The 71,832-nt window shown below is 37.7% G+C and overlaps 5 protein-coding genes, 1 long non-coding RNA gene and 1 other non-coding gene across 11 annotated transcripts in view; 4 read left to right on the top strand and 3 right to left on the bottom strand.

Moving 5' to 3' along the window:
- The window catches only part of LOC104223912 (uncharacterized), a 6,744-nt gene extending 6,404 nt beyond the window's left edge, over nt 1-340 (top strand). The window contains exon 5 of the mRNA XM_009775444.2: nt 1-340. This exon is cut by the window's left edge and continues 71 nt beyond it. The gene's annotated coding sequence lies outside the window, so the exon portion shown is untranslated.
- A 3,170-nt stretch (nt 341-3,510) lies between these two features.
- On the bottom strand, nt 3,511-6,079 carry LOC104223913 (homeobox-leucine zipper protein HAT5-like). Its single transcript, XM_009775445.2, has 3 exons — nt 5,399-6,079; nt 4,330-4,715; nt 3,511-4,206 (listed from the first exon to the last, which is right to left on the bottom strand). The coding sequence occupies exons 1-3, from the start codon at nt 5,559-5,561 to the stop codon at nt 3,754-3,756; spliced, it is 1,002 nt and encodes a 333-aa protein (XP_009773747.1). The 5' UTR covers nt 5,562-6,079; the 3' UTR covers nt 3,511-3,753.
- Nucleotides 6,080-45,274: 39,195 nt separating this feature from the next.
- On the bottom strand, nt 45,275-52,483 carry LOC104223915 (uncharacterized). 5 transcript variants are annotated; one of them, XR_011406269.1, is made up of 6 exons: nt 52,241-52,483; nt 50,211-50,365; nt 49,081-49,310; nt 48,840-48,988; nt 46,219-46,304; nt 45,275-46,085 (listed from the first exon to the last, which is right to left on the bottom strand). It is a non-coding gene; the product is annotated as an uncharacterized lncRNA (long non-coding RNA). The 5 variants fall into 5 exon arrangements; XR_011406266.1 differs by lacking the exon at nt 52,241-52,483 and adding an exon at nt 50,912-50,998; XR_011406267.1 differs by lacking the exon at nt 52,241-52,483 and having other exon boundaries at nt 49,081-49,182; nt 49,265-49,310; nt 50,211-50,339.
- LOC104223914 (protein NRT1/ PTR FAMILY 4.6) lies at nt 48,194-51,919 on the top strand. The gene is made up of 5 exons (XM_009775447.2): nt 48,194-48,431; nt 48,513-48,618; nt 48,811-49,028; nt 50,194-50,634; nt 50,714-51,919. Exons 1-5 carry the CDS (start codon nt 48,429-48,431, stop codon nt 51,725-51,727), a joined length of 1,782 nt encoding a protein of 593 aa, XP_009773749.1. The 5' UTR covers nt 48,194-48,428; the 3' UTR covers nt 51,728-51,919.
- Nucleotides 52,484-52,582: 99 nt separating the features above from the next.
- Nucleotides 52,583-52,655, top strand: TRNAA-AGC (transfer RNA alanine (anticodon AGC)). Its single transcript has one exon. It is a non-coding gene; the product is annotated as a tRNA-Ala (tRNA).
- Nucleotides 52,656-60,997: 8,342 nt separating this feature from the next.
- Nucleotides 60,998-63,308, bottom strand: LOC104247619 (uncharacterized). Its single transcript, XM_009803682.2, has 2 exons — nt 63,082-63,308; nt 60,998-61,666 (listed from the first exon to the last, which is right to left on the bottom strand). Exons 1-2 carry the CDS (start codon nt 63,205-63,207, stop codon nt 61,223-61,225), a joined length of 570 nt encoding a protein of 189 aa, XP_009801984.1. The 5' UTR covers nt 63,208-63,308; the 3' UTR covers nt 60,998-61,222.
- A 384-nt stretch (nt 63,309-63,692) lies between these two features.
- On the top strand, nt 63,693-66,110 carry LOC104247623 (probable polygalacturonase At3g15720). Its single transcript, XM_009803685.2, has 9 exons — nt 63,693-63,824; nt 63,914-64,051; nt 64,147-64,302; nt 64,689-64,706; nt 64,804-65,011; nt 65,106-65,187; nt 65,277-65,385; nt 65,519-65,632; nt 65,714-66,110. The coding sequence occupies exons 1-9, from the start codon at nt 63,693-63,695 to the stop codon at nt 65,933-65,935; spliced, it is 1,179 nt and encodes a 392-aa protein (XP_009801987.1). The 3' UTR covers nt 65,936-66,110.
- Nucleotides 66,111-71,832: the final 5,722 nt, after the last annotated feature.

Raw genomic sequence — 71,832 nt, 5'->3', positions numbered from 1 at the left:
GTATAAAAGAAAATTGCCTGGTCAAAAGTGAAGGTGCAACAGAGGAATCCACCGTTTCTCCAATAAAGCAATCACGGTCTTTTGATGAAAATGAATATCGTGCATTGTCAAGCGGATAATTCCGGTTTATATATAGTTGTGAATAAGATATGATTCTCATTCAACCCAGAAAAATTAAATATCATATAGCTTTTTCTGGAAATCGTTGTGTCACGGAACTCAATTGATGCTCTTTTCCTATATTTATCAGACTGCAGGTGCCTTTTGGATGGGTGCATCCAAAAAGAATAAGGGGTTTGAAGCAACCAAAAAAAATAAATAAGAAAAATGAATTTTTAGAGTTGCTTGTTGCCTTTTGGATGCGTACGTATCGAATGCACAGAGTTGGAACTAGGATTTGAAATTTATTAATTTGATATTTTAATCATTTTAAGTTATTAGGTTTTAAATTAATTGTTTATACATATTAAATAAATGTTTTAAGCTAAATATAAAATTTTGAATCAAAGTTAGTGACGGCGACATCCTATCTTACACACTACACTAGCTCCACCCCTAGGATCAAGAGATCACTTTCTAAACTTGAAAGTTTTGTTTCACTAACAAAAAACAACACCTAGTCATTTTAAACGACAACTGCGCGTCTTTATGTAGGGCCTTAAGTTCAAAGCAAGGAGAACAAATTCGCGGCTGGTTTTTTTTATTTCAAATAATATACTAGTAGTTTTTTTACTATACTTTACACACAAATATGATTTTCCACGAAACAACTCCTTGTGGCAAGTGGTTAACGAATCAATCACAGGGTAAATTTCGTCGGCGGTGCATCATCAAACGGAAAAGTTCAGGTTTAAACTACCACACAATTTATAAGAGTAGCAGTAGTTTGAATTGTGATTTTAAAATTTCACTAAAGATATATATACACTATATTTTGATGACGTGATGTACTTTTCAGCCCTCACGGATATGATATAAGCTATACGCAGGTTATGTGTTAAAAAATAAGTTAAGTAATTGTCACATCGCATCGAGTCGGACTATAATAATCGGGAAGTTTGAAAAGTCTCTAAACATTATTGATTAAAGCAATACTAAATGGAGTTCAGCAATGGGAAAACTGTTTAAACAATGTTCACTAGAGATTTTTTAAAAAGAAATTTCACCTAAAGAAAAGGTAAAGAGACCAAACTTTCGAGCGTGGAGCCAGTGCACTTTTGGACCATACAAGTATAAGCATATATTGGGGTCAGACACCACATATTAATGACAATTGCCACATAAAACGCATAAATACAAATCAGAAAGGACCCATATATGGACACATATTGGAGTTTCTTTAATTTGCCTGGTGGAGTTGTCATGAAAGTTGATTGATGTAGTGGTTTTGTGCTAAGCACGTTTAACCTTACAAGTTACGACCATCTTGACAACGACTTCGTTAGCTTTGTTCCTGTTGAGATGCGAACAAAGTACACGTTGATAACCGAAAAGATTAAGGGCTAATATTTAAAATGTAAGAATCTTTAAATAGTGTGTGATTTTTTTTGGGAAAAATCATGCGAGCTTTGCCCAAAGCAGATAACATGTTTAGTCCAACAGTTCTTACACGCGTTGCTTTTGAACTCGGCCACTTCATTTTTTTCCTCAAGTATAAAAAGGCTTTTGTCGATAATTTTAATAATTATTGACATTTTCTTGAAAGAACATGTTCAAATAAGTATTAAGTATTAACATGTTCATTTTAATAATTTTCACTGGTGTTTGTTTAGTATTAAGTATTTACAGGATTTGAGAAACTTATTGATTTTCTTAAACCTGTTTTTTTTTGGTACAAAAACTCTATTAACAAGCAACTTCTACAAAGATTTCTTTTTGCAAACTCATATTTTTGCAAATACTTAAACAAACACCACTCTAAGTATTTTAAGAACCTTTTTGGAAAAGTTTGCTTGTTCAAAAGAGACCTTAAGGGCTTTTTAAACGTTCAAAGGTAAAAGGATTTCTTTTCTTGATATTCTTGAGTTTATTACGACATCCTGTATCGGAGAAGCAAAATATATAGAGACTAATTAGCTAATAAAATACTTCTCCCCTTTAGCTCAACTACCTAAGGTAAGTGCTTATTAGCCACAAATTTATTTAATTTATAAGTGATAGATCAGTTTACGTAGTTCAACTTGACCTTGTGGTGATAAACCTACTCAGTACCTTTAGAAAAAGATGATAAACTACTCATCAAACACATACTTTAGGAGTATTTATGTACAAACATTGTATTTTCTAAATATTAACTCTAATAATTTAATTCTCCTTAATGACTTGGTAGTATACTAGTAGTTGTCATACTTGCTTATGTTAGCATTCTTTAAAAAATGGTTGTAATATTTTAGAGTTCATTTATTATTAAATGGTAAGCATCATCAACTTTTATCTCAAATTCTGCCAAACGTCTTTTTTTGTTTTTGTTAATAGGATCGTCAGAATAGTGTATTTGCATACTATTGGCATGAGATGACCTTAAATACATTAATGTGATCGGTGAGAATTTATATACATGATCCCAGCTTGTTTGAGATTGAAGTATTGTAATAATAATTGTTGTTGTTAGTAGGAATACACCTATGTACAAGTTTATTTATATTAAAGACAGCTAACCAAACCAAGCGTACTGCGTACTTGTGCCTACGCAAGATATGTTTAAAAAAAGGGTAGCCCGGTGCACTAAACTTACGCTATACATGGGGTTCGAGTAAGGGCTGGATCACTAAAATCTATTATATGCCGCCTTTACCTTGTTCTTTTGTACTGTTTGTTGGTGAAACAGTTTTGTCTGTTCGACGAGGTAGAGATAGAGCTTTTCTGTATGCCAAAGGTTCATTATTCGGGAAGTCTGTCCAAAAACATTAGTCAATTTTGTTGAATAAATAGGACAAGCGTGGCATATTAATGTGCTAAGATCCAAATGACAATGATCCTTTTAGATTTCACGAATTAGGGACCCTACTGTTTGACAAATTTGCCTTTGATCAATCTCCTTATGAGTAAATAGTACTAGTAGTAATATCCACCAAACTGCTGTTGCTTGATGTTTCATCGCACTTATCCACTGATCCCTTCTGACTTATGTCTTATCATCTCTTTCAACCCCTTGTTTCCAAAAAAATTGCAGTACATAGAAAACAGAAAAAGAAGAAAGGAATTCAGTAACAAAATATATTCTTAGTAGCACTGAACATCATCTTCTGTTGCATGTAATGCTGCGGACTCTCCAAAATGTTGCTTCACTCATATCCTTAAAAAATGCACTACTTTTGGAGGATCCGACACGTACGCGACGGCATTTTCGGAGAATCCGACCAATATAGGTTGCGTGTTTACGGAATGGGTTATGGTATAATTGAACCGTGACCACTCCTTTTGTCAAAATAGTGTCTCCCATTTTGGAATTTCAGAAATGCATCTTCTAGTTGACAAAGAAAAGTCAGATTTCACAAATGGCATTGATGATTGAACAACATGAAGCACCAGCTACATATACCAACAGGTTTACAAATTAAGCGCAATAGCCATAGTTCCCAACTGTTCTGTGACTAGAACCCATCACCTCATTTGGATTCTGGTCCCATAAAAGAGGACTTTATTTATTACAGAAAATATACTGCCATGGATTGTCTCCAAATATACACAACTGAGACATTACTAAACACATAAAATAGTACTATTCCGCATTGCTACATACAACCATGAAACTCAATAGGACCAGAAGCCAAAACCTTGGTCTTCAACTGGAAATCCGAAGTAGCTTACATTTGAGGATGTCACGCGATAATCATCATCCTCGGCTTTTGCAAGCAAGTTGGCCGTAGAGAGCATAGTCTTATTGAATTTTTCTTCATCATCTTGAGATAAATCGGGCGGTTCAGGTTCAAATACATAAGAAGAATCCCCCTGCTCTATGAAAGAGGAATGCACCCCATCAGTGTAATGTGGGCTTTCTGAGTCTAAGATATCGCTCTTACCAGAGCTTAGATCTTCCTGCTGCTGCTTAAGAACCTGAGCTGACACATTGGACATTTTAACCCTTGAAATAGGATCAGCCATGGTTTCTTTTGGCGATGCATCGGAGTGTTTCTGGAAGTCGGGTAGAGTCAATTGCCCGTTTTTTCTCTCTTTGAGAAGCAGCTTATCAGTGAGCTGGAAAACCTGAATAAGGATTGAACCATAAGCATAGTCCACGAGCTCAAGAAAAGAAAATACAGTAACATTTAATTATCCCTATGATGCAAATAAAATCAAGCTTGTAATATAAAGTTTAAAGCTCATTACCTCAGCTCTAAGATTTTCCTTTTCCTTGAGAAGATTATTGTAATCTGATTTCAGATTGTCATATTGATTCCTTAATGCTTCATATTCTTTCTCGAGCTGTTTAGTCTTCCATCGTGCGCGACGATTCTGAAACCATATTGCAATTTGGCGAGGCTGCAGACCAAGTTCTTTAGCAAGCTGGACTTTTCTTTCTGGTTCCAGTTTGCTCTCTTCCCCAAAACTCTTCTCAAGAAACTGAACTTGGTTTTCTGTAAGTCGCCTCTTCTTCTCTGCTTGATGAAAATACTCTCCCAATTCATCAGCTTCATTCTCTTCTTGATCGAATGAGTCAAAGAATGACCTCTTCCCTCCATTAACACGGCCGAAACTGACCATAGAACTGGATCCTGAAATGATAAAATGGCCACAGAACAAAATTCAATCGCTGAATCCATTTCACACTAGTCTGAAATTTTGAACACAACTGTAATTTCTGTGTACAACTAATTGCACTTCTTTTCTTTCTTTCCATTATAATTTGCTATACAAATTCAGTTTCATCACTTGATATGTTAACTTCTATCTTACCTAATCCAATCTTAGAGCCAGTAAACCAAATGGCGCACACATGATCAAACACCAAAAATGATAACTAGTTATCCCAACAGAGCCATTCAGTTCTATATATTGCAGGGGAATTATCACAATCTCATTTGAAGAATTAAGATTCATATTTATACCAAAATTAACCAAATACAGAAATTCATCTTCTTCTGCAAGAATTCGATTCACGAATATACTGATTTGTCACAGACTAGCCCAAAAGATGGAACCTTTAACATATAATCACAGCACTCATCAAGCACACAGAACCATCTATTTATGGATTAACCCTCAAACTAAAAGTATAAAAAAGAAGAGATTTTTCTTCTATTTATCGATTGCATGGTAGCTAGGGGGAATTGGCAATATGTGATCGTTCTGGCACAGTGACTTTTTTATTATGTAAAATACAAATCTAGAAGAGGGAAAAAAAGTCAACGCTACTTGAGAAAGAACAAAAATAAGCAGTAGGAAAAGATACACATACCCAAATAAGAAGAAGAAGAAGAGCCGGGGACAAATAGAGAACCAAGATGCTCTTTTGCAGTAGTAGTAGAAGAAGAAGACATAACCCTCTGTTTCTGAATCAAAACACCGTCGAAATTAAAAGCACCAGACCCACCACTGTAGAGCATCCCTGGAGCCATCATAGCTGCGAATTATGTAATATTACGAAGCTGAGATATTCAAGAAACAGCCATAGGCGTGTTCCCTTTATGTATCTGGGGTTCCTGATATCACTGCCACCCCTTTAATCTTGGACAGCAATATATAAGGTTTGATGAGAAAGAATAGTGATCTAGAGCTTATGACGAAAGAAGCTGGTGATAATAATTTCGGTGATGTGGGAAGTGTGAGAGCACCTGCTGCTGATCACCATCAACATCATCACCCTTGTTAACAAGGATTAATACTACTATAAACACACAGACAGAGAGAGAAAACTGGCAAGTCTCTGTTTTCTTCTTCTTCTCGGGAATAAAGCAGAGGAAGGAGGGTGTTGGATTGGAGCAGAGAAGAGATGTGAATAAAAGAGAGAATTTAGATGATGACAAGAGTGTATGAGTTAAGCCACCAAGCGTTTCATTTAATTTGTTCCTCTTCTCTCTGGAAGAAGACTACTTAGCTTCTCTTTGAGGGGCTTTTAACGACACGACATTACTTATTTAGCTTCTCCCTGCTCCCACCAAGTCAAATAAATACATACTCCTATTGTATTTTTAAATAATCTTTATCGTTTAATCACATATTATACTTTTTCTGCTCCAAATTATATGTCTTGCTTTCTTTTCTACTTTTTTTTGGTTTCCCACCCGGTGTCACGTACTCACATTGGAGCCCGAAGCGCTCCCTACCAAGGATTTTTCCATACTCAAGGCTCGAACCCGAGACCTCTGATTAAGGGAAGATCAGTCTCATCCACTGCACTACATACTTTGATGGTCTTTCTGTTATACTTTATTTCAAAAAGAATATTTCCTAACTTTTTAACTCAAAAATTCCACGTAACATATTTAAGATCACAATATTTCAAAGCATTTGATATATTATAAATATTTTTAATTTAATACCATAAAATTTAAAAATCTTTCTTATTTTTCGTAAATTTCATATGCCGTCAAAATAAGATACATAAATTTAAATTGAGGGAATAAAAACTTATACTAGTATTTTAATTTTACGCAGTACTTGAGAGTTAGTTGATTTTGGTACCAACAGTACAAATAAATTTATTTGACCTGTAACTAGAGTAAAGCCGTAGAATGCCAAACAAGATTCTGTATATTGTAGTGCACAGTGAGATTAACAGAAAGGAAAAATGAGAATAACGATGAGTAAAATGAAAAAACAAAAACAATTAATAAACCTGTTTTGAATGAAAGAAAGTGGAGAGGAGAGTGTTGGGCTAAAATGACCCAAAAAAATTGTTAACATAATATGATATTGTCCGCACTTATATCAAGTATGTACGATTTTTTTTTAAAAATCTCATACCATTAAAAATATTTAACACTTTTCATGCGAGATTTTGTTCTCGCACACCCAATAATCTTACTAAAGCCAAGGATATACTCTTAGAAAAACTTACACAAACGTCCCAAATAAGTCTCAACTTACCAACCTCTAGCCATTAGTCATAGACTTACCAAAACTAGCCAAACACATAAAAATTGAAAAATCAAATAAAGAAGGTTCTTTCTCTCAAAGAATCACATGCAAAAATCACCTTCCATATTTTTATGCACGATTAGCAACATTAGATGTAAGACGGAAAAGAAATTTCATGGATGAGTTAGCAAAAAAAGTGATGAAATACAAAAAATATGTATATACAATATTCCAAAAAACTAAGCAAAAAAGAAACTTTTTCAATGGGTATAGTTGAAATTCATTCAAAACATATAGACAAGTCAATATACAAAATTTGAGGAAGATTGGAGGTGAATTGGACTAGTTTTGTATCAAAATTCGTAATTAAATCGAGTTAAAAAAATTCTTTTGTTACACATGTATCAAACATGTATCACAGATATATCTCATACACAGGTATACATAAATATACATGTGATACACAATTGATACAAATATGATACATCTGTGATAGACAAATGATACACAGTGTGATACACATAACATTTTTTTTTCATGTTCAGTTTTTACTTCGAATTTTCAATTCAAACCACCTCAAAACTTAACCAAATCATCCCAAAACTGAGATTCAAGCTCCTTAAGATGTACCCAATCTATTTTAATAATACCCACACAAAAGAAAGCAAAAAAATTGATTTTTTTTTGCTACAAATAGCTAATTGGCTAATATTAGTAATATTTTTTAAATTGGTCAATTTTTGTAATGAACCACTTATAAATGGACATAATTGGTAGTACACAGTGAGATATTATCCGCTTTGGGGTCAAGCCCATATAATTTTTATTAGAAAACCTCACACTATTAAGAGTATTCAATACCTTAAAATCTTTTTTTTTTCTATTTTTTATATAAGACTTTGTTCACACACATCTGAACAAATAGAAAAGAAAAACCTTTTATTCTCACATTCACTACGCTTATCACTTATGAGGAGGAAAATACGATTTCTGGTTTCTTACCTTTTTCCTTTGTGATTTTTAATTTCATAATATGATATTAGTTTAGTGGATTATTATTTCTAAGATGTCTGTAAAAATATTTCTTCCTATTTGGGGAAGTTATTTTCTTCTATTTGTTCAAATTCTGATAAAAGCTGCCAGGGAGAAAATGGTAAATTCAAATATGGAGAGAGACTCGGATGAAAACGGAGGAGGAGCCCAAAGTCCAAATCAGTCGGTGGGGTGTCGTATGCGACTCTTTTCCCTCACTGAAAAATATGGCTCTTTCCCATTGCCCTTTGGACCTTTTTCTATAACTAATTTCTTTTTCTTTTCTTTTTTTATAAAATAAAGGCCCCAGTTCCTGAAATTTTTTAGGGATCTTTATACAAATAGCCGACCGAATTTAATGTCTACTTTTTCTAATCGGTATATACAAATTATATATTAATTATACATAAGACATACATAATTTGGAAGTTTTGGCTATAGTTTAAAACATTGCATAGTTATATTATTCCATTGTTTTTAAGGTATTTTTACCTTCCTATACTATGAGGGTGTTTGCCTAAGCTTATAAGCTAGTCAAACTAACTTATAAGCATTTTTTGACTTATCTACGCGTTTGATAAAGTTAAAAGTGCTTATAAGTAAAAAATAAGTCATAAGCTGGTCACCCACAACTTATGAATTTTTAGCTTATAAGCACTTTAAGTTTGACCAAGATTTTTATTATTTTATCCTTAAAATATTCTTTTTTAGAACAAAACTCTTACATAGATACTCACTGCCTCAAGTATTGTTTCAACCTCCCCCCAAACCCCCCTCATGTCTGCAATTCTCATTAACTATTTAAGTTAAGCAGATTCTCTATTCCTTTGCATATTTGTATCTATGTGATTGTATATTAATCTTTGAACTGTAAGTAATAAAAGAGGATATATCAATTTTTTGGTGCATTGCTTTCTAAGTGTTGTGCTGATGAAGACAGTATTTGTTTCTCTTCAAATATTTTGTCCTATTTAGGTTTAGTTTTTACTCAGAAACTTTTGCCAATTTATTAATTAGTGTGGCTTATAATTATATGCTTATCATAAAATAAATTATATTTATCATAAAAAGTTATCTTATCTAAGCACAATTGTATTTAAAATAAAATGACAAATAAAATATTTTGTATTTGGAATCTAAAATTTTGAAGAAATTACGCCTTTATAAGTGTAAACATTTCAAAGGTTATTTAAGTCATTTTAATATAAAAAGATCTTATTAACATTTTTTTATCAAATACTGCAGCAACTTATTGTCAATTTCAGCACTTGTATCCTAATACACAACTGCTTATGCATTAAATCAGTTTCATCACTTAAAAGTGCTTTTTAGCACCTAATGCTTATCAGCTACTTCAAATAAGCTAATCCAAACAGGCTCTATATATGAAACTTTATTATCCCCCCTAATCAAGTTTTAACTTAATTACATGGGCATATATATAATTTACCAATTATATACAAATTAGTTTTAAATGAGTATCCCTTTATATTAGGAATTAAATACGGAATCCCATCCCTGCTCTCTCTCTCTCTCTCTCTCTCCCTTCTCTGCTCTTTCCCTAATTTTCTTCCTTCGTTTTTATTTGCTTTTCATCTTCTTCTTTTTTCCAGGAAATTCATCAATGAATTTCAATTGTTAAAATATAGAGTTTTAACTTAGCAATTTCCTTTCATATTGCATAATTGATGTTCGAATTGAAATTGTCAATCAATAAATTTTAAAGGTATTTAATTCTCCACCATTTACAACCATTAAAAATCCCCAAAGCTTTGAATTCGAATTTGGGTTATCAAAAATTATTGTTTGTTCAGATTGGGTATTGTTGTGAACACGTAATTTTTGCCCTACGAGAACTACTCCCAAAAATTCAAATAAAATGGTTTTGTGTTGTTTGTGATTTATTTGTATTTTGTCTGTGCATGTTTATTTCTACTTTAATTAAGAAAAATACAAAAATATGTGTTGCATGTGCATTTAGGATTTAATTTTACAATTAGAAATTAATTAAACAATATTTGGATTTGCGAGAATGAAAATCACAAAAATATGTACTTTACATTTTTTGGCGTTTAATGTCAAATTGTGTGGTTTTATTTTAATTGGTAATTAATTGTGTGTGATGATTGTTATCAGGAATTAATTGGTATTTTTAATTTTGTTTATAATTTAAGTTAGGATTTTAGTTTTGAAAAATAAATTAAAAAGGGAAATAAAAGAAAAGAGGAAAAATGAAAAAAAGAAGGAAAAGAAATCGACCAGGCCCAAAAAACCAGCCCAATTCGACACCCCTGTACCCGGTCCAGTCGATCTGGCAAAACGACCGCTCAAACGGCGTCGTTTCTGTCATGCTCAATCTGGATCGTTGATCTCACTTGATCAAAGGTCCAGATCACCCCTCCCTTAACCCGTTCCTGACCCGTTCTCTATACCCGGTTTAACTCGACCCCATCACTAAACCAAACGACACCGTATTTGGTAAGCTCCCTGATCCTAGCCGTTGATCTTAATTGATCTAACGGCCAGGACTAAATCTCCCACATAGTATATATTCCTAAGTCCTACCCCACGCCCCCCAAGTCATACCCCCCCCTTCGCCTTCATCTCTAACCTAGAGACAGGCCCAACACCCTCCGCTTTCAACCACCGTGCTCCGCCCACCGGAAATCGCCTCACAGCGGTTCCGGTGGTCCAAACGACCCCAAAATTATACCACAGCCTCCCCACGACATCCTCTTTCCAAATCCTGAATCAGTTTTCTTCGAATCAGTACTAGACGCTTCGAATCTTCAATCGAAGATTCGAGCAAAACCCTAGCTTACCCAATAACCCCCAAACTCACACCCTGTGATCTCCTGGACCCCCTCACCATGAATCCTTGATCAATTCTTTTCAAACCATCGTGGGGCAGCTCAGATTCCAGATCGAAGTTAGGCAGGCCAGGTTCCACGAATTTTGAGTCAGAGATTGACTTTAGCCATGCTGTTTTCCTTCGAAAACACATGGTTAAAGTCCGTCTCGGCTTGAAAGTGGGAAGATCCTCGAGGTTTTTAATCGAGTTGTGATTCGGGTAAGTCTTTTACGTCCAGTTTTTATTGTTCACTCTTGCAGTTCCGTTTGTTTACTCTGTCCCTTCCTCTTCTATAAATTTGCATGAATTTCCCATTTGAATTATGGTCAGTAGTCTAAGTTCCAATTTGGGCCAGTTTGCGAGTTGAATTTGTCAAGAACTGGTCTAATTTGTGTTCGGTTAGTTTGGTTTAAGGTTAGGCTACCAATTACTTTGTCATTGTGATTCCTTAATCAGTGATGTTGGCCTATACAATAGACCTAATGCTTAGGAAATGGTTCATGATTGTTTGAATCTAGACTTGTGCTATTAATCAGGTTTCTTTTCATGACACTTGCTTTGCCTCATCTCTAATTGCAGGCTCATGTTGAGAGTAGTTGGGTTTAGTCAAAACTGTTGTGAATTAAAACTTGTTCTATAGTGTGTGATTCCCTTTGTTTGCAATTCATACTGTCGATTACCTTCCTAGTTGGTCATCAGGAGGTCTACTGGTCTTGCAAATCTGAAGTTTTGTAATCTGTCCAGTTGAGTTAGGAGTCAGTTGTTAGGAATTTGATAGTTTGAATTGGTTATAGCTGAAGGGTTTGGTATAAATTGAAAGGGGTTCATGTAGGATAATAGTTTAGGGCATCAGAGGGGTAATTTGGACTTTAAATTTAAGTATTCTGTCCAGTAAGTGCTAAGGTAACATTAAATTAATGCATTTGTTTAAGTGCTAATGGGGAACAAAACATAATGGTAGGGGAAGGCTTAAAAGGGATTGATTAAAATATGTTGTCCATGTCTGTTTGAACATTAAATAAGGAAAAGACAAGGGGTAATGGGGAAAACATACTCTAATGGGGTACTAAAAGAAGATCATGGGCAGAATTAGTTAAAAAAATTCTGCCTAAGTGCTCTTGAGAGCTGACAAGGTCAGTGTTTGGGTATAAGTGGAGGGATTTAGGACAGAACTTTGGGGGGGACCTGAGAGGACTAGGAATCAGTTTGAGAATTTTTTTTTTTGGAGAGTTTTTCTAAGGTTTCAGTTCTTAGGGAGCATTTTGAATACTTTGAGGGCATTTAGTTATAATTTGAAACATACAGAGAATTTGAGATGTCAATTTTAAGAGTTTTTTTTTTAGAACTTTCAAATTGCTAGCCACTAGAGTCAGTAGTGTTTTCTACTTGGTTCCAGTAGACTTTTGGTTTCAGTCGAGACATTCTCGGATCAGTTTGAGCATTTTGTTGTTGTGGTATGTTTCTAGGGTCAATTTGAAAGTCATTTGGGTTTATTCGAATCGATTTTGGGTTAATCTATTCATCTTGTTGGTTCAAAACATTTTTGAACTCTTCCTGGATTGATAAATATATTTCTGGGCTGAACTGGTTGTGTTCGTGGCTGTTTGAACTCCAAATCTGCTGTTACACTTGTTGTTCGCTGCCACTGATTTTCTCCTTCTTCATTGTTATAACTTCCAGGTACACCTTTGGATCACCCTGATGTAACTTTAAGTTGAGTTGAAGTAGAAACACTGGCCAGATTCGAGTTCATCTGGATGTTGTCAATTGTTTTATCATTTGATAGTTGCTAGTTAAATGCTTAGTATTTGTTTTTGCATTATTAGAACAACTGTTTGGATTATATGTTGTATGGACTATTCTGGACTGTCTTACTACTAGTTCATTCAGTATTACCAGGCTAGTATGGTATAACTTAATTCAATTCCATTAATTCATTTCCAGTAGTTATAAAATCGATCCAAATAGCTTTATATGTTAAAAACAGGTTCGCCGGATTTTGTTGGGCTGTAGTGGGTGTGTGATGCAACAATTTGCACTAGTTAAATGCAGGATGTGGTTCCATGTTTTTCTTGGTAGTTTATGGTAGGCAACAGTTTGAAGTTCATGTCTATTTGTTCTAGTTCCGGATATATTGACAAAAGAAATGCGAGTTTACTTTTAAAATTTTTTTTGTGCTATGATTAGGACATTATGTTAAATAATAGGTTGAATCAAGGTTACTCGTTACAGTAGTGATAATATTGAAGCATGCCCATTTCAATTTAAAGTTCTGATTAATTAGCTAGTTTCCATTTGCTGAGAATATGGTAGTTAATGCTGGGGTGTCTCTTTATAAACGTCATGTTTCCGGTAAATCAAAAGTTTCTTCAGGAATTTGGGCTCACTCTTAGGCCCAGTTGAGAGATGACCCAGTCTCATCCCTGCATCCCCATTCATTTCAGTTTTGACTCGCCTTATTTGAGGGCTGCATTGAGCAGTCAATAGGATTCGATCCCTCTCCGCCATTGGGCTTGTTCTGCTTTTCCAGCACGGGTTGGCTTCATGCCCAAATGCTGGAATCTAATAAAGCTAATTTGTTTTAATTCAAGAAATTTTTGATATCGTAGTAATGATACATGGACTTGTTAAAATAATTAGGACCTTTTTCTTTTACTTTAGAGACAAACAAAATATATAGAAAATCATAGTCGCTTGTAGGTTTGTCCTTTAAAATAATAGATGAGACGAGCCTCGCTAAATAAAGCTACAAATTGCGGGGCCCTCAATAAATGGTTAAAAATGAAACATTTATAATTCGGGATGGGCCGTTTAGTGAATTTCACGGCCCTCCCCAAAGATAATAATGCGCTAGTCATTCTAGACGCGTTTTTGATAATTTACTTTCTTAAACTCGGGTGCACATTTATGTGACCCAAATCCAAATCTCAGCAGAGTTGAAATGTGTCAATAACCACGGGTGCATTGATGTGACATGGTTCGAGATGTATTTTCACAACATTGCAACTCTCGTTAAAAAATAATAATAAAAGCGGTAAAAATTTAAAATTTGCACATAGGTTCAACATGTATAAAAATAAGATAAATAAGCCGAATATGACAGTTGAGCGACCGTGCTAGAACCACGGAACTCGGGAATGCCTAACACCTTCTCCCGGGTTAACAGAATTCCTTACTCGGATTTCTGGTTCGCGGACTGTAATACAGAGTCAATCATTTCCTCGATTCGGGATTCAACCGGTGACTTGGGATACCATAAATCTCCCAAGTGGCGACTCTAAATATTCAAATAAAAATCTCATTTCGATTGTCCTTTAATTGGAAAAACTCCCCCGACACCCCTACGGGCGCAGGTGAAAAAGGAGGTGTGACAATTGTTACAAATAATTAAAAATATTCTTTGGAGTTTATATCTTAATTTTGAGGGTGTTTGATGAAGATTAGACTTGATTTTAGCTGAATTTAAGGAGAAGAAGAAGAAGAAGAAGAAGAAGAAGAAGAAGAAGAAGAAGAAGAAGAAGAAGAAGAAGAAGAAGAAGAAGAAGAAGAAGAAGGCATGACATACAATATACTTATGAAATTTTATTAAAGTTGTATCTAAATTGTATTTAAGTTTGTCACGACCCTAAATCCGAACCCAGTTGTGATGGCGCCTCTCGTGAAGACAACGCCAGCTGACACTTCCCATTTTCCAATTTATTAACGATTAAGCATTTAAGAAACAATCGAAACATGATAAAATAGTTCAAAGTAGCAGATAATATCATAAATACGCGGAAGAACAACCCAACACAGCCCGATACTGGGGTGTTACTAGTCATGGGCATCTATAAAACCTAATACAAGTCTGACAAATCCACAAACTATTACAATTGTCTGATCAGAAATAGAAATGATAAAGTGGGAGAAACACGGGTATGCGGACATCAAACAACTACCTCGTGAACTCCGAATGTCCATCGGGAGCTCTCAACTCGTACTGGCAGGATCAACAACGCCTGAATCTGCACATAGGGGTATAGGAAGTAAAGTGAGTACTCCAACTCAGTGAGTAACAAAGGTAAATAAAGACTGAAAGCAAGAAATCACGTAAGACACAAAGCATTTTATAATGAAGCAGTAAAACCATTTAAAAATAGTAAATCAGTGAAATATAGGTAAAATCATTTAACTCAAATGCGTTTTCATGAAAAGCCTTTTTCAATACTTAAGCAGGTAATTGACAGTTAATTAGGAAAAATAAACACATAAAGGTTTGCCCCTCAGACAGAGTATCAACAAATCCGCCCCTCGGGCAACATCTCAGAACAGTACCAACCCCTCGGCCTCAAATCTCAGATCACAATACCAACCCCTCGGTCTCAATCTCACATCACAATGGGTACCCGCGCTCACTGGGGGTGTACAGACTCCTGGAGGGGCCCCTTGCGGCCTAAGGACAATATCAAGCCACCTCGTGGCATCATCACTAGGCCCTCGACCTCATATCAAACAAGCCACCTCATGGCGTACATATCTCAGGCCCTCGGCCTCATAATCAGTATCAAATGTTTTCTCACAACATAGGCCCTCGGCCGTGCTCATTCAAAATCCTCACAAGCCACTCGGGCAGTAGTAAAACATGTTTTTCAGCCCAAATATCATTTAAAAGATCATGTAATTATTAAAACAGAGTAAACATGGCTGAGTACGAAAAACAGTGAAATACATGACTGAGTTCAAGTATAAAGTCAAAACAATGAGGAAATACCAGTAAAAATCCCCGAATGGTTCAAATAGTTGGCACAAGGCCCAAATATGGCATTCAACCCCAAATAATGATGATAATAAATAGATTTCAGTCAAATACGCGGCAAAATCATCAATCGGGATGGACCAAGTCACAATCCCCAATAGTGCACGACCCCACGCTCGTTATCAAGTGTGTGTCTCACCTCAATATAGCACAACGATGTGCAATCCGGGGGTTTCAAACCCTCAGAACATCATTTATAATCATTACTCACCTCGAACTGGTCAAATCTCTAGCTCGCGACGCCTTTGCCCCTTGAATCGGCCTCTACACGCGTCGAATCTATCCAAAATCAGAATGAGGACGTCAAAATATGCTAAGGGAATGAAGCCCAAGCGAAAATAATCAAAATACGACACAAATCTTGAAATTACCAAAACCCGACCCCCGGGCCCACGTCTCTAAATTCAATAATTTTTACATCAATATATTCCTTATCTCCCCACGAGTTCATACATATCAAAAGTTCTCAAATCCAACCCCAAATGGTCATTCAAATCCCCAGTTAAAGATTTAAGTTTCCAAGCCCTAGTTTCCCCAATTTTCACCCTTAATTTCCATGATTTCTAGCTCTAATCCGTGTAATAATAGCATAGGAATGAGTTTTAAGTCAAAATTCCTTACCTCAATGAAGTTCCCTTGAAATCTCTCTTTCAAATCGTCCAAAAAGCTCCCAAGCTGAGATAAAAATGGTGAAATTACCTAAAATTCGTGAAGGCCACAATTTATACTTTCTGCCTAGTCATTTCCGCATCTACGACCCAATACCTGCTTCTGCGGTACCGCATTTGCGGTTATTTCTCCGCTTCTGCGGAAATCACTTAACTTACGATTTTCCGCATCTGCGATCCCTCATCCGCATCTGCAATGTCCATCTCACCGCTTCTGCGGTTCCTGACTCCCTCAGCACTTTCCACTTCTGCGACCTTCCTTATCTCACCTGCGGTCCCCAATCCGCAGGTGCGGAAATAACAGAAGCAGCAAATTCAGCAGCTGCAACAAAATTCCAACTTTCCCGTTAACCATCCGAAATCACCCTGAGGCCCCGGGACCTCAACCAACAGCACAAACATATCTTAATACCTTATTCAAACTTGTACCAATCTTCAAAACACCTCAAACAACATCAAATCAACCAAAACACATCAGATTCAAGCCAAATTTTCTAAAATCTTCCAAATTCCGCTTTTGATAAAAAACCCAACCAAACCACATCTGAATGACCTGGAATTTTGCACACACATCCCAAATGATACAACGGAACTAGTGCAACTCTCGAAATTCCATTCCGACCCTTCTATCAAAATCTCGCCTACCAACCGGAAATCGCCAAAATATCAACTTCGCCAATTCTAGCCTAAATCTACTACGAACCTCCAAAATTCATTCTGATCACGCTTCTAAGTCACAACTCACCTCTCGAAGCTAACCGAACCCTCGGACTCACTTCTGAGCCCTCTAACACATAAGTCAACATCCGGTTGACTTTTCCAACTTAAACTCACTCTAAAGAGATTAAGTATCTCAAACCTTACTAAATCCTTTTCCGAACTCGATCCGACCAACCCGGTACCACATAACACGAATAACCAAAGCATAACGAAGCATGAATAGGAAAAATGGAGCGGTAACTCATGAGATGACGGGCCGAGTCGTCACAAAGTTGTATTATGTTGTGATTATATTCTGTTGTGATTATATATTTTTTGGAATGTTGTATGAAAGTTGAAAAATAATCGTATAATATATGAATCATTGTATGAAATTTGTATTTAAGTTACAAATACTATCTTTTTACATAAAATTGTTGATATGTATCAAAATTATTTTAAGAGAGAAAGTTTTGACTGGAATTTCAGAAAGGATGAAGAACACACCACTTACTAAATATATACGAATCATATAAAGAATACATACAAAAGACATATTATATAAAATTTGTATGAAAATTGTATTTAAGTTGTATGATGTTGTAGTTGTATTTAATTGGGTAGAAATAATGTATAAAAATTGTAGATACATTGTAAATAAGTTGTATATTATATAATTAGTTGCATAAAATTTATTTTTACTATGTATGTTGTTGTAGATATTCAAATTTGCATTAAATTTGTACGGATTTTTTTTTTTAATTTGTATGTTGATGTACCATACATTGTTATTTTTTTCGTTGATTTATTAAGAAAGAAAAGTAGAGAATGAATTCCAAATCGACTCATGTGCACTGATTCATATTTGTTTGAACGGAAAAACTTGAATATTGATGGGAACTGAATGATTTGGGTGGAGAAACTTCGAGTTTTATATTAAAAGCGCCATCGTCGCATTTTGGATAAACTGAGTTTTATGTGAGATTTGAATTTTGCATGATAAATTAACTGGGTAGCATAAATTCTTGTTGGAAATACTAATACAAAGTTGAGTCCGAAGTTTGGAGGCGATTGAATTTAATTTGAAATCTGCTAAAACTTCAAATCTACTTAATTATGCTTTTTTATTCAACTGCGATCGGTGCTGTAGTTTGACAATGTTGTTAAGAAATTATTTAGTAAAAACAGAGTTGAGCAATCATAGAGATGGAAACAATGATAAATTTTAGCGACAATTGCGTTCAAAGTCGTTGTCATATTATAGCGTATCTTTTTTCTTTTTTTGTAACTGAAATTCTATTTGTTATGGCTTAAAATATATAATACACAACTGGAAAGAGTCTTATTAAAAGAAGAATGGAGAGAAAATAGGAAAAAAGATATAAGTAAATCCCCTAATTTAAGACATTAATAATGGATTGTATATAAATTGTAAGTGATCCTTATTTATAGTGGATAATATACAAAATTAATATAATTTGATAAATAAGTTTCAAAATTTTAAAATTCATATTCATTAATTGGTACGATGTTCTTTACATCAAAATTCAAATTAACTTCTTATTTATTTTGTTTTCAACATTCTTTCACTATCACTAATAGATTACATAAGTCCAGTTAATATTTTATACGTATCTAATCAGCTTTTAAGATATAAAATAGAACAAACCAAATGCAACATTTTATACTTTGGAATTTTGAGTAGGAAATAATTACTGACTTGACTAATCATAAGATTTCACTTCTTGATGCCCTTTATCTATGTGTCTTTCTTTGCATCGTTGAAGTAAGGTTTATGATTAGGTATTAATGGTTCGGTTCCACTTGAAAATTTATTCTGTGCAATGAAAGTTTAATTTTTTCGCACCGTTTTAAGTAAATGTGTATATGATAAAAATCAGGTATGCCCGATTTTACGGGCTCGAGGGGTCGCCTTAAATCCGAGTTCAGGATGAGTCTAGTTCGAGCTCGATAGACCAAGCTCGAGCCCGACACAGAGTACAAGGCTCGAGGATCAAAGTACGCGATGAGTATCGAAGCCGAGCATACCCAACCCCGAGATGGTGCCGTTATGGGTTTGTAATAGAATGAGCAAGATTCATGTCACGTCCCCAAAATCGTAGCATAAATCCCAAGATAGATTTGTACGAATTAGTACTAATCCGTACTAGGCGGTTAGACAGCTGTCTCAATAAGATTCTTTACTGTAAATAGAAATGTACCTTATTTAGGGTTCTCCTATTATATAAAGGGGACCCCAATCATTAGCAAAGAATATACTCTCCTACTTTTCTGCTTATTGCTCATCAGAATCGTCCTTTAACTTTTTTATTCTTACCTCATTGTTCTTGATACACCTCGAGGCCACTTGAACCCGAGGTCGAGACTGCTTGAAATACTAGTTTGATTTTACTTACTTCTTTCATTTATTCATCAGATTTCTTGATTATTAATTAGTATTAGAGTAAATAACATATCTTTAAAATCACAAACAAATTTAATTGTTACTCGTATTTTCGAAGTAAACAAAATGTTTAGACATAATTTGGTTGAAGTATGAAAAAAAGACATTTGGATCCGAAGTTGAAAAATAATATTAATAGGGGTGGATGGAGTATTGCTTCTTGATCGTATTCAAATGTTATTTACATTCATCATCATCTTATTAACAGAGGCGGATAGAGTGTTCATCGAGTCCATCTGAAATTAATTGAAATATAAATTTATGTGAAAAATATCCTAAAATTATAATAAATAGTAGGTCTAACTGCATAATTTTGTAAATACAACATGTTCAATGTTAAAAATCTTAAAGATTAAATTCATAGAACTTAAATACCATTTTCGCCTGTGCTGCTTAAAATAATATTGGAATTTGGATAATATGTGTGATGATGAAATCTAAATTTTGATATTGAACGCTAGAATGAAGAGAAAAAATTAGTAGAAATAAAAATAGAGTGAAGATATACATTATCACAGGGTACGGACATCTATCGTTCCTTGTCCATCCATCGGCAAATGGAAAAGTTTAATAAAAGGACAGGAGGAAGAGCACTCTCTAATTGACAACGTGATTACGTAAGAATTAAAAATACCAAGTTTCGTATGCTTAGAGTTTATAACTTGATAGACTTTATAATGTTTGGTTCATCATTTATTTTATTTTGTATATGAAATTAAAATCCAACTTGATTACTTGGTGTAATAAATTAATAACGAGCATATAAATTAAACAGTATTTTTATTTTAACAAAGTAAATAATCAGTTCAGTTAAGTTTTATTCGATCAGTTGGATCAACTTTAAATAATTATTATCCTTAATTGATGTATTATTAGTTTGGTCTTATCGCTTTTTTCCTCTAATCCTTTGACTTGAGCAATCTAACAGTAAAATATTTTATCTGTTAGTGTTTCTTTTTCTATTCTCGTTTCACTGAATTTGTTCCGTGCCGTGACCGTAAATTCATTATTCGTACGTGCACATTAACCATTAGTCCATTTAGACTTCTTTTTTTTGGGTATTTGACAGGAACTAATCTTTTGACCTAACCAATACTATAATCGTAAAATTAGCTTGACGAAACATCTGGCATGTTCAGAGGATGGAAGTCGAGATTTTGAAGTTTTTCTTTTTGAGCAAAGAGAGTTGACTTTGAGCAGGTGTCGCGGGCCGTCTTAAACTAATTATAATAATCCGGGGTGTCAAATCGGGCGGTTGAAATGATCTTTTACGGATTAAAATGGATTGAGTCTATAAATTAAGCGTGTCAATGACCCGTCCAGAAGTTACTTTGACTGAGATAAGTTAGGTTAAGATACGCTAAAATTTGGGTCATATCCCAACTAGCTCAATGCTTACCAAGCTTTAATTAATATGTGTTATTTTCTTATGAATTATTTAATTATCAAATATAATTTTTTTCTTTTATTATGATCATATATAACATATCAATAAAAAGAGTTATTTTTAAGTTATTCTGACAAAATTACTCATGAATCAATTTAGCTAAAAATTAACCCAATTTTAGATGGGTTGGATTTATTAATGGACGGGCTAATGACCGGCCCAACCTTGGACAGGCTGGGCAGGTCATATTTTTTGGGGGCCTATTTTGACACCTCTAATTAACATAGTAGATATGTCATCAAAACAGTTATTTTTGAAATATTTTAAAAAAAGTAAAAATTACGTGACACATCAAACATATAATATATTTATCATTCGTAGCTATATTTGAATTTATAGCACATCCATAAAATTAGAGATTAACTGTTTTGAATTGAAACAAGAGATCTCATAGCTAAGTTGGTTAATGTGCCCACTTAGTTAGCGGAGGTCTTGAGTTGGGCTCTCAACAAGAGCATTTTATTTTTATGTACTTTTGTGTTTTGAAAGAATACAATCGATATAGGTTGTATCTTTTATATACACCTTTGTTTTTTTTGTCTTTTTTACAGTTGATACATGTCGTATTCGTTGCGCGAACGTATACAGATGACACACATATTAATTGTGCGTTTGAATACAAGTGATACAAGCTGATAACAATTGAATAGTAATTACGAATAATAATTAAATAAACTATAATTACTCAGCTTTAAACTATTAGTGTTTTATGAAAATTATGTAGTGTTTTGATATTAGTAATTCTTTACAGATAAAAATCCCTTTTATGGAACTATAATCAGACCTCTCCATAACAGCATATCTATATAACAACCATTCACTATAAAAGCCAAGTTTTTTCAGAACCGACTTTAACACTATGTTATAATATATATGTATACGGTTAAAACCGGAGGCAAGAAGCGCCTCGATTTTCCGGTGGGGCGAACAAAGAAAGGAGATAACTATGCATAGTCAAAACCAAAGTTGGAGCCGCCCGTATCAAAGCTCGAGCAAAAACACCTACTCCCGGAGTCATCAAGGTCATGCCCCCGGAGCCACCAAGGTCATGCCCCCCTATCCACCAAGGTCATGCACCCGGAGCCACCAAGGTCATGCCTTCGGAACCATCGAGATCACGCTCCCCGACTTGATTTCCTCGGAAAGCATTGCCAAATGATCACACACGATCTACAAAAGACTGTGATATCCGTGCCCAATCGGATATCACGGCATGAATCTCGGTCCGTATCAGCAGTAAAGCACTGATTAGTGAGAATAAAGGTATTTTTTACCTTTTCTAGAACTATACTTAGGGTAAACTTCTCCAACTATATAAAGGGGAAGCTCAATATTCACTAGGGACATTGTAATACGCACACAAAGCAACACACATTTATTTTCTCTAGTTGTTCAAAGTTCTTGTTCTTAGTTCTTCATAGATATTTGGCTCTGAACCGAGGGAAGAACAATCACTCAACTCATACTCGAGCTCTGACTTAACATTACAACTGGTTTAATTAACTTGTTTCTTCCTTAATTCGTTTAGCTAACGTTATTGATCATTTGTATTGGATTAATCCTCATATCCTTAAAATCACGTATAAGTTCAATTGTTATCTATTTTTAAGGGTAAACATTTTGGCGCCCACCATGGGGCTAAGGATAATAGTGGTAGTATGATATAAATTTCCATAACACACTATATTTTACGCTTGTTCTTTAAGATTTTAATTGTAGATCTACCTAAGGATGTCGAACTCTCAGTCTGCTTACTTCAACGTTGATATTGAGTGTGGTCATCATGACAAAAAAAATAATATAGCAATTTACAATGAGGTGCCTTTTGCTGATTCCAACGGAACCTCGGTCGTAGACCTAATCGATGACAACTCGCATGTGGCCATCGACGCCAACCTGCTGACCGACCTTGAGGACAGCGTTTGCGGGGGAGCCCGACCGATGATTCGGGCTACGCCCAAAGGTGAAGGTGACGGAATTAGTCTATGGGTGATCTTCGAAATTTTACAAGCTAAACAGGAGGAGATAGCACAACTACGGAACCAAAGCCATGCCCCAAGCATAATTGAGCCCGAACAATAGCGGGAAAACACCCGAATGAATGAGCAAGTCACAGAGAGACTGAGTGAAGCCGGGCCCGAAACCAACTCCGAAATCTTTAAGATGCCTAAGGAACTGACAAAGCGGGTGGAATCGGGGGTGAAGAAAATTGAGGCCAATAACAAAAAGTTGGAGACCTATAACTCCAGAGTCGATCAGATCCTAGGAGCGCCCTCGATGTTGAAAGGACTGGACTCCAAGAAAGCCTTTCCCCCGAGCACATCACGAAGCTAATACCGAAGAAGTTCTGTATGCCCAAAAATCTGAAGTATAAAGGAACCACAGATCCAAATGAACATGCCACCTCCTACATGTGTTCCATCAAAGAGAACGACCTAGAACATGATGAAATCAAGTAGGTTTTGCTAAAAAAAATCAGAGAAACCATGTCAAAAGGAGCAATAATATGGTATCACAACTTACCCCCTAATTCTATTAATTCGTTTGCTATGCTTGTAGATGCCTTCGTTAAGGCACACGCCAGGGCCATCAAGGTCTAGATCAGGAAATCGTACTTCTTCAAGATAAAAAAAAAGAGATAACGAGATGCTTAGGGTGTCGAGGTTTCAAATGGAGCGAATGGATCTACCTTAGGTCGCAGACGATTGGGCCGTTTAGGCGTTCACTTGAGGGCTCAACCTCTGAAGCTCCAAGGCTTCACAACAGTTGAAACAAAATTTGATAGAATACCTGGTGGTAACTTGGGCTGATGTCCATAACATGTACCAATAAAAAATCACAGTCGAGGACGATCAGCTTGGGGGACCTTCCAAGTGCATTTATCCTATCAGAACTAACAACAGGCTAAGAGAGTGATTGATTATGAGCCAAGACCAAATAGAGACCGGAATCAACCATATAACGGGGACTGAAGGGGTAATGGATCTGGGCATAACCTTGAAAGAAACGAGAAAAGGAACGATCGAAGCCATAATAGTTGGGGACTCGTGAGCAAAAACTTTTTCGATAGGCCACTCGGGGCCAGGGAGGTACCGAGGCTATCAGAATACAACTTTGGTGTCGATGTTGCAAGCATCGTATCTACCATCAGGTCCATCAAAGATACCAAATGGACTCGACCATTGCAGTCCAAACCTACCTAGACCTAACTTGATGTGTAAATACCACCGCACGCATGGCCATAGAACCGAGGAATGCCAACAGTTAAGAGAAGAAGTGGCCTGATTGTTCAATAACGGGCATCTCCTGGAGTTTCTGAGTGATTGAGCCAGAAATCACCTTAGGAATAGGGACTCCAACAAATAGACCGAATAAGAGGAACCTCAACACGTCATCAACAGGATCATTGGTGGAGTCGACGTCCCCCAAGGACCAATGTTAAAGCGCACCAAGGTGTCCATCACAAGAGAAAAACAAACCTGAGGTTATATCCCGTAGGGGGCCATTTCATTCAACGACGAGGATGCCAAAGGCATCGTGCAACCACATAAATCTCAAGTTAAACATGTGTTGATTGATCTAGGTGACCCGTCCAACATCATCAGATCGAGGGTCGTAGAGCAGTTGGGTCTACAAAATCAAATAGTGCCTGCAGTCTTGGTTTTAAACGAATTTAACATGGCATGTGAAACTACTAGAGGGAAGATAACCCTAATGGTGAACAACTCGAGGACCATCCAGAAAATAAAGTTTTATGTGATCGAAGGGGATATGAGATATAATGCCCTATTCGGAAGGCCATGGATTCACAGTATGAGGGCGGTGCCCTCGACATTACACCAGGCGCTGAGGTTCCCTAGCTCGGAAGGGACCAAGACGGTTTACAGAGAGCAACACGCCACGACATATATGTTCATGGCCGACGAGGTAATCTCGATGTACGCGCTCTCAACTTCAAAAGATGCAGAGCCGGTTAGGAAAGAAGTAACTAAATAGCAATTATCAATACCAGCTCCAATCGAACCGGAAAACCAAGAGGCAGTAGAGGATGATGCCTACGAAATCCCTAGGTCATTCATTGCTTCCGATGCCAAAAAATCAATGGTTGGGGAACTGGAGAAAGTCATATTGATCGGACACCTACCCGACCGAAAGGTATACTTGGCGCGGATTTAACTCCCAAGCTCAGGAAAAAACTCATTGAGTTCCTTATAGCTAACACAAATTGTTTCGCTTGGTCCCATCTTGATATGACAGGAATCCCGCCAGAAATTACCACTCATAAGCTGAGCTTGGACCCGGAGTTCCACCCGGTTAAACAGAAAATGAGGCCTTAGTCCGAAGTTAATCATGTGTTCATAAAAAACGAGGTATACAAACTCCTTAGAATAGGTTCCATTTGGGAAGTTAAGTACTCGGGTTGGTTAGCTAACGTAGTGGTAGTACCTAAGAAGGGGAATAAGTTAAAAATGTGCGTAGATTACAAAGACTTGAACAAGGCATGCCCTAAGGACTCTTTTTCCTTTACCTAACATCAATTGTATGATCAATGCAATGGCCAGGCACAAGATACTCAGCTTTCTCGACGCCTACTTCGGGTACAACCAAATCCGTATGGACCCAGGCGATCAAGAAAAAACTTCTTTTATCACTAGATTTGGCACCTATTGTTATAATGTAATGTCGTTCGAAGCACAAATAGGAAAACCAATGGAGGTTTATGTTGACGACATGCTAGTTAAGTCCCTGCGAGTAGAGGACCATTAGAAATATTTACAAGAAACCTTCAACATATTGAGAAAATACAATATGAAGCTCAACTCGAAAAAATGTGCATTCGAGGTCGGATCCGGAAAGTTCCTCGGGCTCATGGTATCCAACCGGGTGATCGAGATTAATCCTGATAAAATCAAAGCCATAGAAGACATCACCGTGGTGGATAGTGTTAAGGCCATATAGAGGCTAACCGGGCGTATAACCGCACTAGTCCTGTTTATATCGAGATCTCTTGGACCTTGGAGTGCCAGAAAGCCTTGGGAGCACTCAAACGGTACCTTTCGAATCCACCCCTACTCCATACCCTGAAGGCGAATGAACAACTGTACCTTTATTTAGTGGTGTCCGAAGTGGCGGTAAGTGGAGTCCTAGTCCGGAAAGAGGAAGGTACATAATTTATGTTTATTATGTTAGGAGAACACTAGGAGAGGTCGAAACAAGGTATCCTCACCTGGAAAAATTAGTGCTCGCTTTGCTAAGCGCCTCTAGAAAGCTAAAACCATACTTTCAATGCCACCATATATGGGTCATAGCCTCTTACCCGCTAAGGAACATTATGCACAAACCCGAGCTCTTGGGTCGGCTGGCCAAATGGGCCGTCAAGATTAACGGGTAAGATATCGAATATCGACCCTGAATCGCCATCAAATCGCAAATTTGGCAAAGTGCATGGCCAACTTCACACGGGCCTTAATGCTTGAAGTCGAAAAGCAATTGTTGTTGATATTGAGGACTTTCTTGGGAATTTAGACCCTCTTTATGAACGGTGCTTCGAACGCAAAGGGGTCCAGACTCGGCATCGTGTTGAAGCTGTCGACGGGAAACATAATCACGCAGTCTATTCGAACTATAAAATTGATTAACAACGAGGCCGAGTATGATGCCATAATTACAAGTCTCGAATTGGCCAAAGGTCTTGGGACTGAGGTGATCGAAGCTAAATTCGATTCCCTCTTTGTGGTAAACCATGTCAATGGAACTTTCGAAGTAAAGTAGGAACGGATGCTAAAGGTATTTAGACAAATTGCAGGTGCCGCTGCATCAATTCAAGGAAATGACCCTTCAACATGTACCTCGAGATAAAAATAGCAAGGCTGATGCTCTGGATAAATTGGGGTCATCGGTTGACGATGACAACTTCAACTCAGGAACGGCCGTGCAACTCATGAAGTTGGTAGTGGAAGAAGGCCAAGCCGAAATAAATTCATTAAGTTTAACTTGGGATTGGAGAAACAAGTACATAGACTACTTGAAGACAAGGAAGTTACCCTTAGACCCTAATGGTCATCACTTATTTTAGAACTAAATTATGCGATCTGAGGCCTTAAAACCTCCTTTTTCCTCACCTCGATTTGCGTGCACGGTCCGAACGTATATCCGAAAACCTTTTATGTGGAAATTTGATAGAAATGTTAATTTGGCCTTTAAAATTTAATTTAAGTTAACTTCGGTCAATATTTTGGGTAACAGACCCGGACTTGTGATTTAATGGTCCCGGAGGGTCCGTAGAAAAATATGGGACTTGGGCGTATGCCCGGAATTGAATTTCGAGGTCCCAAAACCGAGAAATGAATTTTTGAAAAAATTGTTTAACTGAAATTTTAAGAGTTTTTGGAAATTTGAATGCAATTGTATTTGATGGTATCAGGCTCGTATTTTTGTTCCAGATCCCTATACGGGTCTTATATGTGATTTAAGTTGCGCTTGTAAAATTTGGTAAGAAACGGACTTGAAATGACGTGAATCGGACCCTCGGTTGTAAAATTAGAAACTTAAGTATTCTTGAGATTTTCCTATGATTTTGATGCTAAATTCGTTGTTAAAGCTTTTGGCGATTTGATCGCACGAGTAAGTCCATATGATGTTTTTGAGTTAGTATGCATGCTTGGTTTGGAGCCCCGAGGGCTCGGGTGAGTTCGGATAGGTATCGGAAGGTTTTTATACTTAGGAAAAGTTGCAGAAATGTTGTTTCTGATGCACATACATTCTGTGCTTCGCGATCGCGAAAGGGAAATTGGGGCTGACATGAACTTTTTCTATGCGAACGCGAAGTAAGGGACGTGAATGCGGAGTATTGGGGGGCTGCTCTACGCGAACGCGACCCTTGTCCCGCGAACGCGTAGTGTAAATTGGGGGCTAGTCTAGGATGGTGTCGTTTTTCTACGCGAACACGTACACTGGTCCGCAAACACGAAGATCAGGGAGGGCCAACTCTTCGCGAATGCGTAGGAGGTCTAGCGATCGCATAAGTCCACTTATGGCAGCTCTTCGCGATCGCGGAAGTCCACTTCTTGCATCTCTTCGCGATCGCGACAGTGTTCTCGCGAACGCGATGAACACTCTCGCCCAGCTCGTTTAAACAGTAACAGAAACGGGAATAAACCATTTTCTCACATCTCCTTCCCCAAAATCAGAACCTAGGCGATTTTTGAAGAGTAAAATCAATACCAAATCATAGGTATGTGTTCCTAAACCCATCTCCTTTATTTTCCATCAACACACATTAGATTTCTAGGCCTAAATATTGTTCTTCCATGGTAGAATTTGGGATTTTGGGTAGAGTTAGGGTTTTTTGAATAATTGGAATTTAGTCCTCGTTTTGGGATCGGATTTCAAAACTAATTGCATATTTGGGCTCGTGGGTGAATGGGTGATCGGGTTTTGGTCCGAACCTCGAGTTTCGACCAAGCGGGGCCGGGGGTGATTTTTGACTTTTTGGGGGAAATGATAGAAAGCCTATAATTAAATATTGGGTATGAATTCTTTAGCATTTATTGTTGTTGTTAAATTAATTTGGGCTAGATACGAGTAATTTGGAGGCGAATTCTAAAGGAAAAGCGGTGTTTGAGGCTTGAATTTTGTTCGTGGCATCGAGGTAAGTGTTTGGTCTAACCTTAGCTTGAGGGATTAGGAGTTGTGTCTTATTTGCTATGTGTTAATTGTGGAGTACGACATATAGGCATGGTGACAGGTATCTATACGTCGGTGTCAAGCATGCACGTGAGTCTCGTATAGCAATTGTTGTGACTCCGTTGTGATTTATTCATGCTTAATATGTTGATTATCATTGTTGGTTCCCTTGTCAGGATGTTGTTATATTCTTGTTCCCTTGCCGGGATGTTATGGTTTATGATATTGTCTCCCTTGCCAGGATGTTATTGTTATGACTTTGTCTCTCATGTCGGGACGTTATTGTTTACTATATTGTCTCCCTTGCCGGGATATTGTTGTTCTACTCTTGTGCCCTTACCAGAATTCTTTGTAACTGATATTGACTTATAAATGGAATCGGGTGGCACGCCGCCACAGTGATATTTGACTTTATATTTCCGCTGTTTTGATATGTTATTTTGAAATTATAAGGACTTAAAGACTTGAAAAGGTAATTAAAATGGAATAGTTGGCTTGCATAACTTTCACTAGTAGGCTCCATCACGACTCTCGAGAGGAGAAAATCCGGGTCGTGACACCTAAAGAATACAGAACTCTACGCACGAAGGCGACCAAGTTCAGCCTATCCAAAGGTACTTTGTATAGAAGAACGTTCGATGGCCCGCTCGCTGTATGCTTGGGGTCGGGAGATACCGAATACATCTTGAGAGAAGTTCGCGAGGGCAACTGTGAAAACCATTCGGGGGAAGAATTTTTGGTTCGAAAGATAATCGGGGGAGGCTACTATTGGATTAGTATGGATAAGAAGGCAAAAGACTTCGTACGTAGAAGCGACGGCTGTTAGAGACGCACCAATGATCCATCAACCCGGGGACTTGCTGCGTTCAGTCTTATCCTCATAGCCAATCATGAAGTGGTAAGGTTCAATTCATATTGTTTGTAACTGACTATTTTTCTAAATAAGTCGAAGCTTAAGAGTTCGAGAAGTCCGAGAAAAAGAAGTCATTGATTTTATTTGGGACCACATAATATGCCGCTTCGGGATACCGGCCGAGATCGTGTGCGATAACAGGAAGAACTTCAATGGCAGCAAGGTAAGCAAGTTTTTCGAAGACCATAAGATCAAAAAGATTCTATCCACCCTCTATCACCTTTGCGGGAACGGACAATCAGAATCTACTAACAAGACTATAGTCCAAAGTTTAAAAGAAAAGGCTGACCGATGCCAAAGGAAAGTGGAAGGAAATTCTGCCTGTAATCTTGTGGGCTTATTGTACAACTTCGAAATCCAGCGCTAGAGCACCCCATTTTCATTGGTCTACGGTGCCGAAGCATTGATACTGGTCGAAGTGGGAGAACCAAGGTTCAGGTTTCGATATGCGACTGAAGAATTAAACAGTGAGGCCATGAGTACGAGCCTAGAATTATTGTACGGAAGATGAGAGGTCGTCCTAGTTTGATTGGCCGCCCAGAAGCAACATATATAAAGATATTACAACCGAAGAACCAACCTTTGCCACTTCAAAATTGGGGACTTGGTTCTAAGAAAATTTGCGCTGCATACCCAAAACTAGAACTAGGGAAAACTAGGGCCGAACTTGGAAGGATAGTACCGAGTCGTCAGAATTACGGCAAGATCTCGTGCAAGCTCGAAGATGGAAACGGTACGCAACTATTGAACAACTGGAGCATGACACACTTAAGGCGATACTATTGTTAATGTACATTTTCAATTACCCCATTTACAATAGTATGAATCACACTTACGCTTGCAGGCAATGGCCTAGGGAAAGTATAACTATTAGGTCTGAAAGCACGCGTTGTACTCTTTTTCCCTTGAACTAGTTTTGTCCCAAATAGGTTTTTCGACAAGGTTTTTAACGAGGGAACAGTGGATCGTGCTAACTTAGATCCGAAGACCAGTTTTAAATGGAAGTCGATGGTTGTATTAACAGTATCCGAGCCCTCTCGAAGATCGACCTTGAATACTAGGGGCCACCACCATCGGGTTTGACTTCTTAGCAAGGAAAGAAGGGAATTTTGTACTGGAACAACTTAGGCCTAGATGTTAGAATCTATTGTAAGGGCCAAACGGTCAAATAAACCGTGCCCGCATAGGCTACCCTAGCCATGATATAAGCTTTTACTCGCTTTCGATCATGTACTTTACACACAGAAATGCAAGAAAGTTCCCACCTTGCTATTATATATTTCTGTCTTTCAGAGAATCAGGCCTAAGGGCCATCCTTTATTTGAGGACTATCGAGCCTAAAGGTTGTCCCCGCTTGGGGACTATCGTCCAAAATAAGTTCGGGCATCAAAGCATCGGGCTTAAGGGCCATCCTTTACTCGGGGACTATCGAGCCCAAGGGTTACCCCTGCCCGAACATATAGGCTATCCGTATTTGAGGACTATCAAGCCCAAAGGCTATCCCCTCTCGGAGACTATCGTCCGAAATAAGTTCGGGCATCTCGGGCTGTCGAATCCCTAAGGCATGCAATCTATTAGGTAGTTCCTAAACCCGAAAGGCTACGACCATGGTTAAAAATGACTCGGAGACATCCGGAGCCTGTAACAAAAATATAAGGCATTTAATAAAAATTCAAAACCTGCCAAAAAGGTTACCCTTGGCAAAAGCATCATCCAAAAATGAACAAGGCATTCTCGAAAATCTTCTGGTCGCTTCGAGTTGTCAAAGTTTTGAGAAAATAAAAAATGCCATCGAGACCGGGTTCTGTTTGGACCCTCGAAAAATAAACGACTTATTACTACATTAGATTCTATGCTAAGGCATTAGAAATAATTGCAAGAATAGAAATCGTGAAAAGATGCTAAAACAGTTGAAATTGCCAAAGGCGGAAAAGATGCTAAAACAGTTGAAATTGCCAAAGGGGAAAATTTTATATATCCCAGAATATCTTTACACAGGCCCAACAAAAATGGTTTCAAAGTGAACCCAAAAAAAAACACGTACACAAAAACTAAAAAATCCTAAGGCATTCACGCCTGATCTTCACCGGAGCCCGATTCATCACCGGAATCATTGGGACCTTCGGATTCTTTGGAGCCCTCGGTGCCCTCTTAGCCTTCATTCAGCTAATTTCTTGGCCTCAACCTCAAGAATTTTTGCATTCTCGATCTCGGAATACATGTCAAAACCTCAAGCATGAATCTCTTCGAGGGTCTCCCTTCGAGACAGTCGCCTCACATATTCGGCATTGGTCTTTAGGAGGGCCCCCGCTGCCTCAACATCGGCCTTGTATTGGGCTACCATCTCCTCGTCATCGGCAGAAGTCATCTCTAACTGGGACTTTGTTGCTTCGAGCTTTTTTCCGAGGGCGTCCCGTTCTGCGACAGCCAAGCTCAGTTATGCTCGGAGATCTTCACTCAGCTTAGCCCGTTTATCAGCTTTCTCCTACGCCACCCGGAGCTGAACTTCCACTGAATAAAGCTTTGCCAGAGTGGTTTCCTTCTCCGAGGCCAGCAAATCCATCTTGTTCCTCCACCCATTGGCCATGACTTGAATCTCGTCTATCTCCTTTCGAAGCTGGTCGATCTGGTCATTTTTTTGCTGGACTTGCGAGGTTTGGTCATTAGCCACTATGACTAGTTCCTCATTCCTAACTTCGAAGACCTTTACCTTTTCGACCAAGTCGGCATGCTCTCGATGTAGGACCGATGCTTCTTTCTGAGCCCTATCCAGCTCGGCCTGAAGGTACTTAATAACCCATTCTTATTGCTCGCTAAGGAGCTTATACGTATCCCTTTTCTGGGTTAGCTCCTTGACCTCGACCCGGTACCGAAGGAAGCTCTCATGATGAAGCATCGAGGCTTGCAAAAAGGTGAAAGACATGAGAAACACCAAAACCTAAGTAAAGTTCAAAGGAACGTAGCGATGCCTTACTCGGTTCAGCACTTGCCGTGCCTTATTGAAAAGGCACGACACGTTCACCTTATTCATTTTTGCCTCGTCCTCCCCGGTCACCAGGCATCGGAGGTAGGTTGCTACTCCCAAGGGAGCAAAAAGAACTCGGGCATCCTCTAGGATGGTAAGAGTTATCGATCTCTTGCGATCGTGATTTGCACTCAGGGCAGGGAACTGATTGATCAACTTTGGGCTTGTACTCGGCATGCCAACTTATGAAGATAGATCCTTCCTCGAAACTTCCAAGTCACCCAGCACAGAAAAATCTTCCAAAACGGACGAGCCCACGCTATTGAAAAAAGAACGAAGGGGATCGCCCCCGCCATGAACCCCTTCATTGGACCTCTCATTCCTCGTCCAGGCCTCTCGAGCATAGGAGTGCGGCCCTGAAATCTCTATTATACTGGGCGCTTCCTTTAGAGTGGTGCCGGCATCCCGGAGGGTCTAAGCCACCGTCTCCATATCGATCTCCCGAGTCTGAGGGAGACCGGCCTCCAGCATCTACCCCTCGGCTACCGCCTACTTCTCGGGAGGGGTCGACCCGTAGGTCACAAAAATATCTTTTTCGAACTCATCCTTGAGCCGAAGGAGAGAATCCGAGTCCGGTGTTCGGGAACCAGAGCTCTTCTTTGGCTTACAAGCCAATTTCTTATTTGGCTTCACTACGAAACTCGCGGAGCCGAAAGCCTTCCTCTCCATCTTCTTCTTTTCCTTCGTTGTAGCCCCGAGCTGTCCCGAAACGGATGGATCAAAAACAAGGACACGTCCTCATCCCTTTTGAAAGGCCTAAGTTTGGTGGTCTTAGGCAAACCTGCAATAACAAATGGGAAGAGGAGTTAGTGCAATAAAAGGTAGAAACTTGGTGTCGGCTATTCAGAAAAGGGCGTTACCATGAGAACGGACCTCCCATCAGCCCTTCGAGAGTTCGCGCCATGTGCGCTTAAATTACGACATCTGAGTATAGATTTGCTCGATCCATTCCTTTAGCCTAGGAACCGTATTCGGAACCCGAGAGGCAGCTGCATAACTACAAACATGAATGAGAAGAAATAAATTAAAGAAAAAGAATTTTGGCGTTTAAAAAGAGATTGCACTTACGAGACACATTCCACTTCTTAGGGAATGGTATGTATTTGTGGGGGATCAAATCCTTGATTTTCACTCGAACGAAAAGTCCATGCCAGCCCCTGACTCGGTCTTCATCGATACTCGAAAAGGGGGCCTTGCTGGCCCAGCGAGCAAGCTTGATCAACCCCCCTCACAACATTCGAGGGCTGTATAAGCAAAGAAGGTGGTCGATCGTGAACCGACGAGACTCGGTCTAGTTCATAAAGTAGAGGAGGAAGATCACGATCCTCCATAACAATGGGTGGATTTGCCCGAGGCACACCCCGTACCTCTTGCAAAAGTCCAGAATTATCGGGTCCATTGGGCCCAATGTGAAAGGGTAAGTATAAATACTTAAGTACCCCTCCACGTGGGTAGTAACAACATCCTCGGGCCCAGGGACTACTACTTTCTTGCCCTCCTAATTACAGTCCTTTTGAACTATGGGAATTATGTTTTCGGTCACGGAGCAAATTTACCTTGACACTCCTTCACCCGGTCCTGCTTGCGTGATGGTTTCTCGACCTTGAAGTCGTTTGCAATTGAGCATCCCCTGGGAATAAACATTTTCAAAAACATTTTCAAGGGAAGCTCGGGGCTAGTTCGTCGGCAGCCACCTCGGGAGAAGCCATTGCGAGGGCAACTACTTTGGGAATAATCGCCTCGGTACCAGCGGCCGGCTGAGAAGATGAAGTGGCAACTTGTTGACGAAAAGATTTAGATGTTTTAGCCATTGTTATTTGAAGAAGTTTGAAAACTCAAGAGAAGATTTTGAAAGATAAAGAGTTGGGTATAATGATTTGGAGAAAATCTGGGTAAAAACCTAGAAATTGTTGTGAAACCTTAAAAAATAAGGAAGAAGATATGAAAGTTGAAGAAGGTTGGTGATGGCTTGAGAAATCGAGGGTACAAGATTAGCCAAAAAGGGGAAAAAGGACAAGGGGTGAAACCATATATAGAGAAAAGTTCGTGACGCTTTGCATTCGGAGGTAACCAACCTATGGTTGACACATGCTCGAAATTAGAATGACACGACTGACGGGACGTTTCGGCTTCTTAGTCGCTCTTTGTTATAACGTAAAAAGAAAGTAACCGGGAACATCTGTCATTTTTCATCATTTCGACTTCTTAGTCACTCTTTGTTATAACGTACGAAGGAAGGAACCAGGGAACATCTGTCATTTCTCATAGTTTCGGCAAGCCTACACTCTAAGAAACGAGGGGACTATCTGTATACGGGTAAAACCGAAGGCAAGAAGAGCCTCGATTTCCCGGTGGGGCAAACGAAGAAAGGAGATAACTGCGCATAGTCAAAACAAAAGCTGGGAGCCACTCGTGTCAAAGTTCGAGTAAAGACACCTGCTCCCGGAGCCATCGAGGTCATGCCACTGGAGCCACCAAGGCCATGCCTTTGGAGTCATCGAGATCACGCCCCCAGACTTGATTCCAATAACGTGGCCTCGAAAAGCATTGCCAAACGACCGCACACGATCTACAAAAAGGCCGTAATATCCGTGCCCAACTGGATATCACAGCGTGAATTTTGGAATGTATCATCGGTAAAGCAGTGATTCGCGAGAAGAAAGGGTTTTTTTTTTTTACCTTTTTTAGAATTATACTTAGGGTAAACTTCTTCATAGATATTTGGCTCTGAACCGAGGGCAGAACAATAACCCAACTCATACTAGAGCTCGGACTTAACGTTACAACTGGTTTGATTACTTTTTTCTTCCTTAATTCGTTTAGCTAACGTTATTGATCATTTCTATTGGATTAATCCTCATATCATTAAAACCACGTATAAATTCAATTGTTTTCCCATTTTAAGGGTAAATAATATGTCCTCTATAACAGCACTTCATTATAGCAGCAAAAAATATCGGAATAAACGAGACTGTTATCGGGAGTTTTGACTGTACTTAATAAGTTTGACGAGGTAATGAACTGTTTTTTTAAATTTCTAATTTTCTAATTTCGAAAATACCAGCACTACTTATTTTCCTATAAGAATGTCGTCGGAGTACGACAATTTGGCACGTCCAAATGAAAATCTTTTCATCCCTTGCTAGGTGTCAGATTAGCTTAAGTCCAAAAAGACCTAGATATTATTTTAATATATCCTCGTTTGTTTAATTCCTTTTCCGTCCCAAGAAGAAAAAAGAGCTAATTCTATATTTGCCCCCTTCAAGAAGAAAAGGAAAAGGTTTTTTTTTTTTTTTTGGGGGGGGGGGGCGGGGGTGGGGGGTGGGGGGGGGAAGGAGGATGATGTTGGGGTAGAGTCCAAAAAGTGTGTTTAGAAATACAAACTTAAAAATCGAAAGGCAAAAGAGAGCATATTTATGCTTATGATTGTACATTCCAAATGACATGCGCTGTTAAAAAGTTTCTGGGATAAAAATGCCTTAGAACATAAAAAAGAAGAGAAAGAATAATGCTGGAATTAGTATTGAATACACGTTACAATATGAAGATTAGATGAATTTTTTATTTATTTATTTGTTAAGTGACGTTTTTATTTATTGACTTCGTATTTTGAGGAGGATCGGGATAGGAGAAAGTGAAAGAGAAAGGTATGCGAGCTGAATGATCTTATTTTTCACTTTAGTTTAGTTTAGTTTATTTAGTATACGCATACATACATGTGTCTATACAAAAATGAGAAGAGGAAATTGGTCTTCTCTTTTAAGATGTAACAAGTCTAGAGCGTCTTATTACTCGAAAAATCGGTTATAATATTTAGCACGAGCATGGCTTGAATTTCCACACTTTTTTTCCTTCCTTTTTACTCCCCTTTAATCGCTAAGAATTAATCTTCATACCTCTCAAAACATTGTAAACTCATATAAGTTCTCACGATAAAATTGTAAGAACATAAAAGATTTTAAATCTTACACCAAAGAGTAATAGGAATTTATGAAATGTGGATCTCAACTTTTGTTTGAAAGAAAGATGTTAAGTACTACTAAATATTATTTAAGATCTTTTTTTTTTTCACGTATCAAATTCGTATCCATGTGTTAGCATCAATAGAGGATTAGTTATTGTATATCACAAATAGATTACTACTAAGAAACAGATTCTACTTGAAAAAGAAAATAGTGATTATAAATAGGTCAGGGAATACCTACCAACTCTCTTTATCTACATACCTCTCTTCCTTAATTGTAGTGTTTAAGAAAAGGAGCAGTTTGCCCTTAGTTTATCTAATCACATCGCATGTGGTTGTATCAAAACCTGGGTCTTAATTTACTTGCCCTGAAGAAGTTCTCTTCTGCTAATTAATGAACAGCTAACGAAGTTCCATCTTTTCAATCAAATTGTTTATAGCATGGATTCTTCTTCTGTTTTATTTTTTCCTAAATATAGTGTTAACACTCAAAATTTTAGACACACATTCTTCATTTCGAATGGGGGACTGGATGTCATGGTTGGGTATTTCTTTTCCATGATAAGTTTCGGATCAATCAAAACATAAGCTTTTAGCATAGATTGAAAAAAGTTGTTATATATAAGACTTTACTAATATCTACAAATTTTACGTATCGGTACTTAATATTAGAACTAAATACAATAAGTTTTGCTGGAGTTAGAATCAATGAAGCAATGTAGTTCACTTTTACATAATTACTGAGTACTACCATATATATGTGTTAAAGAAATCAGTGTGTGTGGTGAAAAATCTGGATATACTTCAAGCCGTATACCTTGTTAGGATCACTTTCCAAAGAGAATTATTTGTCCCTTACAAATACTCTCTCGCGATAGAATGAAGTAAAGCCAAGAAGAAATAATAAATCAGATCTCCAAACACACAAGTATCAGTACTGCAGTTACCAAACTTATGCAATTTTTCTTAAGGAAGAATGTTGGTATTTGAGATATATCGCAGGATATCTTATGCCACAGAGTGTTCCCCTATTTATAGAGGATGTCTATGTCTCAAAACTACTGGAAAAGCACCAGAAAACACTAACCAAAAAGGTGCAACGAATCAACCTAAGCAATATTTGAAGCGACGCAACGCTTCGCAAAGCAACATGTTGTATCAGAACTTTAAGTCAAATAATTGTTTCCCTTTTGTTTATTTCTGCTATTTTCTCTAGAAAATTCCAACAATCCCCTACCATTTTCAAGTGAAAATAACAACCCAACAATTCCTTTAGAAAACAAGAGACAAGTGAATCCATGCATAAATGAAGTATCTAGCGATTGAACTTCAAATTAGCGGAATACAATTTCTATTAAACTGAATAGTCCGGTAAGACAAGTCTTTTGAACCGACCACCATATTGTAAAATAGGATGTATCTCACACATGAATTCTATTACATTATTCCTTTATAACCAACACCATAAGGCCTTGTGTTCTAATCCTCTCGCGAATGCATAAAAGCCAAACCCGAGCTTCTTGAAGCGGCCCACTTCGCATCCACATAGGTAGACCCTTATTAACGTGCTCCTGCAAGAACACCCACCAATAGGTCTATTAAGAATTTATAAACTCAACCTCCTTTTTAACAAATTGCAGGACAAAGCACTTACTTTAGGACGGTAATACCAAGTGCTATCAACCAATAAAGAATGTTGTCATTCATTGAACTCGAGACTGGATGTTGTATCAAGTGTCAAGTTGAGGCTTCACCCTTAATGGTCTTTCTTTATGGATTTTAACCCAATCCCTCGTGATGTTCTCAACACCAAGTCCCTTGCCAATCCCTTAGTCAATGGGTCGGCAAGACTCGGCAAGATTATTAAGTGAGCGTACATAGTCAACAATGATCACCTCATCTTTAATTAATTGATTTATATAACTATGTCTAAGGCCAATATGCCTAGACTTTTCTTTATATATATGATTGTACGCTCAAGCTAAGGTGACCTCACTATCACAATGGATAGAAACCGGTGGCATGGGCTTAGGCCATAATGGAATATCAAAAAGCAAATTTCTCAACCATTCCGCTTCCTTAGAAGCGGATGACAAGGCTACAAATTTTGCCGCCATAGTTGAATCTGTAAGACACGTTTGCTTGTTGAGGAATAAACCTCTTGATCAGTTATCCAACTTGCATCTGAATACCCTTCTAGTATAGCGGGATCCCCACTATAATAGATGCCATAATCTAGAGTTTTCTTGAGATACTTTAGTACTCTTCTTATAGCATGCCAATGATGCTCACTCGGATTGCAAGTATATCTGCTCAACTTACCCACTGCATATGCAATATCGGGTCTCGTACTAGTCATAGCGTACATCAAACACTCGATCAACTTAGCATACTCAGGTTGAGCAATTGGCCTTCCACCATTTTTTTTCCAATTTAAAACATGAATCATACGGTGTAGAAACAGGATTACAATCAAAATGATTGAATTTCTTTAACACTTTCTCAATATGATGAGATTGTGTTAAGAAACCCCCCCCCCACCATTTCTAATAATTCTTATACCAAGAATAACATCCGCTTCTCCCAAGTCTTTCATGGAGAACTGAGCGGATAGAAATCTCTTGGTGGTCTTGATCTGTTCCATGTCGGTCCCAAAAATTAACATATCATCTTCATACAAGCAAATGAAAACTCCTTTACCTTTTTCAAATTTTGAGTAAACACACTTGTCTGATTCATTGATTTTAAAACCATTAGATAAAACTACTTCATCAAATTTTTAATGTCATTGCTTAGGGGCTTGTTTTAGCCCATACAATGATCTTACAAGTTTGCAAACTTTCTTCTCTTGTCCTTTAACTACAAACCCCTCGGGTTGTCTCATATAGATTTCCTCTTTTAATCACCATTCAAAAATGCTGTTTTGATATCCATTTGGTGAATTACTAGATTGTAAATGGAGGCCAGTGCAATAAGCAACCCTTATCGTGACTATTCTAGCCATAGGAGCATAAGTCTCAAAGTAGTCAATGTCGTGCTTTTGGGTAAAACCCCTTACCACAAAGCGAGCTTTGTATTTATCCACGGTACCGTCGACCTTTAACTTCTTCTTGAACAACCATTTACCATCTATGGGTTTGCAACCGGGTGGAAGATCCGTTAGGATCCAAGTATTATTTTCCATAATAGAATCTATCTCATCTTGGATAGCCTCCTTCCATAATGGTGCATCTGGAGATTGCATGGCCTCATTAAAAGTAGTGGGATCATTTTTCATATTATAACAGTAAGGAATTTTATTTCCAGTTTTATCAATTGAACCTTCTACTAAATAGATGTAGAAGTCATCTCCATATGTCTTTTCTTTTCTAACTCTCTTACTTCTTCTTACTTCAACAATGTCATCTTGATTTTCATCATTTTGAAAGATTGATGATTGTGAAGTGGAAGAACTTGGATCATCTAGAACAATATCTTTTGATCTAGGAATTGATACAAATCTAGTTTCATCAAAAATTGCATCTCTTGATTCAATGACGGTATTAACCGAGTATGAATCATTTGGTTCAATGACTAAAAATCTGTAGGCTTTGCTATTTTCAGCATATCCTATAAAATCTGCATTCAATTCCTCTTTCACCCAACTTTTTCCTTTTAGGTTCCGGGACTTTAACTATGGCCCTACATCCCAAACTTTGATATGACTCAAATTTGGTTGTCTCTTGTTCCAAAGTTTATATGGGGTTATTGGATTCCTTTTATTAGGAACCCTATTAAGAATATAACAAGCCGTTAACATAGCTTCACCCCAATAGCCGTGACTTAATCCGGAGTTAGACAACAAAGAATTAACCATTTCCGTTAAGACTCGATTTTTCCGCTTGGCGACACCATTTTGTTGTGGTGTATATGGTGCCGTTACTTGATGCACAATACCAGTGCTTTGGAAAAATGTGGGATTATAATATTCTCCACCCCTATCAGTCCTTAGACACTTAACGCAAGATTCACATTGCAATTCCACCTCAGTCTTATAAATTTTGAATTTTTCGAATGCTTCATCTTTAGAATTTACAAGATAAACTTTGCAAAATCTAGAGTAGTCATCAATGAATATAATAACATATTTCTTTCCTCCAATTGTAGGAGTACTATGAAAATCACTAAGTCACTATGAATTAATTCAAGCAACTTAGTACTTCTCTGGATACTTGGAAAAGATTTCTTTGTGATATTTGTTAATATGCAAGTTTTACATTTTTCACTATCCACAATCATCACTGGTATCAAACCACATTTAGACATATCCTTCATTCTATGAAAATTAACATGCCCCAAATGGGAATGCCACAACGAAAAATTAGAGTCAATGATGTAAATAGAAACTTCATCATTCATTGCATTGTCATTATTGATAATTACATTTAACTTAAACATGCTATTGGCATAATACCCCTGCCCAACAAATACACCACCCTTAGACAATATAAACTTATTGGCTTCAAATACTTGTTTGAAACCATGCTTGTTCAAGAGGCTACCAAAAACAAGAACTTTTCTAACACTGGGAACATAAAATACGTCATTTAAAATTAACATCTTTACAGATGTGAACTTCAATTTCACTTGTCCCATGCCCTTGACTTCCACAGTTGAAGAGTTCCCCATGTAAAGGACGGTCCCATCATCAACCGATGTGAGTGACTTGAAGAAAGAACGATCACTGCACACATACTTGGTAGCACCTGTGTCTATCCACCAAGAATTGTCATTTTCAATAACATTGATTTCAGAGATCATGGCTACAAAGTTGTCCTTTGATGCCCCTTGGTTTCCTCGACTCTTCTTTCTTTTCAAGATAGAGCAATCCTTCTTCTTGTGGCCCGGTTTGTTGCATTCATAGCACATACCTTGGAACCCCTTCTTCTTTTTTCCATCATCATAAGGCCTCTTCTTATCGTTATATTGTCCTTTGTGTGGTTTGTAGGACTCCCCATGTTAAGCAATATTAATCTTGTCATCTTGAGTGATAGGCTCCTTGGATTCATCCTACATGCGGAACTCTTGTTCTACACGAAGATAATTGACAAGTTCTTCCAGGGACATGTCCTCCTTTTTGTGTTTAAGACCCCGTTTAGAGTCTTTCCATGACGAGGGTAGTTTATCAATAATAGAAGACACTATAAAGGTTTTATCCATCAAAATTTTGTGTTGGACGAAATGGCTTACAATACGCTGAAATTCATGAAATTGACCCATGACTAACCGACCTTCTACCATCTTATAATTATTAAATTGTGAGACAAGGAATTTCTTACTAGAGGTATCTTCAGACATGTACTTGTTCTCTAGAGCATCCCACAGTTCCTTAGCGGTCTCCATATGTTGATAAATATCAAATAAAGCATCCGACATTCCATTCAATATATAGCCTCAGCAAATGTAGTCATCATTATCCCATTTCATCCTTGCCCTTGTGCTTTCCAATGGTTCCTCTTCGCCTTCATTGGCCTCCGGTGGACGAGCGATGGAAATCACATACACAACCTTTAGTGTTGTCAGGAGGAAGTGCATTTTCTTTTGCCAACGGCGGAAATCAACTCCACTAAACTTGTCAAGTTTGGAAAAGTTGGTGGTGAGATCTTTCAGGGAAGACATGATGTTAATTCTCTTTGATTGTTAAGAAATCAGTGTGTTTGTGGTGAAAAATCTGGATATACTTCAAGCCGTATACCTTGTTAGGATCACTTTCCAAAGAGAATTATTTGTCCCTTACAAATACTCTCTCGGGATAGAATGAAGTAAAGCCAAGAAAAAATAATAAATCAGATCTCCAAACACACAAGTATCAGTACTGCAGTTACCAAACTTATGTAATTTTTCTTAAGGAAGAATGTTGGTACTTGAGATATATCGCAGGATATATTATGCCAAGAAGTGTTTCCCTATTTATAGAGGATGTCTATTTCTCAAAACTACTGGAAAAGCACCAGAAAACACTAACCAAAAAGGTGCAACGAATCAGCCTAAGTGATACTCGAAGCGACGCAACGTTTCGCAAAGTAACATGTTGTATCAGGACTTTAAGTCAAATAACTGTTTTCCCTTTTGTTTATTCCTGCTATTTTCTCTTGAAAATTCCAACAATATGTCACCAACAAGTGTTCCTTTTGTTTTTTGATAAAATGGACACTTTCAAGCCCAATTCAAAAATTTGTTCAAGAGAATCAAGGGAGAAATTCAAAAATAACCAGATTTGCAAGTGATCATTCAAAAATAGCCACATTTCAAAAGTAATCGAAATTTAGCCACTTTTCATGTAAAGATAAATCTGAACGAAATCACTGTTCAAAATTCGGAAAAATACTCCAGCATAATATACTGGAGTTCCAATATAATATACCAGTCCAGCATAGTATACTGGAGTTTGGAGCACCGGTGCTCCGGTCTCCAGTATATTATACTGGAGCCAGCAAAGTATACCGGTCCAGCATAATATGCTGGAAGTTCATACACAGGTGCACCGAACTCCAGTATATTATAATGGACTGATCTCTGTTGCAGCAAAATAATGGCTATTTTTCATTGACTTAGTAAACGCTGGCTATTTTTGAATGACCAATCCGAAAACTGGCTAGACCGTGCTATTTTAACGAGAACCAAATAGAGAAACCAGAGACCAGGCTTGTTAAGATGACTTTCATCTCTCGGGGAAAGTGCACATATAGCCATTCTCAAGGATGCTATCTAGAGACTAGCCACTACTCATTTTGTTCCGAATTTTTAAACTAAAAATCTTAACTTTATGACAATTCAGAACATTTTTGTCCTTAAAAATTGAACTGAAAAATAGAATTTCAGAATGCACTAGCTAATTCCTAAATAGCAATCCGATAAAGTGGCTATCTGGTGTCATTTCTACTCTTCTTTCTTTGGAATAAGAAATTGGATCAATTTCAGATCTTTAATTCGTAGGAACATGCCCTTCAATAAACTATTTACATTTCTAAAAGCTATTGAACAAACCTCAATTAATGGCCCTTTAAGATGTTGATAAGCTCATCAATAATTTCCAGACCACCTAAATGAAATTGTTTAAATGTAAAAAAAAAAAAAAAAACGAACAATGTAAAGGTGAAAGCAGTGAGTTCCCCTAGAGGCATATGCTTCATAAGTTTTGGACGGATTGTTTGATCAGAGGACTAATCCAAATTTTCCCAAGAACTTTTAGGATCGATCCATATACCAAACCAGAGGAAGATGAAGAAAACTCAAGTTAGTTAATACTACTCTATAATGCTAAAAGAAAATCCAAAAATCAGTTAGTCCGTGGTGGTTGAGACCCCCCAAAATTTGGTGGTACCACTGTCGGTCAGATAAATTAGCACTTTGCGTCTCATGAAGGTAAAAAAGGTCCTTTAAACTATAAATGAGTGTACCAGGGACATATTTTTAGTAAGATATATCTACCAACCAGATTCCTGAACGAGTGTCTTTTCAACTTCGGATAAACACTGCACTCATCTAACAAATTTAAGCGCCCAAGTGCCTGATATGAACACTTTCCTACCAACATTTCAAAGAAAGTATAACATAGTCATGTGAACTAATTTGAGAATTTACACTTTCTATGTCATTATACTAACATCTAAGCTCTTTCCCGTCTGCAGAATGGTTTGACTGTTTCCTAATTATACCAAAACACTTTTCAAGAAAGGGCAAGAATATTCTTAGAGAATGTCAGCTAGAGGGGATGAAAGAAAAGACTTCTAAACACAAAAAAATCTCAAGAATTCCAGTTTTCCCTATGATAATCTCTTTCATCCTCCATCTTACAAACGTCACACTCACTTTTCAGACTGGCTCTTCAATACGTGAATTTTTCATTCTTTACATGATAGAATTAGATTACAAAAGCTTATGACTTCAACTGTACAAAGGCTATGCCCCTGTTTCTTTTCTGGGAATGAGCTTCCTTTTAACTACTCAAGTTAAACCAAAAAGAGAGTACAAGGACAGTGGAGCTTATAGATAACTCAGCAAATAGAGTCATACAACAAGGGCAAGAATAAACAGATTGACAGGTAGCTTGTCTCAAGTTTAACTCATTTGTATGTTAACTCAGCAAAGAGTTGCAGGTTACTACGTCTCTCCAGCCAGTAAGGAAAAAAGAATTATCACAACTTAGCTAACGATGTCAAACTTGCATATGCTAGGCATATCAATTGCAACAGATGTATTTCCTCAAAACCTTCAGAGTGTTTCAGAACTAATTTTGCTGAACTATTTTTTTTTTTCTTAATATATGAATCATTTGCTGACATTTACACCACGGTCCAATATTTTAAATCGTGGTGAAAGCTAAAAGATAGTTTAATTTTTTTTGGTTTCGTGTAGTAAATATATCTGGCATCTTCCAGATAGGACATTCAAGTGGTCGACTTAGGTTTCAGGATAGCACCACTGTGGCACTGTCCACTGGAGTTCCCTCATTCAGAAGGAAAAGGGCACATGTGAACCCTGACTCCTGAGACCAAGCAACCAATCAGGTAAGCCTTTTCCTGTCCAGGTCCTTTTCCTAACAAAAACTTGCTATCTCTGTCCAGAAATAGTAATACTTATATCCACTTCACATCCCACTCCCATCCACCGGCTCTCTCCAGAGGACAGATACAGGGACTCTAAGACAAAAATGATAGGCACAGAAGAGTAATGTTAAAAACTATGTGGCTACTGGCTCTTCATCTTGAATTTCCCAAGATAATGAAGCAAACAATTTAAGGATTCAAAAAGTATTCAAGCAATGCAATAATCTGAAGGGGAAAAAACAGATGCATTTCTGCCCAGTTAGTACAGATAATACAGCGGGAACACTAAAAAGTCTGAGCCACAGAAAGGAATGAGGAGGACATCTTTGACCCAATTCACCAATTTCTTGACTAAGGCCTCCCTGTCACAACAGGAGCTTTAAAAATTGAGCACAAAATGCTTGGTAAGGTCCCAATAGGAATATCATTAGCAACCATCGAACATATTTACTATTTTAACTATTTTATGGGCCTAAAAGTTAGTTGCCGCATGATCAGCTTGCCACAACCTGGGACTATGGATAAGAATCCAGAGTCCAAACACTTACAAGATGCATTGTCGACTAGGCATAACCAGAGATGTCTTAAATGATGGTTTTCCAGCTCCTTCAGTTGAGCATAAGAAGGATGTAGAACATCCGAAGTCCACCGAACGGATGCAATGGTGGATGAGCATCATCATAAAGTTTTGCAAGATATTTGACTTCAGATAATGATGAACTTGCCCACATATTTATAGGAGATTATAACAAGAATGCAGAAAAGAAAAAAAAAACTAACAAAGGAAGAATTAAAAAAAAACAAGAGAGGAAAACATAATTGCGAACTTAACAGTAATGTCAAAGATTCCAACTCTTCTAGATGTCTCAACATTCCATATATAGGAACCAATAATCCCTTCTTACTTTGCAATGCACGTCATGAAACCAGCACCTATAATTGTAACATTTCAGTTTGATGGCCAAAAAATAACACCACTTCCATAAAATCATTACCTGTTTACTATCAAATTTATGTCATGGTAATGCAAAAACATTCAGAAGTACTGAAGTTAAAAAGTTCTTACAGCTTAGGTTAGGCCGGTCTCATCATTCACGCAATTCCCCCGTCCATCGATTGATCACGCGAGTACGCATCCAGTCAGCGCATTTTCTGCAACGGAAAAAAAACGGAGCAGATTTGACTCGGCACAACCTAACGATACATCCAATACCAATGATCTGTGCCTAGAATGATTTAGAAAAGAACCCAGTGATCAAAGCACACAACATAAAATTTGGAAAAGCACATGCAATGCTGATCTTAAAAATAAAAACCAACACCCGGAAAAGGGAGTCAGGGATGTATCGTGGTATTTCATCATTTCTTGCAACAACATATATGCGATATGATGGTGGAAATTTTTCTAATGTCCAAGCATATTAAAATATCCTGGAAATATTTAGAAACTATTGGATTAGCCAAGTTCAAATAATTTTTCTTATCTTGGCCTATTTAAAAACAGAAAAGAAAATAAAGCTTATGGAATACCATCTCTTTATTTAAAAACAAAATCTGAAATCACAGGGTACACGATTTGGAAGAAGGCTAATTTGGTGTGAGGACTATAGGATGTCATTGGTGCAAACAATTTCAATTTTTTGAAAAGAAAAATTATGACAATGACATGATTGATCTAAAGAATATATATTAAGGGGATAAAAAATTTACAAATTTCTGTGCCATTACATAATTGGAAAAGGCTACCCGCTAGGCCGCTACAACTTGATACCACTCGCATGAGTAAAAGTAAAATATATTATTTTTTGTGGTCAAGCTACTACTGTTAGGTTTTCTTACTTCATGTCGTTCTATCTGAAATTGCTTGCTTAGACAACAGAGTGCGACAGGACATTAGAAGGAAGCACATGCTAAATAGCTATGACCTTAAGGACTTCTAGCCACTCAATTTTGAGACCCTTAGGAGTATAATTCCTATAACCAGAGGGTCCACATGGATACTTGCAGACATGAGTTCCACTCAGATGATAAGCTGAAATTAATGCCATAACTCAAGTACCAAGAAGAAGCAATGGCAAAGTTGAGAACCCTCTACAGACACAGCCAAGGACAAGCCCCACGTGAAGTAGAAACTGACCGCTCTTTATAGACAACAACTATAATGAATAACTTCATTTTACCAAAGAGCATCAAGACAGAGATAGAGCAATTCTAATAAATTATATCACGAGATACAAAGAAAATCGAATAGAGAATATTATTAAACAAAATGAGATGACCATTCCATTATACAAATGTTCAAACTATAGTAATTCATCATACAAGCAGGAGGGTGAAGTTTAACATAGTTGTTCAGTTCATCATCTTCCACCTGAACCCTCCTCTCTTCTCCCCGTTTCATGTCCCTCAGGATTCCAACCTCAGTGTTGTGCTCACAAAGACACAAAAAGAAAAAGGTTAAGGAATGGTATTTGAAGCTTATTTTTCAAACAGAGCCCTGTGACTCAAGGTAAGTTAACATCTACCAGGGCATGGACTATATCTGGAAGAAGATCAAAGCAGAGGGAGGGGAAGATGTAACACTGAGTTTTGATTCAGAAAAGAGAAGGCGGAGTGGGATAGGAGTGAGATGAAGCTGAAGATAAACTAAAGGAGTACAACATCCCATCATGAGTTTTATTTACCTTCCCAACATGCTTGAACATGAGATCTATTTCATCAGATGATTTCAATTTATTGGACTCCTTTCACCCTTACAAAAGCATTACATCACATGCTACACAGAACATATAGCACTTTTTGATAGAAGGAAGAAATATGACGAGACACACAAATACTAGAAAACCAAACGTCTACAGTTAAAAAACTAAAATGAACCAAGCAGCTCAAGCCAATATAAAGATGAAATTATTCCACGTAAACTATGTTACTAATACTCGCATACCATTCTGAAAATAGTTATGAGCGAGCACTCACCACTTCTTTGTTTTTTTCTCCTCCCCCCCCCCCCCCACACAAATTATGTACCAAGAAGCATGTACACATAAATATATGAGGTTTTACCATACGTTAAGCAAAAAGATATTACTAAGTGCAGGGTCACATTCAAAGATTCCAGATTTTTCTACACAATTTGACATCCCCATCCTTCTAGTATTTAAAGGTGACACTGCCATAACTTCCTTGTTGTACTGGACGACTTACCACTAGGGACTTCTACATCAAGATCCCAGAAACATCACAGAGAGAGAGAGAGAGAGAGAAAGAGAGAGAGAGATGGTGCACATTCCCGCTCTCATCTCTTCTTTTTTATATTCCCTCCAGCGAATCTTTACTTAATTTATGTGCACTATGCTGCAGGATCATGCGAAGACATTGACCATGTGGGAAGGTTACGTGGACTGGAGAAACAGGCCAGCCATGAAAGGATGTCATGGAGGTGTGGTTGCCGCCTCTTTTGTGTTGGGTCAGTAAACCACCTCTCCTCATGCACATGTTGCTTTCATTACAATTTGAACCCCATACACTATGTTAGCTTCTAATGCTACAGCAATGAACTTCATGAATTAGTACTTATAAGCTGGCTAAATTTATTTATCAATAGTAAAATATAGATTGTAACAACTGACAATCTGAATATTTTCAATTGTGGACGTAGTGGTGGAGATTTTGGAGAACTTAGCCTACCTGGCAAATGCGAGTAATCTAGTCCTTTATCTATCGAAAACTATGAATTTTTCTCCATCTGCTTCAGCCAACATAGTTACCAACTTTATGGGAACTTCCTTCCTTCTCGCTCTACTTGGCGGGTTCTTATCTGATGCTTGCCTCACCACCTATTACATCTATCTGATTAGTGCGGCAATTGAATTTATGGTAAGTAATCTGTGTCTTTGAGATTATCTTTTGTTCAATAACATGCACTAACCAGATAACATTAGTTGAATCTCTTTGAGATCAATGTTTTCCTAGCATTGTATAGTCTGCTACTATCCAAAAGCATAAGTAGATAGAGTACACCTTCCTAGACCTGCCAATCTGGATCTTAATAACAATCACAGGAAACTGGACAAAAGGAATAGGATATCATTAGCAGGCGCGCATCGTCTTACCATTGCAGCAATATGAGAAAAACAGGCGGCTCTTTTAGGTCTGCATCTGAGATAGCAGAATTCAATGCAATTACCAATTAGTCCATAAGAATTATAAGGATATATGAGGTCTTCTGTGGAAGAATCAGTAATGCCACACTCAAACTATTGTCATGAATACACTAAGAATACTAGCAAACACACACTAACAATAGTAGCAAGCATAAGACACACTTCATTACTTTACTTACCCCACATCATGTATAATCCTATTCATGCCATTTAATAACCTGTGGGTCAGTAACATAGTAGAAACAAAAATTATTTATAGAAGAACAAATGTTTGTACATCAAACTTCACATGTCTTGAATTCGCTCTATCCAGTTAGATATCAGGAATGAGAAAATTGGGACCCGGCACAATCACCCCATTGATGACCGATGGTACAGAAATTGAAGCAGCTCATTTTCAGGTTATTTTAAATGAAAAAGACATACTGATAATAAAATGTTGCTTTAGCTTTCATGGAGAAATAATGAAAGCTCAATATACAGAAATACATTAACAAAAATCACAACTTAAGATAGGTATTGAGCACCTGACCAAAGTCCGTTTCATCCGACTTCACCAGGTAAAATTCTCAAGTGATCAAGACTTTTATAAAGAACTGTCCATGGCTTTTCTCTGACCCAGAAAAAGATGGGCTTTGTGTATGGACATAATAGTTTTGCAGGGACAACTGTATGGTTCTCAAAAGGAAGTACCTATGCTTCCTAACATGATGACAAACATTCTGCTTCTTTCTTAGTTAGCATGGTAAAGAAAACACGACACATAGCCTTTCTCCTTTCGGAGACATGAAAGATAACCACTCAGAAGATGATAACATGAGACATATAGCAGGACGGCATGTCACATGGATTGTTAATAATCAAAACTATTGGAACAGGGACTATTGATGCTCACATTTCAAGCTCGCATACCTTCCCTGAGGCCGCCTATCTGTGCATCCATAAACAGAAACACCTCATGTAACGAAGCTGGTCATGGCCAAGCAGCAATGTTATTTGGTGGCCTCTACCTGGCGGCCTTGGGTGTTGGAGGGATAAAAGGCTCACTTCCTGCACATGGAGCGGAGCAATTCGATGAGAATTCGCCACAAGGAAGGAAGCACAGATCTACCTTCTTCAATTATTACATCTTCTGCCTCTCTTGTGGAGCATTGATTGCAGTGACATTAGTAGTATGGGTAGAAGATAATAAAGGCTGGCAGTGGGGCTTTGGTATCTCAACCGTAGCAATATTGAGCTCAATTGCCATTTTCCTCCTAGGATCTGGGACTTACAGGATCAAAATTCCCAAAGGAAGCCCATTTACAACCATTTTAAAGGTATGTTCTAGACTTCTAGTGCTTGCATCCTGTACCACCATACTAAAATAGAGTAATCTTCATTGAATTGTTTCAACAGGTTCTAGTAGCAGCATTTTGCAACTCTCTTTTTCCTAAGAATTCTATCAGTAATGTGTTAGACACAAGGAAATCCCCCCAAAACACAACTGAGATAAGTCAGGAAGAAGAAGGACATGGGGAATGGAAGGAAGAAATTCAGACTGAAATGAATGACCAGAAGTTCATCGATAAATCAACAATGAACAAGGCAGCCTACCCATCACTTCACTGCACAGTCAAACAAGCAGAAGAGGTGAAAATAGTCGTCAAGATCTTGCCAATATTTATGTCAACTGTTATGCTGAACTGTTGCTTGGCTCAGCTTTCAACATTTTCTATACAACAAGCAGCCACCATGAACACATATATTGGTGCTCTAAAAGTTCCACCAGCTTCTCTTCCAATATTTCCAGTCATATTCACCATGATACTGGCACCAGTATATAATCATATTATAATCCCCTTCGCCAGGGCAGCAACTAAGAGTGAAATGGGCATTACTCATCTACAGAGAATCGGAACCGGGCTATTCCTATCAATTGTAGCCATGGCTGTTGCAGCTCTAGTGGAGATGAAGCGGAAGAGAGTGGCAGCGCAATCTGGCTTAATGAATTCAACCGAACCACTTCCTATCACATTTCTTTGGGTAGCACTGCAATATCTGTTCCTGGGATCAGCTGATCTCTTCAGCTTGGCTGGCTTGATGGAGTTCTTCTTCACGGAGGCCCCCTTAAGCATGAGGTCATTGGCAACAGCAGTCTCTTGGGCATCACTAGCCATGGGTTATTACCTCAGTTCAGTGATCGTATCAATAGTAAACCATATAACTGGTAGGTTTCAGCGAACGCCATGGCTCTACGGGAGTAATTTGAATCATTATCACCTTGAAAGGTTTTATTGGTTGATGTGCATATTAAGTGGACTAAATTTCTTACATTATCTCCTCTGGGCTACTCGCTACAAGTACAGATCAACAGAGCCTGATGACCAGAGAGACAAAAATGACAACACACCGTCAGAAGCCCAGCTATAGGTGTTCAGTGTTCTTCAAATGCCAAAAATAAGAAGAGGGTAAGAGGGAGGGATCTTAGCAGAGATAATTGTCAGTAGCATTAGTTTCTAAAAGTTGGAGCAGTCACAGCCTCAGATGTTTTGATTGCTTTTCAAATACCAAATTCGTTCTATCACTAATTGAATGCTATTAAACTATATTTTTTATTTGCTCCTTGATATTTAGCAATTAGCACATATACTTTTCATTATAACAGGGTAGCTATTGTCGTATAAAAACCTCTGAATTAGTTAGCGCTACGATGTGTTTACATCTAATAGAGATATGACAATGTAAAAGTCAAAGGAATATAGGTTGCACCAATACCATGCATTGGATTAAGCTACTAGTGCTAAGAACAAGACAGAGAACTTCAAAAAACTTGGCAGTCAGAGAATTGGGAACTAGAACGAGAGGCTATTAGCATAGAATTGACAGCAATTCACAGAAATTTTTGGGATTAGCCTTATGAAAAATAACAGTAGCAGAAATCACCATCTTTCCAATCCTTGTCTATTGCTTGGTTTACTGGCACACTACTTTGAAGCTTGAATAGATACTGCATATAGAACCCCGTCCTCATGCCAGGAGAACTTTGCCGATGAGAATCACGGAGACAGTCAACATACACATGGAAAGCAACTTGGAACACTAAAATTTGCTCAGTTATGAGTACTTAAAAATACATCAAATGCTTTAATGCATCATTAGTTCATTAGAATCGAAGGTAAGTTCTTGAAAGATCAATCCACCTGAGCACACCTTGGGTTCGGGTAAAGTGGGCGAAGAAAGAAATATATATAATAAAATTGTTGGGGATATGAAGGACAACATCGTGGGGATGTAGCTCAGATGGTAGAGCGCTCGCTTAGCATGCGAGAGGTACGGGGATCGATACCCCGCATCTCCATATGGAGCTTTTGTTTTTTCCTTTTTTCTGCACTGACTTAGTAGGCATTTGGACATAAGAATTGTAAAATTTCAAAAAATGGTGAAAATTTTGAAAAACGGGTTTTTGAAGTTTTTCAAATTTTTAAAAATTTCCAAAATGCATCTTTTAGTGAAATATTGAAATTTTATGAACAAACACTCATTTCGAAAAAAAAGTGAATTTTTTTTGAAAAAAAGGAAACAAAAATTGTATGTCCAAACGGGCTCTTGGTGACTTGTGCGTTAACTAGGAGTGTTCATAAAAACATGAAAAATCGAACCAAACAGACCAAAAAAAATCGATACTTTTCAGGTTTGGTTTGGTTTTGGTTTTGAATTTTAAAAACCGACTATAAAAGCAACTATTTAAATTTATTATTACACACACACACACACACACACACACACATATATATATATATATATATATATATATATATATATATATATATATATATATATATATATATATGTATGTATGTATGTATGTATATAAAAATGGTACATATTAGTCATTTGTATTTTTAGTCTAGTTCTTTGCTATTATAATCATCTAATTCTTTGCCTTTACATTCTAGTTTGATTGACAGTTTTCTTTTGCTAAGTACAAGAATTTATTTCATGTTAAAAATAATCGATTTTTAATTGAGTACTTAAATTATTCATCACTAATTGATTCAACTATCGTCAATATATCTTGGTAAATGATAGATTTCTCAAAGAGCAATTGATTTGATAGTGTTACGTTGAAAATGTAGTCGCCAGAATAAGCGTTTGGTAATGTATGTCTCATATTTAAGGGAAAAACGAAAAACCGACAAAAACCAAATCGATAAAAAACCGACTTAATTGATTTGCTTTGATTCTAATATTTGAAAAATCGACTTACTTGATTTGATTTCTTTTTAGGAAAAAACCGACCCAAACCGAATCATGAACATCCCAGTGTTAACTGTTCTTCTCCTGAGCTTTTTTTTTTCCCACAACTCCACCGAAGTTATTTCGCCTATTACATTTTGTACGTAGCTTGGTGAGTTTTCTTTTTTTGAAAGACTCTGTTTAGTTAGTAAACAAAGCAAGCCAAAATCAATTTTTAGTGAATTTAGAAATTTGTGCTAATTAGTATAAGAGTCGCGCAGATACAAGGATTTTAAGGGTGTACAAACGAAACCGACAAACCGCACCAACCCGATAATCCAAGTCAAACCGAGAAAAAAAATCCGACTATGATTTGGTTTGATTTGGTTTGGTATTGAGGAAAAAACCCCGACCATAATTGGTTTGGTTTGGTTTTAACTAAAGAAAGTCAAACCGAAACCAAACCAATCTGACATTACATATATAGAAGTTTTAGATATATTTAATATATAAATATAATTATTGTGATGTAATTTATAAATATTTCTTAAAAGATTTCATAATTTTATCTTTTGAGATATTATTTCAAGGTTGGACTTAGAACTTTTGAATGTTCCAATAAGTTTTATAGCCATTAATATTAAATAGCACAGTATAGCTAGTTTTCGGACTGGTCATTCAAAAATAGCCAGCGTTTACGAAGTCAATGAAAAATAGCAACTATTTTGCTGCAATAGAGACCAGTCCAACATAATATACTGGAGTTCGGTGCACCTGTGTATGAACTCCAGCATATTATGCTGGACCGATATACTTTGCTGGGAGCACCGGTGCTCCAAACTCCAGTATATTATACTGGACAATTATACTTGCTGGAACTCCAGTATATTATGCTGGAGTTCTAGTTTACTTATGCTGGATATGCTGGAGTTCCAGCATACTTATCATGGAACTCCAGTATAATATGCTCGAGTTCAAGCATACTTATACTGAAACTCCAGTATAATATAGTGACGTATTTTTCGGGTTTTGAACAGTGTTTTCGCACAGATTTATCTTTACATGAAAAGTGGCTAAATTTCGATTACTTTTGAAACTGGGCTATTTTTTAACAACCAGTTATAAAATCTGGCTATTTTTTAATTTCTCCCTAGATTAAGTAGGGGGTTTTGACACAGTTACCCACAAAAACAAAACTATTTACCCTTGTTTACCCATTTGTTTTCCTACCCATAAATTAATTACATTTCCTACCCATAGTAGGTTTTGTGGGGAATTTTTTCTTTATTCTCCAATTCTTTTTTATTTCTATGTTTATTTTCTTTTCTTTTTTCTTTTTTTTCTTTTCTCCTTTTTTTTTCCAAGTTTTCTTCTTATTTTTTTCTTTTTTCCTTTTCTAATTTCATTTAACTTCTTTTTTTATATTCTTTTTCTCTTCATAATCTAATTTCATTTACTATTTTCACTATTTTTTATTATTCTTTTTTTATATATTATTACTAAAGAAAAATCAAATTGTGTACCAATTAAATGTAGTTAATAAAACCAAAAAAATATTAACTAACATATGATACTAGTATAGCATATAGCTATACCAACATGGTATACAATTGTACGCAATGAGTTAAAAAAATTACTTCAATTATTGAACTAAAATAGTATCAGTTGTCAATAAAAAAAATAAAAAATTCTAAAAGGATTTAATTGTAAGAGTATACCGTTACATCATATTGCATACTATAATTTTTATTTTATTTTTTGCATTTTTAATTTGCCCCTCACGTTGGGTAAAAGCTTAAAACAAATTAAAAGGAAAAAGATAAGTGAATTTACGGGTAACATATTGTTACAGTATCTTGCATATTATTACAGTATACTATAATAATATATTGTATGCTATAATAGTATATTGTTGCAATATAACTATATACTCCTATAGTATATTAGTATACTGTGGCGGTATACTATTTTGTAAATTATAATAGTGTACTGTTGCAGTATAACTATATACTCCTACAGCATATTGTATACCGTAGCGGTATACTGTAGCTGTGTTCTTCTTCGATTTTCAACTGAAAATTTCGATCTCAATCACCTCAAATCAGGTCCAAATGCTATCAAATTTTAGTATGAACTTCTAGAAGGTACTATAAGCAATTTTTAACAGCACCCACTTTGAATCAAACAAGAAATCGTCAAAAATAAAATTGAGCTTCAAGCCCAACAATGGTGGATATTCAATCTTAGGAGTGAACTTTTCTCTTCTGAAATTAATCTTGTCGATTTGTCATATTCCTGAATGGAATTGATGTGTTGTTGTGTCTGTTTGTATGTTTCTTCAAAATCTTTTTTCACTTTTTCTACTTCCTCCACCACCTCGTCCATTTGGGGGTTTTGGAGATATATAGGAAGTGAAACTAGTGGGTAAATAGTTTGGGAAGTATGGGTAGGAGTAGTAAATAGTTTGAGTCTAGGCATTAAAGGGTAAACGATTTGGAATTAATAGGTATAAAGTGAGATTTTCTCATTAAGTAGTGCTAGCAAAAACCCAAACCAAAATCAAATCAATACTAATGCTAACAAAAGATATTCAATTCAATACTACGAACTTGAATGTATTGAATATCTATTTTTTGTTTTGCAATAATTTTCCGCTCCGCTGTTTAAAGTTTTTCTCTTCTCTGTTTGCTTTAGATCTTGTCCTTTTTGCCCTGATTTTTCGCTTTCGGTATATTAAATTTTATTTATAGTTATTAATTTTACTTCTTCAAAAATAAAATTCCCCCTTTTTGCTCTACCGCTCCAATTCTATCATCGCCACTTTTGCTCAGAACCCCTTTTATCAAAGAACAATCCAATTTCAAATCGATACTCTCATTATTCTTAGCTATAGATTTTTTACTTTTATTTCACTGAATCTGTTGAAGTAAATGTCAATAAAGCTCGAAATTTCCAAAACCGAAATTGCTGGCTTTTCTGTACGTAGCAAAAGATTTGTTTGGTTTGCTCTGATTTCTTTGGTTTTACTTACTGATTTTCAGTTTTCCTTTACTAGCTTACAACTGCAATTTAATGGTAGTAGTTATGCTTTAGATTCCATTTGGTCACCGGTTTGTTGCTGTTATGTTGCCGGATCTCCTCGCATATTTCAGAAGCTTGCTTGTTGTTTTTCTTCAGTTAATTTCGGCTGCTAGTTACTTTCGGTGCTACACCAGTGGTAGCGGTGATAGCCCTTTTTGGTCTTTGGGTCGTGGTATTTTCTGTGTTTTCAGGGAAATTCTCAAAGTGGTTGGAGACAAGTTGGGCGCACGAGCACTAGCAAAGGAGAGCAACCTGGATGAGCGTCAGCAAAGGGCGGTGGGAAGCGGTGCGTGAGCTTGCAAGTATATCGAGGGCTGCAAATCAACACAGGTTTGGTTTTCGGGAATTGGTACCTCCCGTTCTACTGGTGTTAGCTAAATTGATGTTACTTTAGTTCACAATAGTTAAATCATTCAATAGGTGTACAGGTAGTCACTTGTTTCCTTCTAGTTTGATTCGTTGTCCGTTGTGCACTAGCGAGTCTTTTGTAGATCTGTCATAGGTGTAGTGGCGGCAGTCTGGGATGATAGATTAAAGGCATGTCCTCAGGTGGGGCAGAGTGTGGGACAAAGAGTGGGCCCGGGGTCAGGGGGTGGGTCAGGAGGCAGGGGACGTAGAGGGGGCAAGGGAGCCTATAGGTTGAGAATCGGGTCATGGAACATAGGTTCGCTAACGAGTAAGTCTATAGAGTTGGCGAAGATCCTTCAGAAGAGGAAGATTAATATAGCGTGTGTCCAGGAGACTAGGCGGGTCGGATCGAGGGCGAGAAATGCGGATGGGTATAAGTTGTGGTACTCTGGAGTCGTGGGGGGTAAGAATGGAGTGGGTATCCTAGTAGATAGCCATCTTAGGGAGTCGGTGGTAGAGGTCAGGCGTGTGAATGATAGACTAATGACTATTAAATTGGTGGTGGGTGAGTGTACTTTAAACGTCGTTAGCGCGTACGCACCGCAAGTAGGTTGTGAGGAGGAGATTAAAAGGCGTTTTTGGGAAGGGTTGGATGACATTGTTCGTAGTATTCCGCCTTCCGAGAGGCTATTCATAGGAGGGGATTTCAATGGCCATATTGGGTCGTCTGCAGGTGGTTATATGGAGGTGCATGGCGGCTTTGGTTTCGGGGAACGGAATGGATGAGGCATCTCACTGCTGGATTTTGCCAAGGCATTTGATCTATTGATTGCAAACTCGAGTTTTCCGAAGCGAGAGGAGCATTTGGTTACTTACCAAAGTTCGGTGGCGAAGACTCAAATTAACTATCTCCTCCTCAGGAGATGCGACAGAAGGTTGTGCGAGGATTGCAAAGTTATCCCAGGTGAGACCCTTGCAACGCAACATAGGCTCTTGGTGATGGACGTTAGTATTAGGATAAGAAGGAAACAGAGGTCAGTACAAGGCCGCCCGAGTATTAGGTGGGACGCCTTGAAAGGTTGTCGGCAATGGGAGCTTGGAGAAGTAGTGGGGACGCAAACACTATGTGGTCGACGATGGCGGACTATATAAGGAAGGCGGCGAGAGAGGTGTTAGGGGTATCTTCAGGCCGCACCGGTGGCCACAAAGGAGACTGGTGGTGGAATGCAGTTGTACAAGGTAAAGTGGAAGCGAAGAAGGTGGCTTACCTGCGGTTAGTGGGGAGCACTGGAGAGGAGGAGAAGAGAGCGAACATTGCGAGATATAAGGTAGCTAGGAAAGAGGCAAAGATGGCAGTGACGGAGGCAAAGACGACAGCTTTTGTTCGTTTGTATGAGGAACTAGGGAACAAAGGCGGGGAGAAGAAGTTACTCCGACTCGCTAAGGCGAGAGAGAGGACAGCTCGGGATTTGGACCAAGTGAAGTGCATAAAAGATGAGGACGACAAAGTTTTGTTGGGGGATGACCAGATAAAGAGGAGATGACAGACCTACTTTCATAAACTTCTAAATGAGGAAGGGGATCAGGATATTGTACTAGGTGAATTGAGGAATGCAGACAGCCCTCATGAACTAAGTGATTGTCGGGACATTGAGGTCGATGAGGTCATAGAGGCAATGCGTAAGATGAGAAGGGGCAGAGCTACCGGACCAGATGAAATTCCGGTTGAGCTTTGGAGGTGTGTGGGTAGAGCAGACTTGGAATGACTTACTAGGTTGCTTAATGTTATATCCAAGACTAATAGGATGCCCGAAGAGTGGAGGTGGAGTGCAATGGTCCCGTTGTATAAGAACAAATGCGATATCCAGATCTGTAACAACTATAGGGGTATTAAATTACTAAGTCATACCATGAAAGTCTGGGAGAGAGTGGTAGAAATGAGAGTGCGAAGGACGGTGTCTATTTCAGACAACCAGTTCGGGTTCATGCCGGGGCGATCTACCACAGAAGCTATCCACCTTATTAGGAGGATGGTGGAACAATACAGGGATAAGAAGAAGGATCTCCACATGGTGTTTATCGATCTAGAGAAAGCGTACGACAGGGTTCCTAGGGAGGTCTTATGGAGATGCTTAGAGGCTAAAGGGGTCCCGGTTGCCTACATTAGGGCGATTAAGGACATGTATGATGGAGCTAAGACTCGGGTTAGGACAGCAGGAGGCGATTCAGATTATTTTCCGGTTATTACGGGGTTGCACTAAGGGTCTGCGTTCAGCCCTTTCCTATTTGCCCTGGTGATGGATGCTATAACGCATCATATTCAGGGGGAGGTGCCATGGTGCATGCTATTTGCTGATGACATAGTCCTAATCGACGAGACACGACGCGGCGTCAGCGAGAGGTTAGAGGTTTGGAGACATACCCTTGAGTCCAAAGGTTTCAGGTTGAGCAGGACGAAGACGGAATACCTTGAGTGCAAATTTGGGGCAGAGCCGACGGAAGCGGGAGTGGAAGTGAGGCTTGATTCTCAAGTCATCCCTAAGAGGGGTAGTTTCAAGTACCTGGGGTCGTTTATTCAGGGGTCCGGGGAGATCGACGAGGATGTCACACACCGTATAGGGGTGGGGTGGATGAAATGGAGGTTAGCGACGGGAGTCCTGTGTGACAAGAAAGTGCCACTGTTACTGAAAGGTAAATTTTATAGGGCAGTGGTTAGGCCTGCTATGTTGTATGGGACCGAGTGTTGGCCGGTGAAGATCTCACACATCCAGAGGATGAAAGTTGCAGAGATGAGGATGTTGAGGTGGATGTGCGGGCATACAAGGAAGGATAAGATTAGAAATGAAGATATTCGAGAGAAGGTGGGTGTGGCCCCCATGGAGGACAAGATGCGGGAAGCAAGACTCAGATGGTTCGGGCACATTCAGAGGAGGAACACTGATGCACCGGTGAGAAGGTGTGAACGACTGGCGGTGGTGGGTACGAGGAGAGGTAGAGGGAGACCTAAGAAGTATTGGGGAGAGGTGATCAGGCAGGATATGGCGCGACTTAGGGTTACTGAGGACATGGCCCTAAACAGGGAATTGTGGAGATCGAGCATTAAGGTTGTAGGTTAGGGGAAATTGTGATGTCTTTTTTACAGCGCACTAGAGTGAGACTAGCCAGTTAGGAATTAGTCTTAGGATGCTATTGATCAACTACTGATGATGGGCTTTATCTTCTGTGTATTAATACCTTACATATTCTCGTATTTCCTATATCTCTTATATTGCTGTTACTTTGTTTTTATGGTATTTATGTTATGTTATGGATTTTATGGTATTTTATGGTTGTTTTATTATGAGTCTATTGATAGTACTAATATAGTGTCTCTTGTTGCCTCTTTGAGCCGAGGGTCTCCTGGAAACAGCCTCTCTGCCCCTCGGGGTAGAGGTAAGGTCTGCGTACATATTACCCTCCCCAGACCCCACTTGTGGGATTACACTGGGTTATTGTTGTTGTTGTTGCAATAATTTAGATAAAAATGCATAACCTATTTTTATTTTTCCTTTAGCGTAATCATGTAATTAATACTCCCTTATTAGTCTACTTATTTTAGCATGACTTAGTACTTTTAGATTATGTTTATTTTTCTTATGGTTTTTTAATTAGCAATATTTATATTACATAATTTTATTGTCTTTATTGTTGAATACTTTAGGATAATGCCATGACATATCTCATATTTTGTATTATTTTTTTGGAAAATACTTTATATAGTTATATCTTGGTAGGACTAAAGAAATATTTTGAGCACAATTTATATGTTTTGTTCTACGAAGATTTTACCGGGACAAAAACCCGAAAAAATCTGAATAACCCGAAAACCCGAAAAAATCGAGAGTAAAAAACCCGAGTTTTATTGGTTTAGTTTTTTGATTTAATAACTCGACACAATTGGTTTGATTTGGTAATTGTAAAATCCAAACCAACCCGACCTATGTACACCCGGAGGATTTGATTATTATACTGCTTCACATACAACAACCACAACAATTATTCAAGAGCATTTCCTTAAGATCAACTAAGGCATGTAACAGCTAGAATGTACGACAACAATAACTACACCAAAATTTCATTGACACAGATAACATATTTCATGTTGACAGCTGAAAAGTAAGAAGCATAAAAATATCCCCTTTATTTGACGTTTTTCAGGAATTGGTTCCTCTTTTCCGTTTTTTGGGTAGTTTTCAGGTGAGGTTGGGATATACACGGTGGTCAATCAGCCTCCTGCAACCCATCCAAAACCACTGACCCAACTAACAACCCGACAGCTCCCAACCCAAGTGCTCCAGCCAAAACGGCCTGGACCGCCACAAGACCCGCAGAATCATCGGGTATCAACACGATTGCTAGTATAGCCGCCACTAAAATAGGAAGCGCCGCCGACGCCAAAGCAGAAGGCTCGAAACTCGCAGCCTTCTCTAGCAAACTGAGCAGTCCAAGTTCTTCGGCCTTTGAAAATACACCTAACTTCTCTATGGAGGACAGCGTAAAGCCTAGCTCTTCGGCCTTTGATAGAAGCCCAGCTTTCTCTACAGTGCTCAAAACTTTTCGCTTCTCCAGTTTTTTGAACACATCAACTTCCACTTGTTCTCCGCCCTCGTAGAATAGTCCCGCTCCGTACCATTGTTTTTTCCAAGCATCATCATACTTGTTCACCTGCATTAGTGATTCTTATTAGTTAGTATTGTGGTACTCTTTTTAGCTCAGCTACTGTGAGTGTAAAACAGAATTAGCTCTCGTTTGACCATACATTTTGGCTTCATTTTTTCAAAAATGTTAAAAATATTGTTTGTTTATAAAATATGATCATGTTTTGAGGAAAAAAAATTCAAATATTTCCAAGTTCTCAGAATTTTTTTCTTCCACTCATAAAACTTTAATTTTTCTTCAAATAAAATACATGTTCAAATACAACTTCTACTTTCAAAAATTATTTTTCAACACAACTTAAAAAAGTCTTTTTTCAAGTTTCAATCAAATTTACGTTCAAACGCTGGCTTAGTAATTTGGTGCAAAGTCTATATAAACAATGATGGTTCCTATAGATCGACATTTTTTTTCGTTTTTGATAAGAAGATGGTACTTCACTAATCACTGCACAAAGAATGTGCGAATTTGCACTCAACCAAGGGAGTGCATCAAGTGCTCGAATAAATTGACATAATTACCAAAAATAAAAATTAGAGCAGAAGTTATAATTCCGAGCACATTTATGTTTAAAGCAAAAAAACAACTGTGCCTAAGTGTAAATTCTGCATAAATTTAGTCTTAGAAGGGTACTGTTTCTTTCAATTTTGAAGTTTCAATGTATTCTTAGCAGTCAATATATATAGAATAGTTTAATTATGATGAATACTCTGAAGAATGAAAGGTCTTTCATATAACTCCATGAAAGAATGATGATAGAAATACTATTGATATTCATTGCAAGGAAATTAGCCCATAGATTAAGTTCACTGTTTTAATCAATCAAGAACCCTTTTCATACATACTTAACTGAATTAAGAGTGGGATAATACAGAAGAACCTCCAAACTTGTCCCGATTTTCCCATTACGATCTTATACTTGAGAGGTCCTATCACAAACCCATTCCCACCCTATGACGAAACAAGATTTCTCATGCAACGCTTGCAAAGGCAGAGCTAGAATTTGAATTTTATGAATTCGGAATTTTAGTCATTTTAAGTTAACGTGTTCTAAATTGATATTTGTATATATTCAATAAATTTCTTAAAACAAATACAAGGGTTGGACCAAATTAATAGTTTAGCAGAACCCGTAATATCAACATTAACTTTGCCCCTCACCACGTGGTACACCAAATCATTCTAATTTGTCATGGTTAAGTTATAAATTAACTATAATACAATAATACAAACTGGAAGTATAATATTTGTTTCAAACAAGTTTGATTGTTCTAAGTAAATAAGGTTTTAGATGACCATCAGGGGGGGGGGGGGGGCTAATTAAGTTCGTACCAATATGGGAAAACTTATGAATGTACCAACAAAATAAGGGGAATGTCTTAATTTTCGATTACAACCGAATTAGCGTAATATAAATGGGATACCTTCTTTTTAGGAGCCATGGCCAAGAATCGCGGGGCGCTTTTAGAGGGAAATAAGCGGCCAAATCGGGGCTTGGAACTAAAGCCATGCTCTACGATTCTCAGATAAGCAGTGGTTGAAGCCGCCATTGAAGAGTTTCAGCTTCTCCCCAAAACTCTAGTTTCACATGAACTTTCATTAGACCCAAACACTAACCCTTTCTTCTCCTCAGAATTCTATGGTTCCAAATTATTTGACCAATCAAATTGCTGCTTATCCTATCTGGACAGGAAAATTTTAGATGCCGTGGCGTTGCTAAATATTATTTTTCCAATTATACCCTCAATTCTCCTCATTTTTACCTCACGTGGTACGTTACACTTCTAAAGTAGTCATTAAACTCCTGGACTAGGATTTTAATTGCTTACTTCATTACTTAGTTCTTAGTTTGTGTCATGTTTGAATTAAAATACTTTATAGACTAGTTTTACTAGGACAATAATACTTCGGCATCAGATAAAGTCCTAGAGATATAGCATGTATTATAATTGCAAATTAATTAGGTTATTGGCAAGTACTTATAACCAGTATATATTACCTCTCCTTAATTTTCCAGGGTTGCCATAAGATTATAATGAAGATGCTCATCTCATACTTTTTTGCTCTACTACTTTTGCCTTCTTTGGTTTTTTCTGTACATGATTCTCCAGTATTTAATGTTCTGGATTATGGTGCAGTTGGAGATGGCTTGGCCGATTCAACCAATGTATTTAACTATCCATTAATAGATGAATTACGTGTTAATGGACTATTCATTAGTGGACTAAGCACTTTTTTCATGCAAATTCTTTATAGGCTTTCAACAAAACATGGGAAGCAACATGCTCGTCATCGTCATCTTCTCCAACTATGTATGTTCCCTTTGGCAATACGTTCTTGATTCATCCCTTGAAACTGAGTGGCCCTTGCTCATCACCAGGCATTACTATTGAGGTATTTAATTAAACTAATTAATTCACTGGAAATTCTTAATTAAGTACTAATTTTTTGTCTAAGTGCATCCTAACTCTACTTATTTTAATTTGCAGATAAATGGAAATATAGTTGCACCAATTGAACCCTCGGAATGGACGTGTTTGACCACTCATTGTGATAAGTGGATTTATATTAAACATGTTAACGGCCTTACAGTACGTGGGAGTGGAACAATTAATGGTCGGGGACACAAATGGTGGGATGTTAATGTAAGTCAATTACACGAATCGATCAGATTTTAATTTTACGTTACTTTTAAATCTTTATAAATCAAGTAACGCCAAGTAAAAGGGAAAATTTATTGATAACGTATTAATTGACGCAAATTAATTATCAGCTTTCTGTATTTGGTACATTTTTGTTTTTTATGCGTAGAGTTTTGTAATTAGGTAGATGTATAAACTATGTTAAATATTTTCGGGAGCAGATGCCAATTTTGAACTGGTTGCTGTCTTCAATATTGTTTGCTTAATAAATAAAAAAATATTGTTTGCTTAAAACGTTTCTCTTTCATTTTTGAATCTTTTAAATGTTACTTTGAACATAATTAACTGACGAATTTTTCTCTTTCAATTTTTATTACCTCTATTTTCAGGACCGCAGGAAACCAACTGTAAGTTTTGGAAACTTTTTATAAACATGATTAATTTTTCATAGCTCGTGACAGCATTTATTTTTGGCATTTAACTAATAAAAGGTTTATTTTGTAGGCTTTTGATATTTCACATAGCCAAAACATTAGTGTAAGCGGACTGAGGTTTAAGGACAACCCTCACGTTCATTTTCATATTGAGGACTCCGAATCTGCTACTGTCTCAAACATAACCATAGACGCCCCAGCAAAAAGTCCAAATACTGATGGTATTCATCTTTCTAGCAGCCGAGACGTTTCCATTAACCATTGTCGAATTGGAACTGGTAATTTTGGACATCTCTATCAACTTAAAGGATAAACTCTTCTTAGTAATTTTGATTTTTGTTAAGATTGTGCTAAATTTTCTTGAAAATGCAGGGGATGATTGTATCTCAATTGTAGATGGATGTTCCAATCTGAAAATCAGCAACATAATATGCGGACCAGGGCATGGTATAAGGTTGAGTTTCATCTCCTCATTTCTGTCCTCTTGCACTTTCTGTGTTTTATAAATGCAAATGTGATTAATGTAACCTCATCCAAATGCAGTATTGGAAGTCTAGGCAAGCATGGATCAAACGACACTGTTGAAAATGTTCTTGTCAGTGATGTGGTGTTCATAAAATCTACAAATGGTGCTCGGATAAAGACATGGCAGGTAGGTGTTACTGTAAAAAAGGCAGTACGGTGCATAAAGCATCCCGCGTTCACTCAGGGTCCAGGAAACCCGTGACCTATAGGTAACATGTAGGCTTTATTGTTTTGACTATTTTGTTGTTGTGTTTAATCAGGGAGGCCAAGGATACGCTAAGAACATCATTTTCGAGAGAATATTGTCGCAAGATTCTCATAACCCTATAATTATCGATCAGTTCTATTGTGATCATGAAAACTGTATAGAACAAGTAAGTAATTTTTGTTTATAATGTTCAACTTTTGATAAAAGTAACTCCTTAAACTTTGAATTAGTACGTTTATTGTTGCAGGATTTAGCAGTACAGGTTAGTGGTATTACTTTTAGACAGATACTTGGAACTTCCCAAGGTGAATTTGCTGTGAAGCTTGATTGCAGTGCTAAAGTTCCATGTACGGGTATATTAATGGAGGATATATACATCCGTTCAGGCACCAAACGTGAAGCTAAATCGTATATTAATAGTGCACATGGATTTGTTAAGGGTCAAAATTTACCTGAAATCCGCCTTTGAGAATCAGGGGCACGAATTTTGGCCGATTAACTTCCAGATTTCATAATTACCCCCTGTCCCCTTGTTTGTTTTGTCTCGTAACTGCTCGAGGGAGTTCAGAATTCTATCTAGGGGATTCAAAGATGCAACAGTGTTATACCCCTTAGATTTAACTTAAAACAATTTTTAATTACCTATGCCGTTACGCTAGAATCTTCCCTTATGTATAGAGATTCAAATTTTATTTATATTATTTATGCAAAGAAGTTTGATTTTACCTTATTTGCACGACACTTTTTTATTAAGGAAATTCATTTGAACCCTCTTGTGTCCATCTAGCTCCCCTCTTGGCTGAAGGGTCTACTCTTCAATGTGCTAAGTTCTTGTATAAGCATGAGTGTTTGAGCTAAATCTTAACATTGTTTTAAGTTGACTTGGCCTCTTTAAAACACATTCTACGTATACCTTTCTATGGTGAACTGACACTCTTAACTCGGGATTCCTTAAAATCCAATTGTAACGAATTCATGGTACTTGTTTGTTATCGAGGTCTTTTTCAAGGTCATTGAATCCTCGCACTTTTAGTTGTTCAGCTGAAAATATTTAAGGTAAAAGTGGAGTACATTTTAAAAAGAGGTATATGAACATCTAATGCCATTGAAAAAAAAAGAACAAAATTAACGATTGTTATATTTATTTGACTCAAAGACGTCGGCAACAATATTTTTTATCTTTCAAATTTGCCTTTGGAGGAAGAAATACAATTGTCTATAAATCATTTTGTGTAATTATGGTTTCTATTCTTTTGTGCACAAATAAAAAATAAATATAGTTTCCAACATGAAACTCGTCATGAATTCGCTTTTCAGAGTGGTCCAATTCAACTCTGCAATTCATTGGTGGGCTTTTTATAATTGTCTAAGTCATAAATAAGTAGTCCGATTGACCAGAATATCATTGGGCAGGTGGGGCATTAACACTCGACCAAAAACAAAATACCAAAAACCAAAACTATGATTAAGTCAACTAAGTTATAAGATGATTTTATTAAACTTATTGATGATTATGAACTGGACAAGTTTCCTCAATAGATTCATCTCCACTTGTCATTAGTATGTTAATTAGTTTTAAACAAAGCGCCAGGTTGGATCCTTTGATCATTCCTATTATTCTCTTTTGTCTGACAAAACTAAGTATTTGACATTTACTCCTACATAGTTTTCTTAGTTTCTTTCATCTCATCCATGATTTTGGTGATATTCGATAATGATGGAATTTGGAAGAAAAATTTAACATTGTCACATCACAAGCCAGTGGTCTTCGTTTGGCAGTTACCATTAAATCACACATATTCCAATAATATTTGCTTTATCCTAGATTAACACACCAAAATATCCTATATCGGTGTCAACTATCTCCTGCTGTACCATTGTTGAGTTGGTTACATAAATAAAATACTAAACAGACTGTTTTACATTAAGGGCAGGTTGTTGGATTCACCTATGATTAATGCCATTGCTATCAAAGTAAGATTAATAAACCTATATAATTACTTGTCTTAACTGAACCAGGAGATCAGAATGACTAAGGCCTCATTTATTTATTTTAGATTATGACGTATGAATCTAAATAAACGTCTGAATATCAAGATGTGTTTAAGATTAAGATATTTGAATTTGAATATACATCTGAATGTTAAGATGTGAATTAAAATTTGAATACTAAATGATTAAGACTGTTTGATTTTTAATATCTGAATGCATTAAATTACCTTTATTTGAAAATTAATAAACATAAAATTTAAATAAAATACTAATAATCTAATATTCCATCAATAAAATATATAGCTTTTTAAAGTATGATAGTTACTGGTAGTGATGACTAACAGTAGTGCTTGTGAATACCGACTAGAACCGGTGATTGGTGGTAGATTTGGTTGATGGTGGTAGTTTAGGGCAGTAGCTAGTGGTGATTGGTAGTGGTAGCTATTATGATTGAGGATGGTGGTGGTGGGTAGTGATAATTAATAATGGCGGCTGGTGGTGGTAGTAGTTGTGATTAAAGAAGATGGTTGTGGGTGGTCATAGTTTATAATAATGGACAATGCCAGCTATGGTTGTTGATGGTGATGTGGTGGTTAGTTTGGTAGTTGAGGTGGATCAGTGTTGGTTGTCGTTGAGAATAATGTTGGTGGGAGTAGTGGGGATGGTAGGTGGTGGTAGTCGATAATGGTAGCAGTTATGATTAAGGATGACAGTGGTGGTGGTGGTAGGTGGCATGGTGGTAGTTGATAAAGGTAGACGGTAGCGGCAGTTAATAATGAATATGGATTATAGCATCTTAATAAAATTAAGCCTCTGGTATAGATCTTAATCATACAGACCTATTCAGACCCATTAAGTGGTTGTAAAGTAAAAAAACAAACACACTTAATGATTAAGATCTGAATAATTAAGATTCAGACTTAAAAACAAAAGCACTCAATATCTGAGATCTGAATGGTTAAGATTCAAATCTCCATTAAGTGCAAACAAATAAGGCCTAGGTGTTTACCCCAAAATGGGTAACAATTAAATTCGTACGCAATTTAAAAAATACATGGTTTAATTCAATATGAATAATTAAGAATAAGAGATGGATGGATTAAAGACAAAATAAACGATTAAACCAATTGCAATATGACGACTAAGCCTGCTCTCAGATTGAACAGTGGAGTTCGTCCTCGATCGGGCCCTCGGTACAAGCTCGATCGTGAATAAGGAATAAAACAAGCAAGCAATGCCTTGAACGGTAGCTAGAGGACAAAGATAAACTTTTTTGTAAATATGAATGAAGTAGGCACATCGAGCCTCTTCAACGAGGTGCAAAAGGCTCTGAACCGGGTAAGACGTCTACCCTCTATATCCTTTGCGGATTTTGCTTAGCTTTAGCATGTTCTAGTGACTAGATTGCTTTTCAGGCTTCGGTGCTTCATTATGAAAGCCTCCTTCGGTCTTGCTTAGAGATTAGCCAGCTTGAGTTCGAGCTCAAAGAGCAGGTCTAGAAGAAGGAGATGAACATGGCTCTTAGTGAATAACAAGACGAGGCCCTCAAGGACCTCCCAATTCTTCGAGCCGAACTGGAAAAGGCACAGAAGGAGGCCTCATCCGTGAAACGGGAACATGCCGAACTGGTTGAGAAGGTAAAAATCTTTGAGGCTAAAAACGAGAAGCTACTTGTGATGACTAATGACGCAGTTTTGTAGGTACAAGAGAAGATAGACCTGATTGACCAGCTTCGGGCCGATATGGATGAGGTCAAGACCACGATCGAAGCGATGAAAGGCAGGATGGACCTACTGGCTTTGAAAAAGGAGGCTACAAAAGAGGAGCTGGTATCAGTTAAGGACCAGCTATGTGTAGCGAAGGGCAAGGTCGACAGTGGTCACGGTTGAACGATGAACTCCGGGCACAGCTGAACTCAGCCATCACGGAACGAGATGCCCTCGGTGAGGAATACACTATGTTGAAGTCCAAATTGTAGGTAACTTCAATCAATTCCTCCGAGGTCGAGAAAATGCGGCCCAGTATAAGATTGATGTAAAGATAGCTGAGGCCCACCTAAAGATGAAGACCGAGTATGAAAAGTGGCTACCCCGGAAGAGACCCCCGAGGACATTCATACTCGAGATTTTGACCTATTATCGGAGATCGAAAAAGCTAAGAGGCTCGAGGCTGAGGCAAAGGATCTTTACGAGCCTGAAAGTCTCGAAGACTCTGATAGTTCCGAGGGTTCTGACGGTTCCTTTGCTGAGTCGGGCCCCGGTGAAGATTAGATGTAGGTGCCTTAGTCCTTTTTTTTGTTTTCCCTTGTACATTTTCTTTCTTGCTTATTTTGATGTTGTTTTGTCGTGCCTTTGTAAATATTTTTTGGAATATATAAAAAATTTCCTTTGGCAACAACATGCTTTTACTTTCAGCATCTCCTTGCAATTTTGTATTTGCATATCGTTCGTAATGCCTTAGTATAGAATCAAACATAACTTAGAGTATCCTATCTTCGGAGGCTCAAATGCGGCCTGACTTTAATGGAAATTCCGGATTACTCGTGATGTCAAGATTTTTATAAAACCAAAGGTCTTTTAAGATGCTTAAGTGTTTTAGTCATATACGACGATGTTTTTGCCGAGGATAAAATTTTAATAAGTTTTTATTATACATTAGGGCCTTACTTTCTGAGTACGGACTTCAGACGTCTCCGAGCCATTTTTAGGGTGGCCGCAGCCTTTTATATTCAGGCTCTGCCTAATAGGCTTGGTGACTCCGGGATTCGATAGCCCAGGCCGTCCTAATATTTACCGGACAATAGTCCCCGAGTAGGGGTAGTTTGTGGGCTTTAGGATCTATGATCCATTGTGAAACATCGAAGAGGCGAAATACGCAGTAATAAAGCATAAGAGAAGCAAAGATTTCTTTCATTGTTTTATATGTGAGGTACATAGTCGGAGGCGCATAAGCCTTGTGACATGGCTTTAGTGGGCTACATGGGCACGATTTGTATAACTGTTTAACCCTTACAATGAATCCTAATCACCAAGACTTGGCTTTTGACATATAAAACTTTCCCTTGCTAAGAATTTCAATCAAAGGGTAATGGCCTCCAATATTCAAGGTCGAACTTGTGAGGGCTCGGATATTGTTGATTTAGTGCAAACGATCATCAATACCGATTTAAGGTCGATCTTCAAAATCTAAGGTAGCACGTTTTACTGTTGCCTCGTTAAAAACCTTGCCGAAAAACCCTCTTCGAGACAAAATCGGTTCAAGGGAAAAAGAGTAAAACACGTGCTCTCAGACCTAATAGCCACATTCGCCCCTGGACGAGTACCTGCATATGTTAGCCAGTAATGTAACTAAATTAAAAAGGAATTAAGTTTGTACCATAGCAGTAGTACCACTTTAAGTGTGTCATGTTCCAGTTGTTCGGTAGTTGTACACCATTTCCTGATTCGAGTTTATACGAGCCTTTGCCAATTATTCCAATGGCTCGATACAGTCCTTCCCAATTCGGGCCAAGTTTCCCTTCGTTTGGGTTATTAGTGTGTAGTTTGCCGTTCACAATACCAAGTCCCCGACATGAAAATGTCATAGGTTGGCTCTTCGGTTGTAGTACCTCCCTACTCGTAGCTTCTAGGCAGCCGACCGGACCCGGGCGGCTTTCCTCTTTTCGTACAATAGTTTCAGGCTCGTGGTCATGGCCTCGGCATTTGATTCTTCGGTAGCATACTGGAACCTGAGGCTCGGTTCCCCTATCTCGATTGGTATTAAGGCTTTCGCTCTATAGACCAGAGAGAATGGGGTCGCCCCGGTACTCGACCTCAAAGTCGTACAGTATGGCCACAGGACTTCGGGAAAGATTTCTTTCCATTTTTCTTTTGAACTGGTCATCCTCTTTTTCAGGTTTTGGAGTATAGTTTAGTTCTTCAATTTCGCTTTCCCGTTCCCACTAGGGTGGTAAGGCGTTGATAATATTTTCTTGATCTTTTGATCTTCGAAAAACTTACTTACCTTCTGCCGATGAATTATTTTCCGTTGTTGCAAACGATCTCAGCTGGTATCCTAAATCGGCATATTATGTGATCCCAGATCAGTTGATGACTTCTTTCTCTCGGACCTTCTCGAACGTCTGAGCCTCGACCTATTTGTAAAAATAATTGGTCATGAATATTATGAATTGGAATTTTTCGGGTGCCCATGGCATGGGACCAATGATGTCCATTCCCCACTTTATAAACGATCATGGTGATAGGACCGGGTGGAGCATCTCTCCCGATTGATGAATCATCGGGGCGTGTCTCTAGCACTCATTGTATTTTCATACGAAGTCTTTTGCATACTTCTCCATTTCATTCCAGTAGTAGCTAGCTCTGATTAACTTTT

Source organism: Nicotiana sylvestris, chromosome 3 (assembly GCF_000393655.2).
Source record: "Nicotiana sylvestris chromosome 3, ASM39365v2, whole genome shotgun sequence".
Classification (NCBI taxonomy): domain Eukaryota; kingdom Viridiplantae; phylum Streptophyta; class Magnoliopsida; order Solanales; family Solanaceae; genus Nicotiana; species Nicotiana sylvestris.
The sequence above is the reverse complement of the archived record's forward strand: the minus strand, read 5'-3'. Positions and strand labels throughout refer to the sequence as shown.

What these genes read in the sequence shown, in the direction of transcription:
- LOC104223913 (XM_009775445.2), bottom strand. Translation starts at nt 5,561, where the DNA reads ATGATGGCTCCAGGGATGCTCTACAGTGGTGGGTCTGGTGCTTTTAAT. An exon ending in TTCTTCTTCTTCTTATTTGG is followed by an intron (nt 4,716 to 5,398) that starts GTATGTGTATCT and finishes TTATCATTTCAG; the next exon opens with GATCCAGTTCTATGGTCAGT. An exon ending in AGGAAAATCTTAGAGCTGAG is followed by an intron (nt 4,207 to 4,329) that starts GTAATGAGCTTT and finishes ATCCTTATTCAG; the next exon opens with GTTTTCCAGCTCACTGATAA.
- LOC104223914 (XM_009775447.2), top strand. An exon ending in TGCCGCCTCTTTTGTGTTGG is followed by an intron (nt 48,619 to 48,810) that starts GTCAGTAAACCA and finishes TTGTGGACGTAG; the next exon opens with TGGTGGAGATTTTGGAGAAC. An exon ending in GTGCGGCAATTGAATTTATG is followed by an intron (nt 49,029 to 50,193) that starts GTAAGTAATCTG and finishes CTATTGGAACAG; the next exon opens with GGACTATTGATGCTCACATT.
- LOC104247619 (XM_009803682.2), bottom strand. Translation starts at nt 63,207, where the DNA reads ATGGCGGCTTCAACCACTGCTTATCTGAGAATCGTAGAGCATGGCTTT. An exon ending in CCATGGCTCCTAAAAAGAAG is followed by an intron (nt 61,667 to 63,081) that starts GTATCCCATTTA and finishes TCACTAATGCAG; the next exon opens with GTGAACAAGTATGATGATGC.
- LOC104247623 (XM_009803685.2), top strand. Translation starts at nt 63,693, where the DNA reads ATGAAGATGCTCATCTCATACTTTTTTGCTCTACTACTTTTGCCTTCT. An exon ending in CTCGGATAAAGACATGGCAG is followed by an intron (nt 65,386 to 65,518) that starts GTAGGTGTTACT and finishes GTGTTTAATCAG; the next exon opens with GGAGGCCAAGGATACGCTAA. An exon ending in ATGAAAACTGTATAGAACAA is followed by an intron (nt 65,633 to 65,713) that starts GTAAGTAATTTT and finishes TTATTGTTGCAG; the next exon opens with GATTTAGCAGTACAGGTTAG.